At 43.4% G+C, this 72089-nt stretch overlaps 1 pseudogene; it reads right to left on the bottom strand.

The window, feature by feature from the left end:
* Positions 1-41149: 41149 nt before the first annotated feature.
* On the bottom strand, positions 41150-41267 carry LOC124557267 (annotated as a pseudogene).
* Positions 41268-72089: the final 30822 nt, after the last annotated feature.

The raw sequence follows: 72089 nt of genomic DNA, 5'->3' as shown, positions 1-72089 counted from the left end.
ATGCAACATCAAGGAATGTGTAAGCTGAGGAGCGCTGTGGTCCCGTGGTTAGAGTGAGCAACCGCGGAACGAGAGGTCCTTGGTTCGAGTCCTCCCTCGAATAAAAACTTTGCTTACTTTATTTTCGCAAAGTTACGATCTGACCGTTCTTTCATTGACGTCTCTGTTCACTGTAATAAGTTTAGTGTCTGTGTTTTGCGACCGCACCGCAAAACCGTGCGATTAGTAGACGAAAGGACATGCCTCTCCAATAGGAACCGAAAACATTTGATCGCAAATTCGTAGGTCAACCGATTCTTCCACAGGAAAACACGTCTGAAATATTCTATACGACACTGGCGACGGCATGTGCATCACATTACAGGAATATGTTGTCGATCCACCAAACTTGCACACTTGGCGAATGGGTAAAAAGATTCTTCTACCTTGCCCGATTTAGGTTTTCTTGTGGATGTGATAATCACTCCCAAAAAAGTGATGAAAACATAAGAGTTTGTCACATAAACCGCAACAAATGAATGCAACAGTTTCACAGTCGCATCGTTTTCCCTATGCTCTCAAAACATATGTTTTTTACGTTTTAAAATGTTTCCGTGTGTAGACCGTCAAATCCTGCATATGTCCAAGCAAATCTGAACATGTCCTGGAATTTTGGAGAGCGAAGTTGATTATGTGTGAGTGCCTGAACTTTGATAATTGTCTGAAAATAAAAAAATTAAACTTTTCACTCGAGAGAAGATTTGCACCAAGGACCTCTCGATCCACGGCTGCTAACGCTAACCACAGGACCACGGCGCTCGTAAGTCGACACCTTCCTTGATGTTGCTTACCTTGCGCATGGACTACTCAGTTTGTATATTTTGCTTATTTTTTTTCATAGTTCCATACAACTTCTTCCTGTTTTCTCGATTGATCTGTGTTCAGTTTTTCATGGCCAATCCCTGTGCCAACTTATAACTAAATCTGAGGGGGGTGCGATTGGGAGGTTCCCTTGTAAGATGATATTGAATCGATTAGTAATTGTATATTTCAGACTTCATACTTCTATTGATTTGGTAATGCAATGGGTCATGATCAAATAAGGAAAAATGAGAGAATAAAACGACTCACGGAAAGATTGTAACAATGAGCATACGGATATCACTGTTTGAGCTGGTGTAAATTCGAGAAATTTGTCGTAGTTCCTAAGATGTATTTCTAAACTTCCACACACTTAATATTGGCGACAGTTATCACTGGGAACTCAGTAAGTGGCCCGCTCAACGAAGCTGCAAACCACTGAAACAATACCAAAGCATCGGATGCTTACGTAGATTTTGGAGCCTATACGTACACGTAATTTGCTGCCTTTGTAATTTTTTAAAACAAATTTAGGTCTGTAAATAGTGTAACATGCCAACGGCCTTGCCGCAGCGGTAACACCGGTTCCCGTCAGATCACCGAAGTTAAGCGCTGTCGGGCTGGGCTAGCACTTGCATCGTTGAGTATCTGGTCTGCCGAGCACTGTTGGTAAGCTAAGCTGGGTGCACTCTGTCCTTGTGAGGCAAACTGAGGAGCTACTTGATTGACAAGTAGCGGTTCCGGTCTCGTAAACTGACGTAATGCCGAGAGAGGGGTGTGCTGACCACATGCCCCTCCATATCCGCATCCAGGGACGCCTGTGGTCTGAGGATGACACGGCGGCCGGTCGGTACCGTTGGGCCTTTAAAGGCCTGTTCGGACGGAATTTAGTTTAAATAGTGAACATACAACACGATAATTGCCGCACTATATATGAAAAGGTGTACATTCAGTTCTCTGTCAATCTAAGTATTTTTCTGCTCATAATGGTGAACATAATACCTGGCTAAACGTTGTAAGAGGAAGGCACGGGCATTCTACCTCCAATAGGACGATAACCATCAAAGTGCTTTTGTGTACAGTTCAGCCTTCATGTTGACGGTCAGTTGACTCATGTTGGGGGCATAGAATGGGAAATTTTCTTCTCCAAGTCTCTGTGTGCATAAACCTTAACGAAACTTAATGACCATTTATCTTCATTTTTCACTGCGTGAATAATGATTATATTCATTCAGTCAATTCAGTAGTGCTTGATACAATTCAAGTTTAAATGAGCAGAAACATGCCATCTATGTAATGTTTGTAACATTTTTTCTCATTATGGTTTCTTCAGATGTTAAGATTTTATCTTTCAATTTAATAATAAAAGTGAGAGCCATAGTGCTTGAAATACTCAAACCCATTGATGAACCATTATTTTAGCATGAAACTTGTGGTTGAAAGTGAAATGATCGAAACTTTCAACCAGCTGTAATATTTCTGTGAATTTTACTGTTTCTTATCTTTATCTTAAAGAAAGGGATTAATATTCAGCTGTTATTTAACAAAAAGATAGCTAAGGGAATTATCGCTGTGACAAAAATGACGGCTGAAGCACGAAATTAAATAGTAGCAAAGTGGTTCATGTCAGTCAGTTAAACAGCTCATGCATCCAAATTGCCGACAAGAATAACATACAGCAGCGTGGAAAAGAAATCTGGGGATCTGTTAGATGACAATCAGTTTGGATTTAGCAAAGTTAAAGGCACTAGAGAAGCAACCCTGACGCTGTGCTTGATAATATAAGCAAGACTGAAGACAAACCAAGATACGTTCATAGGATTTGTCGATCTGGAAAAGACGTTCGACAATGTATAATTGTGCAAGAAAGACGAAAGTATGAGAAAATGGGGAGTAAGCTACAAGTGCTTGCACTAAGAATGGGGTAAGGCAGAGATTGTCATTCGCCTGTACCCTTAAATCTACAAGGAGAAGAAAAATACCGCACTTGGCGGTCGGCATGCCATTCCTCATCCCAGTTGCATAAAAAGTGTATCTAGCAAAACCTAGTCCCTCCAATAGGTTAAACAGAGATGCGATTTAAAAAAAGAATCTCTGGCAACGCTGTAACTGAGTGCAGGTGGCCAAGAGCAGGTAGCATTAACTTTGCTTTGTACTGCAGGTGTCCAATTAGCTGAGTGAGGCGAGGCACATTCGTTGTGAACGGATATCCACACTCATCAATGTTCGAGTCGCATTCGCACGTCACCTTCTTTTTCCCGTTAAAGCATCAAAATTTATCTAACTTGCACCTCCACAACGCGGTATCTTGTGTGTTTCTTTCTGTTACTGTTACCTTAATTTAAACATTTAGATGTAACGTGAGCTTCTTACAGACGTAAATAACCATTTTGTTTCTTCCGTCGCACAAATAAAGCCAACAGAAAATAACAGAGTATACATTAACGTCGTCTATATACAATGAGGTACAAAAGCACAATAGGTAGGCTACACTAGCTTTCACATTAAGCTACCCACAATAACTCTATTCTGTACGTCTGACGTCCAGGATTGTCTTCACATACCCAGTACGTAAGCGTACGAGGAACGTTCACATTAGAGAAGATGTTCAAAGAGATCGCATTGTATTTGCAAACACTTCACCACTCATTGGATCATACTTTGCTCCACCCTACGCCACACACCTGTATCCACCATTGCGGAAGCGGCATGCACGCGAGCTTTTAGGTTATGTACATCCATGGGTGGATGTCCCCACAAATAAAAATCTACTGTACTGAGGTCCGGAGATGGAGAGGCCAGAACACTGGACCTCCACGACAAACCCATTAATCTGGAAACACCTCATTGGAATAGTTACGCACAGTCATTCACAAGTGTGGTGGTGGGCCATCATGTGAAACCATAGCAGTCGCTGATCATTGCCTAATGCGTCAGGCAAATAACTGCAAAGAAACGTATGATACACGAGCGCAATTAAGTTGTCCGACAACAGGTAAACAGGTAAGTCCCAAAAGCACTTCTCCAACGATTCTCGCCCAAAACGTGCGTGAAAGTCACGTTCACGGGTGAGACGTGGGTTGCGTTTCAATCAATCACAGCTGGTGTTGTAGTTGAAAATACCTTCCAATGGTCCTGTCTGACCGGCTGCACACACGGCGGATTTTTCTGGAGCGGTCAATTGACCGTCGCCGCCGTTCCCGCAGTTGTGCACAGGGGTAAGTCAGAGCTTGCACATTCAGCGGAAGAAAAAACGAGCGGTAAATCTGCCGTCGGCGGTAGCTGTGTGACCGCCGGCTGCCACTGGCGCCGACAGCAATTCTACCGCCACGGCCAAAGTAGTGGCGCACTTGGCTAAATGCACGTTTACACACGTAGCGGCTTTTCTACCGTCGACAGCTGTTTTGTTTAGTGCGAATAGCGTGGAGTCGTCGTGTTCACAGTTGTTAACTGATTTCTTCTTTCATACATGAGTAATCTAGACATAGATAATGAAATTTTAATTTCATTAATTCAAGAAAGGCCTGTTCTGTGGGACAAAACCCTCGACATAAACAAAGACCTAGATGCTACCAGAAACGCTTGGCATGAAGTTTGCAAGGGAATTCGTAGCGACTTTGATGTGTTGGACGAAAGGGAGAGGAATGATTTTGGTAAGTACATGCTTTTTCACATATATCTACTAGAAGAAACTCGATTTATAGATTCTAGAAGTGATGGCACTCACTCTTGGCCGTGGAACAGGATCTTCACTTCACATTGCAGGCGTTTCCTGACTTAGTTATTTATTTACATTTTTTATTATCGTGACGACCATGGTGGGCTATTATTAGCAAATGTTTTATTTTATAAAAACGAACATTATTGAGAAACAGTAACAATATCACAATTAAAAAAAAAGTATTATTATTTTTGCAACTTACTTCTAGCAACACAATAACGAAAAATAAGTCGTGTACTGGAATACTTGTGTTCAATGTGAAGGCGGTCTATTCCACAGTTATCTGTTCTCGACATCATGGCTTTCGGAATGCCCTTATATCATGGACTTCTGCCAGGAAACGCTTCCTACACTTCAAACAAAATATTTACACAGAATGTCTCTCACACTGTTTGCTTTGAGGCCTCCTCTTACAGTATTTTCTGCCTGAATATCTTCCAGCCCTATAACTGACGTTGTATCCTCAACAATGTATCTATCTCTATCCCTAACATAATTACGAAAAATAATGCAGGCTTTAACAATGTCATTGGTAAAATGTGGTTGGACATTTAATGGTTGATGGAGTATTCTCCATTTGTTAGTAAGGATGCCGAAAGCACATTCTATGTACCTCCTTGCTTGGCGCAATCGATAGTTGAAGATTCGTTTGTCGATTGTTACATGTGTTCCAGAATAAGGCCTTAGCAGATGTTTATTTAGCACAAATGCTGCATCACCAACAAAAAAAATGTGGCACTTTCGGACTTTCTGTGCCTGGTAGGCAATTATCATCAGGTAGATTTTTTTAACTGCTTTCAATAGATTTCTACAGCTGAGTCAGTTTAAAAATCGATGAGTCACAATCTTTTCCATAGCTACCAATATGCAAATAAACAAATCGGTACTTTTTATCTGCAATTCCCATTAACGCAACTGAGTAGTAGTCTTTATAATTAAAATACATAGATCCACTTTCTATTGGACTCACAAAATAACTTGTTTTCCATCTACTGCCCCAGTGCAATGAGGAAAGTTTGCTGCATGCTCAAATCCATTTGCTACTGACTGCCACATTTCATTTGTAAGGGGAGGTTGCACTCGCTTTGCATAACATTCCACAGTGCTCGACGAACGTCTCTAACTATGACCCTTGCGGTTGAGATTCCTACTCTGAAGGAATAATTATGGTCGGTGAAAGTACATCCACTTGCTTGATATGTGAAAAAAAAAATTATTTAAAATGTGAAGAGTTAACGAATTATTATTCACAATTTTTTGGTAATGTAAAATAACTATTGTGTATTTTATCGTAGTTAATGTAGGCGTTAATTATTTTCATTTTTAGGTAAGGAAGTGATAAAACGATGGAAACATTTACGTGACGCCTTCGCCAAGGCTGAAAAAAGGGCAAAAGAAAGCAAAACTAGTGGCTCACAAGCTACAAAAAAAAAAAAAAAAAAAGTACATATTTCATGACGAACTCCAATTTTTTAAAAAAGTATACGAAACAACGGAGACTACAGAACGTTTCAGCGTAGAAGAAAAGAAAAAGGATGTAACTGATGCCCCTTCGCAACCTCGTCAGAACACAGAACATGAAGTAAACGTAACAACTGGAACAAAGGAAAAACCTCTGTCCGCCACTCAACCTCGAAAAAAGTACAAGAAAATGGACGAAATAGATCTGAGGCTTTTAAAGGCATTGAAAAAAAATAGTACCTGAGAAACCAAACTCCCAAATGTCCTTCTACCACAGTCTGCCGCCACATACTGAAAAGTTTGGTAATAATGAATGGCTACAGTTTCAAGTGGAAGTTCTTAGAGTGATTTCCAATATTAAGAATCAGAAGGTTGCGCCTCATCACTATCAAAGTGACACCACACAATCCGTTTCCCACATCCAGCAACAGAGCCAATCAACGCCGTACCGTCTCGAACAACAGACCAATCCACTGCCACCTCAACAACATTCCACTGCTATCGCTTCACAGTACTCACAACCACCACATGTCCCACAGTATGCCCCACCAACGATTTCCTCAGTTTCAACTCAAAATGCACTATGTGCTCCAGTATCCCAGCCAGGGCGAACGCATTCTGCATTCAGAACTCTGCCTTTGTATCCCTCACAAGTTCTACATCTCCCAAATTACGACCCACTATCGATTCCCTCGGTGTCTACCGTAGATGAACTACCTACTCCACCTTCCCAACCCACAAAGGAAAAAAAATCTGCAGCTGAACGTCATGAAAATTTTCCTGTGAGTGTTGAAGGAGATTTTGAAAATAGTTCTTCAGTAAATTCGAATTCGTCCACTACAATGGACATAAATTTCTAATACTATATTGTGTACTAATGTGTGTTTGTTTATTTAAAGTTTTGGTAATGTAAGTATTTTATATCTTTCTTCGGAATATTATCAATAAACACCGTTACTTTAAAACTAGTTTGAAAATGATTATCTCAAACTTACCTCAGTGTTATTGCCAGCATTTCTACAGGCTGAATACAATTCCTCATTTTGGTATTTTTTCGGTGAATAGTATCTTTCAACCGCCCATGGAGCCTGTCAAAGGCAGACACCGACATTCTGAAATAATTGACGAATTTCGTGTCATCCTGCCTCAACTCTTCAAACAACGTGTAGAAAGCTCCAGCCTCCCTTCTTCTTTCATTAACTGGATGAACCCAAATTAATCGATTATTTCTTCTCCTTTTCATTCGTCGACGTGATAACAATAAACTTCTAATTCGCACTCTGTTCATTTCAGACGACACCGTGTGCTTAAAAGCAACAAATACTTCAAATAAGGTAGTAAACTTGTGTGAACTGGTTTGATCATGAACGAGCTCTGCCAGTAAAAAACTGCCTGACTCGTTTAGATGCCCAAGCTCACCACACAGCGAATAGCTCAAATGGTTCAAATGGCTCTGAGCACTATGGGACTTAACATCTATGGTCATCAGTCCCCTAGAACTTCGAACTACTTAAACCTAACTAACCTAAGGACATCAAACATACCCAGTCATCAAGCGAATAGACTGCAACACAGTAAGTTGCTGACGACGGAGATTTTACCGTCGTGTGTGTACACGCTAGATTTCTACGAGCGGCGACGGTCAACTGACCGCGGCGGAAAAAATCCGCCGTGTGAGCAACCGGCCTCTGGGAGCTGGTGTTCCGACTGCCATCCGCACCCGTTTCGACCATCCTCTGGGGTAGTGGTCGTCATCTGAGGTGTGTTAAATACAATGTATAATGTCTGGTGCTCTGTCTCATGGCTATTTTTCTCGGTCTGCATTCTGTTTCTCGCGAAATCCCGATGTGTTCTGCGTTGAGTTTTCAGAAGCCCAAGAGCCGGATCCCAGGCAGTGCTGAGATGGTATTCAGTGTTATCATTCTTTACTACTTCAATTGATTTTTGTATTGCAACTGGACCCCATGCTTATTGCACTGTTTTCCGGATGTACGAGAGTTGCCCACAAAGTAATGCACAGCATTTTTTTTCTCAGCCGAAAACAATGCTACGAATGCGAAACGTTACGTATGTACTATTTGAAGTCTCCTGAGTGAGCGTGCGAAGTTTCCGTCACTTCCGACAGATAGCGTAGCTGCAGGACAGTTTCAGAATGGTGTTTATGCGTGATGTACAAAAAATGGTTCAAATGGCACTGAGCACTATGGTACTTAACATCTGAGGTCATCAGTCCCCTAGAACTTAGAACTACTTAAACCTAACTAACCTAAGGACAGCACACACATCCATGCCCGAGGCAGGATTCGAACTTGCGACCGTAGCGGTCGCGCGGTTCCGGACTGAAGCGCCTAGAACCGCTCGCCTACTCCGGCCGACATGCGTGATGTACGTTACATGCAACGTGCCATCATTAAATTCCTCTCTACAGAGAAAAAAACCGTGGGGAACATTCACAAACGTTTGTGCAAAGTCTATGGAGCATCTGCTGTCGACAGAAGTACAATTAGTCTCTGGGCAAGGAGGGTGAGGTCATCAGAAGGCGGTTCGGCGGAGCTCCACGGTTTGCAGCGGTCGGGGGGACCATCCACACAATCACACCTTACAGACCTGACCCAGCCCCCTCGGACTTCTGCTTGTTTGGGTCATTAAAGGATGCCACTCGTGGAAGACATCTTGAAGATATAATTCACACTGGCTCCGCCAACAGGACAAGGATTCAGAATGAGATTTTCACTCTGCAGCGGAGTGTGCGCTTATATGAAAGTTCCTGGCAGATTAAAACTGTGTGTCCGACCGAGACTCGAACTCTGGACCTTTGCCTTTCGCGGGCAAGTGCTCTACCATCGGAGCTACCGAAGCACTTGCCCGCGAAAGGCAAATGTCCCGAGTTCGAGTCTCGGTCGGCCACACAGTTTTAATCTGCCAGGAAGTTTCAGGAGAAGGATTTATACCGACAGGGCATACACGCCCTTTTTTCGCACTGGAGGAAGGCCATAGAACGGGATGAAGATTACGTGGAAAAATAGGATGTGTAGATAAAACAGCATTTTTTCGTGGGTGTAATTCTCATTATGTTCAATAAAGAATTGATGAAGAAAAAAAAATGCGGTGCGTTAGTTTCTATGCAACCCTCGTATTTTCTTGGCCATTTTTCCCGACTTGCGTGCCCAATTTTCCCTATCGGACAGCATATCTTTATCAGTAGTTCACACCCGAAACAATATAACCGAAGGACACGACAGTGACTTATATTTGTAAGCAAAAGGGCGTTGCGTGAACCGTGATATAGCAAAACCCTGTTGCTCTACATAAATGTGAGCAACAAAAGTAAAATGAGTAATTTGCCTTACTTCAAACGACGGAAAAACATAAACGTTTCCACGGAAAGATAGCGGAGCAAGCTTGCTTTGTCAACGTCACCGACAACACTAATGGAGTCAATTACACCTAGTCTGGCCACTTCTCGGTAGGAAGTAGCACTGTTGAAGACATCAAATAAGCAGTGGCTGATTTTCCCAACCTGGCCACTTTACTCTTCTTTCCCCTATGACAGTACAACACTTATTCTTCCTCATGTGCGGCTGGATCTCAGCGGCCAAGTGTTTAGCCAGTTTTGTACGTCGGTGACCCAGGCGCGTTAACAATCGGTCTTAATGGAACATTATTCTTATGGATGTTCTGTAATTCATATAGCCGAGGCAGTAGGACTTCTGCGTTGCACGGATTCCCCCGTATGTCCGCCGAGAGAGAAGACACATTGATTAACCGATTCGTAATCCTACTGATCAGCTACGTCGGTACGTCGTCGGATCTAATTGGTCTCGGATCTTCTGCTCGTAATCTTCGGGCTTCATCACGACGGTCGCATTTTCCTTATAGGCAGGCAGTACTGATATACTCTTGTCAGTGTTAAGACACCTGATTGCTTGCAACTCTTCGTTGTTCAGGCTGCAGGCTGGTGGTTTTGCTCGGCACAGTAAACTGGCAGTTTCAATTAGCAGCGGAACAAAAGGAAAACGAATCGGTTAATTAAGGCGTCTTCTGTCATACAGAGGAATGTTAACGGTCTCGGCTCACTGACGTATAAACTTGGCCTCTCTCCCAGATCCACACAGGGAAAAAAATGACAGTAATAAACTAAAACTTGGATCAAACAACATCCTGGTCAGCTTTGATGTTGTTTCTTTGTGCACCAAGTGCTACTCAGTGATTCTTTGGAGTATATCGATTCCATTTTCCCACAAGAGGTTCAAATGGTTCAAATGGCTCTGAGCACTATGGGACTTAACTTCTGGGGTCATCAGTCCCCTAGAACTTAGAATTACTTAAACCTAACTAACCTAAGGACATCACACACATCCATGCCCGAGGCAGGATTCGAACCTGCGACCGTAGCGGTCGCGCGGTTCCAGACTGTAGCGCCTAGAACCGCTCGGCCACTCCGACCGGCCCCACAAGAGGTCACCAGGCTCATTAATGCATGTCCCATCATGAGCTATTTTACGTGGATAGCAAATTCTACGAACAGCTGGAAGGCGTCGCCATGGCTAATCCACTTAGTCTAGTGGTGGCTAACATCTTCGTCGAATATTTCGAAGTACAGGCGCTAGACTTGGCATCTTGTAAACCTAAGGTGTGGATATGTCGACGATACCTTTGTTGAGTGGAGCTATGGTGGGGAACAGCGTGGTGACTTCCAAAGACTCCTGAACAGTGTCCACGCCAACATAAAATTTACCAAGGGGGTAGAGAAGGATCAACAGCTACCGTTTCTAGATGTGCTGCTCAAGAGGGATATGAACCGACCCACATCACCAACCGGAACAGAGAAGAGGTATGATTATTAATACCCTCGTAACGCGAGAAAGACAAATATGTGAGCCGCAGCGATTCAGACACGAGATACAACACCTAGAAAATGTTCTAAGGAGCAATGGATAGTCTACCAGTTACATAAGAGATGTCACATACTCAAACACTCGTCGAAGTGACACATAGGAAAAAGAAATGTCGAGTAGGCCTTGCTGCTATACATTCCCAGAGCGACGGACAGACTTGGCCGCATATTGTACAAACACGGCGTAAATACTAAATATAAACACACAAAGATCAAAGAGTGTCTCAGGTCGGCAAAGCAGAAAAGCGACCCACGTGCAATGCCGGGAATATACCACACACAATGTGTATGTGGAAAAGTTTATATTGGAATGACTGGACGATCAATCAATACCAGGATCACCGAACATAAGCAGCGTTGCAGGATGCGGCAGATGGAGAATTCGGCAATAATGGAGCACGCGCCCTGTGATATGGACCATACAGTAGAATTCACCGACACGAAGAGAAGAGCTATCACATTCGCTTGTTCAGGGTGTTATAGAAATACGTAAACATGACAATAGGTTCAATAACCTAGCTCTATATTCACATGAAGTGCTGAGTGCTACTGACAACGGATTTCAGATCGATTCCGTACTTCAGGATTTCCAGAATGCTTTTGACACTGTACCACACAAGCGGCTCGTAGAGAAATTGCGTGCTTATGGAATATCGTCTCAGTCATGTGACTAGATCTGTTATTTCCTGAGAGAGAGGTCACAGTTTGTTGTAGTTGACGGAAAGTCATCGAGTAATACAGAAGCGATTTCTGGCGTTCCCCATGGTAGTGTTATAGGCCCTTTGCTGTTCCTTATCAATATAAACGATTTTGGAGACAACCCGAGCAGCCGTCTTAGGTTGTTGCAGATGAAGCTGTCGTCTATCGACTAATAAAGTCATGAGAAGACCAAAACAAACTGTAAAACGATTTAGAAAAGATAGCTGAATGGTGCGAAAAGTGGCAGTTGACCCTAAATAACGAAAAGTGTGAGGTCATCCACATGAGTGTTAAAGGAAGTCGTTAAACTTCCGCTACACGCTAAATCAGTCTAATCTAAAAGCCGTAAATTCAACTAAATACCTAGGTATCACAATTACGAACAATTTAAATTGGAAGGAACACACAGAAAATGTTGTGGGGAAGGCTAACCAAAGACTGCGTTTTATTGGCAGGACACTTAGAAAATGTAACAGACCTACTAAAGAGACTGCCTACACTACGCTTGTCCGTCCACTTTTAGAATACTGTTGCGCGGTGTGGGATCCTTACCAGATAGGACTGACTGAGTATATCCAAAAAGTTCAAAGAAAGACAGCACGTTTTGTATTATCGCGAAATATGGGAGAGAGTGTCACAGAAATGATACAGGATTTGGGATGGACATCATTAAAAGAAAGGCGTTTTTCGTTGCGACGGAATCTTCTCACGAAATTCCAATCACCAACTTTCTCCTCCGAATGTGAAAATATTTTGTTGACACTGACTTACATAGGGGGGAACGATCACCAATATAAAATAAGGGAAATCAGAGCTCGTACGGAAAGTTATGAGTGTTCATTTTTCCCGCGGGATATACGAGATTGGCCTAATAGAGAATTGTGAAGGTGGTTCGATGAACCCTCTGACAGTCACTTAAATGTGATTTGCAGACTATCCATGTAGATGTAGATGTAGAATAAGAAAGCTTCAAGTTGATCGGACTCTCGATTCCTGTGCTGCAATGAACGATCGTTGCATGTAGCAAGGGGAGAGCCGCAGCGGTAATGACCACGGGAAAGCCCTTAAACGCTGGCGCACCAAGTACCCTACATATTTATAATCCGCTACCGCGAGCTCTGCTCCTGTCCATCACCAGCAATGAGGGTAAAACTTCGACAATGCCAGCCACTCGTGCTGGGAAACATTAGAAAAGGCACCAAAGAGACGTCGCCGAACAACGCGAGACAGAAGACAACAGGCAATTTGTCAACAAGTGGCCACTAAAGCCTCAACATAGTGCAATATTTATTTCGGTGAAAAGGAAGAAACGGGTAGAGGCCGAAAAGTCGCAGTAACTACATTTTTTTTCAAAAAATGGTTCAAATGGTTCTGAGCACTATGGGACTCAACTGCTGAGGTCATTAGTCCCCTAGAACTTAGAACTAGTTAAACCTAACTAACCTAATGACACCACAAACATCCATGCCCGAGGCAGGATTCGAACCTGCGACCGTAGCGGTCCCGCGGTTCCAGGCTGCAGCGCCTTTAACCGCACGGCCACTTCGGCCGGCCATTTTTTTTCGTGAAGTTTTGTTACATATTGGAGTGAAATGCCAAGACTTTGTAATTTTTTATCTCTGTGTTCGGTAACAGATCGCTGCTGTTTTAATGCCTGAATAAAACAGCGCTTTCGGGTATGGAATAAATTCGATTACGAGTGTTAGGAACTAATTCGTTCCGATGTGATGCACGCGTGGCGACATATACGCGAACTGTCCATTGATATGCGCGGGGGCAGGAAGGGTGCGCAGTGGCCCATGAATAATACATGGGCGCCCCGGCAGCCAGTTTTCCTCTGTGCGAGCGCATTTAATTATGCGTAAAGCGCCGCCTGAATTTGTTGACCGGCGCGTCTCCGGCGCTGTTTGAGCAGAGGAAATAGTTGAGCCCGAGGCGCGCTCGTGTTTGCTCCCTCGCCTTATTGGGCGCACAGTCCAAATCGTTATCTTCCGAGTCCCGGGAGAGTTCACAGCCAATGGAGGGGACAGGAGACACAAGTGACCACTGCATCACCATCCCAGCCACTCTAAACTTCGTTTCTATGTTTACTGGGACCTTTTTCTTACAAATCATAGTTACTCGAAAATTATTCGTAAAAAATAGTGTCATAAACTGGAATACACCAGTATTACTGTCATTAGCGTATTTTTCCCGTAATTTATTGGTATATTTGCTGAGAGGTACAGTATCGTGTTGAAAACGTGAGACGATTCCCCTAAAGAGGACACTTACGGCATAAGTATGCAATAATTTTTGTTAAGTTATCTCAAATGTCAGTAAAAACTTCTCTTCTGTAATAGTACATTAATTACGTTATGTCTTTGACTATACTGTTAAAAATTTTATAGTATAAGCCTACAGTAGTTTTTACTACGTTATATCAAACTTTTATAAATGTTTTATTATTTTATGTTAATTATGTTATGTATTTGACAATACTAGTAAAAAATTTCCACCTCAATTATTTAGACAAATTTCCAGTCAATAAATTGTTTTTGTGTGAAGTATGTTCCTATTACTGAAGATGCAGTTTCTCTGTATATCAATGAATAATGTGTCATATTTCTCTAACAGATACTGCACTATCCAATTACTATGACATCATCTGAGTAAATTTTCACTACTTGCGTATATGCATGTCAGTAAGTGACCACATATTTGTTCTACTACTATTACTACTACTACTACTAGGTGATCAGGCCCAGTGGACCGCACGCATCTACAAGTTTCCTCCTCCACTGTATTCTGTCCATTGCTGCTATCCGCCATCCGTTCACATCTATTGACACTTGGCTTAAATCTTCATGCAGTCCATCCCTCCAACGCTTCTTGGGTCTCCCTGGCGGTCTCTTTCCTGTAGGTGTGAAATCCAGGAGCTTCAGAGGCCACCTGTGATCCTCCATCCGGGCCACATGTCCAGCCCACTGCATTCGTTTGGCTTTGACAGTTCCTGCTATGTTGGGTTGTTTGTATAGTTCCTCAAGTTCTTGGTTGTATCTGATCCTCCATTCCCCTGTATCTGCATCCAGAACCTGACCGAAGATCTTCCGAAGCACTTTTCTCTCAAAAACAAAGGGCTTATGGAAGTCCTGTTTCCGGATACTCCGTGTCTCACAGCCATATAGAACAACAGGCTGGATCAGGGTTTTGTACAGTCGAATCTTGAACTGTCTGGAGAGATATCTGGACCGAAGCAGTTGTGCTAGGCTGTGGTAAGATCGGTTTCCTGCTTGTATTCTGGCATTGTTCTAGACACTATATATTGTTTTGCACTTACTTATAATTCATAGACATTCTTTTGACGTTTTTGTTTACCAAACCCTCAGTATTGGATACTATGTAATATTTGTTGGATGGATCAACTGTAGCCTGAGGTCTACGCTCCTTGTAATGTGCTTTGGTCAACATGTCTAGAAGTACATACTCCATTTGTCAATGAACTACCTGGATTAAGTGTAACTTTCTGCTAGCTTCTTAAATATCACAGTGACAGATTATTCAGTACCTTAAAGTGACATTGTGTTCCTTAAAAGGAAAATTGCCTGATCATCATTACTGTTATATATGACTGCACTTGCTAAAGCACTTCATAAAGCGAAACTTGGTCACTCGTTTTGTCATACTGTCGTTACATTTTCGTGATATATATATTACTGCTAGATTTTGTTTTAAAAATAAACTGATACAACACTCAAACGTGACGCGGTCCTTCGTACGTAGTTGTTACCTTATGGCAATGGCTCATTGATGTAACTAGGACATAAATGAATGGTAGCTGTCAATTTGTATCTATATTTAAGCACTTTATTTTCTAACCTATTTTATGCTGTGAACACCATTTACATTGCGTTTATGTTATGATTGATGTTTGCCGGCCGCGGTGGTCTCGCGGTTAAGGCGCTCAGTCCGGAACCGCGCGACTGCTACGGTCGCAGGTTCGAATCCTGCCTCGGGCATGGATGTGTGTGATGTCCTTAGGTTAGTTAGGTTTAAGTAGTTCTAAGTTCTAGGGGACTCATGACCACAGAAGTTAAGTCCCATAGTGCTCAGAGCCATTTGAACCATTTATGATTGATGTTTGCTTTTACACACCTCATTGATTATTGTGCAATGATTGTGCTACTGTTTAGCATTTAGATCTTGCAGAGGTTTGTACCCACTTGCTGTACTGTACTTGTAATGACAACTTCGTTTTCCACTTTATGTTTAAGTGAGAAACTACCAAAGAAGTTCGTTAAAGATAATCTAGTCTCCTATCTGCCCACGGCAACTGACTGGTCATTCCGCCGCCGGCGGCCGTGCTGTGCGGAAGTGCGGAGCGGCTGTTGCGGTGTTTACGTTGTCGCTGCGAGCGGCCGGCGCTGTGGGGTGAGTGTGCGCGTTCTGCGTTAGTTATAGTACACGATCCCATTTCTAGTATGACATAATGGAACAGACAACGCAACGAGATACTCTGAAGTTGATTTTCGATCCGAACTACGCACGACCGAAATCTTACGAAGTTGAGGCATTTATCGAAGAAACTTTTCAGATCAAAGTGGATGAATTGATTGGAATTCACCCGTCGATTGTCAGTCCGACTGTGTTCCTTAAGTTATCCAGTTCTGACAAGTGCGACCAACTTGTAGAAGCATGTGGTGGGGTGGCCAAATTCAAACATTCAGACGGACACGTAGGGCAGGTCGCGGTTTCGCGTGCAGGAATGGGGATAAGGACGGTTCGAATCTTTGAGCTCCCCTTTAAAATAACGCCCGAGGAAATTAACAACAAACTGAGAGACTATGGCGCCATTATCAGCAATGTGGCCGAAAAATGGTCTAGCTTGCACAAGTATCCAGTATTAAATGGAGTCAGGCAGGTTAAGATTGACATGCTGAAACATATCCCATCGTATCTCTGGATTGGTTGACATCGAGCGATCGTCATTTACGATGGCCAGCCGAGAACCTGCTCGGGATGTGTTTGGACCCAACGCGTCCGCGCGCAGTGTGTTCAACGGCGTGTGACGCAACTGCCGATTGGGGAGCGAGACCCGCCTAGTCAGATGGCCACACTACCCGGGACGTACGCCGCCGCAATTCGCAATGACGTCGCCCCAGACATGTGTTTCGACAGGGCGGTAGTTGGTTCTGCTGACGTTCCAGATGGTAACGTAGCCATGGATACTAGCAGCGCGGAAGCTACAGGTCCAGCACACTCACAAGACGAGGAAACTGACAGGCGTGCAGAACCAGACCAGGCTAAGGCGGCAGAAGAAGACATGTGTAAACCACTCGAAGAAGTCGGGCAACACAAAGAGGACAGGGCTGCAACGTGGAGGATAATGACCAGCAGCCTACAACTGTTTCACCAAAGAAACGGAAGAAACGTCGAATAGCCCGTCAAGGAGCAGCAGAAATCGCGCCAATCCTGCGTGAAAAGGCGAAACAGATAGGCCAAGAACTGGCGGAGACGACACAGGCAATTCCTCTGGAAGATCGGACAGCAAAAAAGAAGACCCGAAATGAGGACACTGAACCCTAGCGTCGAATCCTTATTCCCGACGGTACAGATAATCCGAAGGACTCTCCACGTGTACCAAACACGGACACGCGGGAAGTTACGTGCAAGCGAGATTGGGCGGATGACATGGAGGAGTAAAGCCATGATGCAGAGATGGCTGACATACCACAACATTCAGGATGGACGGCACCCGACCGTCGACAAGATGTGTCCACCCGGCAACAAACCACCATCAAAGACGCTCGTGCAGCAGATGATGATGCCGACTTCTTCTAAGTGGAGCAAACATCCACTTCACCTGGCAAACAGTATCCCACCCGACGCGGTATAGTCGACATGACGTCCTTGCAGGCGTACAGAATTGCGACATTGAACATAAATAAAATTAGCAGCACCCTCAATCTGAGGAACCTCCAAGATTTTCTGTACGCCGCTGATGTTGACATCTTAATGCTGCAAGAAGTAACGGCTATCCTTTTGGACGACATCACTGGCTACAACGCCGTCATCAGTCCTGGCAATGACAATGACCTCGGCACAGCGATTATGACTAAAGAGGGGATCCTACTTACAGACGTGGAGAAACTGCCGAACAGTAGAGGTCTCGCTGTCACGATAAACAACACCAGGTTTATCAACATATATGCCCCGTCGGGAACCGGAAACAAGCGCCGCAGGGCCGAATTTTTCAAGGAGGACATCGCCCCCCTTTTCGCAGTGCGATTTGAACAAACAATATTTGCGGGTGACTTTAATTGCGTGCTGAGTCCCAAAGATCAGACGCCAAATTTTAAAAAAATCTCTTCCACCTGCTTCATACTTGGGAATTAAAACACGGTGATAAGCTAGGTTTCACCTATATCACCAGCCATTCTGCCAGTCGTATCGACAGGATTTACGCAACATCCAATGTAAGGAGACACGTTTTACAGTCCGAGCTATGGCCCACTATTTTCTCTGATCATATTGCGTACATATGTATGATAAATTTAGAGAAACAAGGAACTTAGAGGGTGAGAGGTCAGTGGAAGCTAAACGTTGCTCGTCTTTCGGATCCTGGATGTCACGCAGCCTTCCGTACCACTTGGGCAGAATGTGAAAGGAAGTTCCACAGGTACGGTACGGCGCTGAATTGGTGGCTAAACTGCGCGAACCCCTCAATAATAAAGACAATGAAAACTTACTCCCGTGAAAATTCGAAAGGTGGAAGCGGACGTTAGACTTTTATTTCAGCTGTCTGAGAGACTTGTGCATTCGGAATGCTACAGTCATAAGAAATCATGGGTAGATCAACAGAATAAAAGCAAAATTGCTCACTATGCAGAGACACCATCTCGAAGGCTGTAAAATACGAAAGCGTTTGCAGAACGGTACACGAGAAGAGACAACATCGATGCACCACATCCTCCAAGAGAATAAAAGACAAAAACGGAAAATTCTGACGGAACTCAAAACTTCAGACGGGAGATTCTTGACAGATCAAGCTGAAATACGAGACGAGATCCATCGACACGTTAGTGGATTGCTGGCGAATACACAGACAGATGAAACAGCGCAGCAAGCTCTTATTGCTAGACGACAGAGCGACTCACTCCAGAAGAAGCTGATGTGCTCGCAGCAAGAATAACTGACGAAGACGTCGAAGATGCCATCTCGGGAAGCCCAAAGAATAAATCACCTGGACCATATCGGCTACCCGCTGAATTTTATCAAACTTTTCGCGAACAGATAATTGCTAAATTGACACTCGTCTGTAATGAAATAATAAATGCCGAAACTGACCTTCCGAAGGATTTCTGTGAAGGTACAGTGGTCTTAGTCCCCAAAACACCAGGAGGCAAAACCGTGGAGAATCTTCGACCCATAACACTTCTCAATAGTGATTATAAAGTCTTCGTCCGTATCATGATGCAAAGGTTCAATTCAGTTATTCATACAGTGACAGGAGCTTACCAGACAAGTGTGGGAAAGGATAGAACGATATTTCAGACCTTATGCGACTCCAGAAACATTATAGCGATATCGGAAGCCTGCAACATTCGCTGTGCTCTGATGTCGCTTGACTTTGAAAAAGCTTTTGATAAAGTTGCTCATTCGTACCTGTTCCGGTGTATGACATCCATGCACTTCCCACAGAAAATTATAGCCTCCGTGAAAAACATACTGACGAATAGCACGTCAAGAATCAGTGTCAACGAACAACTCAGTCGCCTGATCAATATTCAGAGTTCGGTAAGACAAGGTTGCCCCATGTCCATGACGCTTTTCGCGATTGCGCTTCAACCTCTCTTAGTATCCCTGACTCGGGAACTCCGTGGACTCCATATACACGGACAGAAGATCATATGTCAAACCTACGCGGACGATGTAGGGGTACTTGTAACTGACGAAAGCGAGGTGGACACAGTACTTGAACTTGTGGCGACCTACGAACTGGCGTCAGGAGCTAAACTCAACCGCAATAAATCTGGTATTATGAATCTTGGTCGGGGTATAGAGAGCAGAGCCGCTGGACCTGTCAATACTGTGGACAAAATAAAATGCCTTGGAATAGAATATACGAGTAATATCCGCCGCACGGCCGCTCTCAGTTATAGTAAATTACTTGCCACATTACAGGCAAGCGTACAACAACACAGCTTGCGTAATTTAAATACAATACAAAAAGTGCAACTAGCCAATACCTATATAACTTCCAAAGTCTACTATGTTGCTCAAGTACTGCCTCTGCCACGAACCATAGCACACCAAATGCAAGCAGCGCTTGGTTATTTTGTCAGCAGAGGTCAGATATTTAAGGTTTCATATGATACCTTGACGCTACCGACACGCAATGGCGGGCTACATCTGACAGACATCTACCTTAAAGCACAAGCGCTATACGTTAACAAAACTAATAAACAGTGGCGACGATCACCATGGACCTTAGTGGCTCAGTCAGCAGAGATCCACCAATCGATGTGCATCACATCTCCCACGAGCTGTACCACTATCAACATTTTCTTGTGGAATACAGCTATGTACGCCACAGAATACCGGAAAGGACATATATCAGGTTAAGGAGGTTTACAGCACCTTGCTGGAGGGAAAACTGCGCAATCGAATAGAAAACATGTTTCAACATTATGACTGGAAAGACGTACGGGAAAACATATCTCACCCCCATCTACCATCCAATGTGCGATCGACGTGGTATCTCGCAGTCAATAGAAGAATCCCCACCAAATCCAAATTGCACGCGATACATCCGGCACGTACACCAAACTGTTCCAGCTGCACTGTCATCGACACTGACGAACATCGCTTCGTCTGTGACGATGTGAAAGACGTGTGGAATCTCTTCAGGCAAAAACTAGCACATGTGCTCCGCACGCGACCTAGCACGATTACACCGACACACGTCCTTCTGCCTGATGACGTGCCATATCCTAACACTAAAAGAAGGACAGCCAACTGGCTCAAAGGACTGACAGACCATTACATCTCAACGGCTATGACAAAGAGTAAAGCAGATTATTGGATGTACCTGATGACAGAACATCAAAAGCTTGAACGACAAAAGAAATACAAAGAAAATTACGCAAATTTCTTGAACCGAACATTGTCATAGCGACAGAGCTGAAGAACGATCAAACGATATTTTGTTCAATCTCAGGTTTCCGTTTTTCTTTATGAAATTATTTATTAAGTTTCTCATTCATTTTTCGCCAGGAAGGTGGCTATTTCGTTTCCTCTTTGCCCTCGTGTAGAAGCACAAATAGATTGCTGACGCAAACATGAGACGCCAGCAGGATGAAGTATGCCTAGCTCTCCCATAAGAATCGCTCCCGCACAATGACGAAAGAATGTAGCGGATCTATTTTCTTTCCACCACCCCAAAAGAAGGGATTTTTTTTACTTGTATACATTTACTTCGTCAGTCAACTATCTCTTATGGACCAAACATAGCACAGAAGCTAGTCGAAGAAGGCACAAATGGCGAGCGGAAGGACGGGCTGCATGGGAGGAACGAGGCCCGTCAGAATAATAAAAATAAAGTAAAAAAAAGTGGGCAGCGCGACATAATGTCAATCCCAAGGGCCCGGGTTCAATTCCCGGCTAGGTCGGAGATTTTCTCCGCTCAGGGACTGGGTGTTGTGTTGTCCTAATCAGCATCATTTCACGCCGATCGACGCGCAAGTCGCCGAAGTGGCGTCAAATCGAAAGACTTACACCCAGGGAACGGTCTACCCGGCGGATGGCCCTAGTCACACGACATTTATTTATCTAGTCTCTTGCAATCAGGAGTCAACTAATGGACTATATGAAGTGTTGGCAGAAGTGCCAACCCCGTGTTGCTAGAGGAGGCCGAAATGCACGCTTTTAAGCTCACGCAGATTGGCGTGAGGTCTGGAACGTTACAAGGAAATGAGAACTTAGAAAAACAGACGTAACTGGTAGAATACTTAACTTTAATCCACAATTGGTGTACATCGCTCTTGTTGATACATCAATATAACTGGTAATGGCGCCTTGCTGGGTCGTAGCAAATGACGTAGCTGAAGGCTATGCTAACTATCGTCTCGGCAATTGAGAGCGTATTTGTCAGTGAGCCTTTCCTAGCAAAGTCGGCTGTACAACTGGGGCGAGTGCTATGAAGTCTCTTTAGACCTGCCGTGTGGTGGCGCTCGGTCTGCAATCACTGACAGTGGCGACACGCGGGTCCGACGTATACTAACGGACCGCGGCCGATTTAAAAGCTACCACCTAGCAAGTGTGGTGTCTGGCGGTGACACCACACTATATACTATGCATCATTGAATGAAAAGGTTTAGCGAAGGTCTTTAACCAACTCTTCGGTGCTTGTACCGTGGTAGTCATACGTCTCTAGCATTCTCATTAGTGTATATACTGCCCTGCTTACAAGGGGAGGCCGCCAATTGTGAAATTCAGATTCGATTCATACTGCGCATAATAAAAGCTCATGGCCAGAGGTGTAATGTGGCAAAGCACCAAGATGCACTTCTCAGCCGTTGTCGAGAAAATCGACAGTTAAAAGAAACCGTTGCGGTGAAATACTCTCTACGATTAATACTTTTCTACAGCGTCGTGGCGCAGCGGTAAGCGCTCGGGTTTGTAATCCGAAGGTCGCCGGATCGAATCTCGCGCCATGCAACATTTTTTTTTTTTAGTATTTGTTTTTTGTAATTCAAATATACACACACACACATATATATATATGGAGTGATTTAGGGAAATCACGGAAAACCTAAATCAGGATGGCCGGACGCCGGATTGAACCGTCGTCCTCCCGAATGCGAATATTAATTGTCTTCATAATGTTAACCACGTATAGTTAACGGAAGACGCAGAAACGGTATTCCGAAACGAATACGTATAGCGTAAGTCAAACGTTCGAATTAGAATAGAGACTCCACGAACACAAATTTGCTGCGGAAGGTATGAAATATAAACTCCGTTACTCGCTCGTTACACTTGAAGGACAGATGAATGGGCCGAAACGATCCGCCGCATAACAGTGTAGTTGCCTGCTAACTTCGAAAGAAGGTAGATGCGGTCCCTAGCGCAACTTATAACATCGTCGAAAGTCAGTGCGGACGGAAGAGCTTTGGTACACCCTGTTAAAAAAAACGGAAAAATGGAGGCGGTACAATTGGAGAGCGACCCGCTTTCACCAACATGCATAAGCAATTCATTAATAGTTTATATATATATATATATATATATATATATATATATATATATATATATATATATATATATATATATATATAAGAATTACAAAAAACTACCGAGCGAGGTGGCGCAGTGGTTAGACACTGGACTCGCATTCGGGAGGACGACGGTTCAATCCCGCGTCCGGCCACCCTGATTTAGGTTTTCCGTGATTTCCCTAAATCGCTCCAGGCAAATGCCGGGATGGTTCCTCTGAAAGGGCACGGCCGACTTCCTTCCCCATCCTCCCCTAATTCGATGAGACCGATGACCACGCTGTCTGGTCTCTTTCCCCAACCAACCAACCAACCAACAAAAATCTAATAATTAAAAAACATTGCATGGCGCGAGATTCGATCCGGCGACCTTCGGATTACGAACCCGAGCGCTTACCGCTGCGTCACGACGCTGTAGAAAACAATTAATCGTAGAGAGTATTTCACCACAACGGTTTCTTTTAAGTGTTGATTTTCTCGACAACGGCTGAGAAGTGCATCTTGGTGCTTTGCTACATTACACCTCTGGCCATGAGCTCTTATTATGAGCAGTATGAATCGAATCTGAATTTCACAATTGGCGGCCTCCCCTTCTTAGTGATATCACTATTGAGCGCCTCCGTAAATGTCCTGTGTAGAATTTATTATGCTGGAATTTATTACGTGTTATAACACCTGAGACGTATCCATTGTCAAATAATGACATGAGATTCGTATTTGGCGGAACTGTTTTTAACTTTGTAAGTATTCGCATTCGTTTCGTACCTCTTTGCAATTTATTAACATATTTTCGTTTACTGTATTTATCTATGTTTGTATCCTTGGTGAGATATCCATTGATGATGGTCTAAGACCGAAATCAGTTGATGCTTAAGGTTTTCAATAAAACAGTTTATGGTCAAATATGTATTTGATGAATTGTGTATATATCTGCCGGCCGGAGTGGTCGAGCGGTTCTAGGCGCAACAATCTGGAACCGCGCGACCGCTACGGTCGCAGGTTCGAATCCTGCCTCGGGCATGGATGTGTGTGATGTCCTTAGGTTAGTTAGGTTTAAGTAGTTCTAAGTTCTAAGGGACTGATGACCTCAGAAGTTAAGTCCCATAGTGCTCAGAGCCTTTTTTTGTATTTATCTCGAAGTGACTGTTCTTTACTACCACCCAGAGGCCACGTGTTATTTAATGAATTTCACGGATGTGAATAGTCGTTGTTCCCCACTTTATTTTTACAATTTTTGTTGTAAAAGAGGAGTACTCTTATACAACCAGTTTATTAGTACAGCTATGTAATTTTAGGTCAGTTTAATGAATTAACCTCAACTCCACTTTGATTAAAGTACCTCAAGAATTATGTATGTGTGTGTGTGCTTGTGTGTAAGGCGCTACAGTCATGGACTGAGCGGCTGGTCCCGGCGGAGGTTCGAGTCCTCCCTCGGGCATGAGTTTGTGTGTTTGTCCTTAGGATAATTTAGGTTAAGTAGTGTGTAAGCTTAGGGACTGATGACCTTAGCAGTTAAGTCCCATAAGATTTCACACACATTTGAACATTTGCTTGTATGTAATCGTGCATCTGTGAGAGTCTCAAGCTGCAGAAGTAATGCGATCTGCAGCCATATACATAGCAATGTCCTTGCGACATCACAAATACATGAATGCTTACCTCCCTTCCCACATCTCCTATCTCCCACTACCACAATCGTCAGCCGCACACTACTCCCGCTTCCCCTTGTGAAACAGTGTGAAACTGGTTTCAAAAGAGAGAATGCTGAAATTTGAAGTCACAGCCCCATATGAGACAAATCCTTAATGATGGCTGTACTGCAACAGCCATACCTCTGCTAATTCGGTTGTCAATTAATTTGGTATGGTAGCTATTCAAGCATAGTAGAACACAGTGTTCTGCAAAGGAAAAAAATTAGGGCAGCACAAGATAGTGTAACATTTCATTTGAGACTCCAGATCAGCCTAAAGGTTTTCTAATTTAGTTTCCTTCTACTTCATAACTTTGTCGCTATATTATCGGTACGTTTCTAAGTGAGAGGATACATGTGCCACACAGTAACGCTTTATGAGCAAGAAAAAGGCGGTAGCTAGCAAGTTACTGAATAAGTACTCGAAAGCAGGCATCTATTTGTTATGGCGACTGCGATGAGAATTAAAAAAGTAACGTACCATAGTGGTACGGTTTCCACATTTAGTTTTCCGCTGCACTAAGGGAGAATCTCTCACTAGTCTCGAACAACACTGGTTGAAAGAGGATATAGATTGAATCCGAACTCCACCGACAAAAAAAGTGGTGGTTGTTCAGCGATATTTTTTGAGCGTTTTGGTATAACTGACACTTGATCTCCAATGATTAGTTGCAGGGTAATAGTGTAAATATAATTTATTCAGTTTGTAAGGTGTCTATCTGAGGAGAAGTTGCAGTAGTTCAGTAGTCTTTGCCACAGGAAGCTCATTTGTGGCGGATACCTCTTCGGGCTTTCAGAGTTGATGCTCTTACGAAGAGATGACGTCACTTACTGGCTGCCCGAGGCCAACGAGACAGGCCTTGGTCCTTACGCCACAGCACATGATGCTGTAGGTCTTACGAGTGCCAGCAGCGTCTCCTGTGGGGAACGAGTAACTAATGCAGACCAGTTTAATAATTCTTGAGAGCGCCTTTAAATACATGCAAGTTCTCGATAGCGCACGACAAGACCTATAAGGGGTACCTTTTAAGTTAAATATTAATTTCCTGTTGGCCTTGTACGGAGCCGAGCGTTCGTGAAATGCGGCGGACAAGACATCTAGTGTGACGTCACAGGCTCGTTGTAGGGCCCTTATATCTCATTGGCCCCACTAGCTCTCCTGCTTGCACTTTAGTTTGTTCTATAGTCTGTGATAGTGTGGAGACCTGCTTTCGGGAAGCCGCTTTCTCCATCTTGGGGTACACTGAATGAGGCAACGTTATATCAATGTGTTTTCTGTTTGCTGCATTACAAATGTTTTAGCGTGTTAGTTGGGGAGGGCTCTTTATTTAGCAAGTCATGATGTAGAAATTCGATTCTTGATGAAAAGAACATTTTCTGGTCGGGTATTTCATGATTATCATGCTTGTACTCATGAAAACATTACATTACTTTTCGCCCTTTTAAGTGCATTTAATGCAGAAACTATACTCAGGTAAAATTTATTGTACAGTTTACTAACACAGTTTTTGTTTCCGTGCATGTGTGTAGGTGACTGCTATTCAGCAGCGTTTACCAGAGAAATATACACTGCTGGCCACCGTAAATGCAACACCAAGAAAGACAAGAGGTAGCACAACAAAATTTATTTTGTAGATAACATGTTGACCTAGTATCAAATGATTACGTTTACAGACGTCTGTGACATGTGGTTCCTGCCAGAATCAGTAGCCAGAGTAGCCGCCATTGTTGGAGATCACCGCTGCCACACGTGTCGGCATTGAGTCAAAGAGACGTTGGATGTGTTCCTGGGGTACAGCAGCCCAAGCAGCTTCCACACGTTGCCAAAGATCATCTGGTGTGGTAGCTGGGGATGTAATCTGGGTCACTCGCTGAGCAACCATGGACCACATGTTTTCTATCGGCGAAAGATCCGGAGAGCGAGCCGGCCAGGGAAGCACTTCAATCTGGTTATTGACGAAGAACCTTTGGACAATGCGTGCCACGTGTGGTCGCGCATTATCCTGTTGAAATATGATTGTGGCCGAGCCCTGAAGGTAAGGAAGGACAACTGGCTCCAGCACCTCGGATATGTAGCGCCGGCTATTTAAAGTACCGGCAATGCGTACTAGAGGCGTGCGAGAGTAATATTCAATACCGCCCCATACCATAATACCCGGTGCAAGACCAGTGTGGCGGTGCATAATGCAGCTGTCCAGCATCCTCTCTCCACGGTGTCTCCACACTCGAATCCGACCATCGTGGTGCTGCAGACAGAAGCGTGCCTCGTCAGTAAAGACAACGTCATTCCATTCTGCCGTCCACATCCGTCTGTCATCACACCATTGGCGACGGAGACTTCTGTGGTTCTGCGTCAATGGTAGACGAAGCAATGGACGTCTTGCGGACAGACCACTCTGCTGTAAACGGCGTCGAATGGTACGCGCAGACACTGGATGATGCGTTACAGACGCAATGTGCTGTGCTATGGTTCGGGATGTCACTGAGCGATCCGTCACTGCCATGCGCACAATTTGCCTATCAGCACGTGCAGTGGTGCACCGAGGTGAATGCGATCGACTACGTCGGTCTGTCGTACCCTCCTGCATCGAACGGTCACGTATCCGCATTACAGTTGTTTGGTTTCGTCCAACACGACTAGCGATTTCTCTGTATGATAATCCACAATTCGGTAAGCCACTATCCTTCCTCTGTCGAACTCGGATACTTGATCAACCGATGTTCACTGTTGTCTACGAGGCATAACTGATCGTCTTGTGAAACAACCACAAGGTAAACACACGTGCCGAACGTACACTCGTCGAAATCGCCAAGCCTTAAATGGCGCTATGAGGTGGCGCCACAGGCGTGCGTGATGTGCGTCTGCGCTGAAATTCTAATCAGTTGCATATCTCATCGCTGCAAACCAATGGCGTAAATTTCACTTGATTCGGATGCTTCCTTCAGGGTGTTGCATTTACGGTGGCCAGCAGTGTACATAAGAAGAGGTGCTGAAAAATAATGCCCCCGAATTTTTCTTGTGAAAACTCTTAAGGCTTTTCAAATAAAACAATCGTTATTAACATTCTCCTCTTTATTCTTCATGTCTAAATTTTTGCAGCCCTTTGCTGCTAGAACCGGTTCCCATGAGATCACCAAAGTTAAGCGCTGTTGGGCGTGGCTGGCGCTTGGATGTGTGACCATCCAGCCACCATACGCTGTTGCCGTTTTTCGGGGTGCACTCAGCCGCGTAATGCCAATTGAGGAGCTACTCGACCGAATAGTAGCGGCTTCGGTCAAGAATACCATCTTACGACCAGGCAGAGCGGTGTGCTGACCCCACGCCCCTCCTATCCGCATCCTCCTCTAAGGCTGACACGGCGGTCGGATGGTCCCGGTAGGCCACTTGTGGCCTGAAGATGGAGTGCTTTGCTTCTAGAAGGATCCAAGTTCTAGAGTGTGTCATGACCGTGTAACTATGTCAGTGCCTGAGAAACAACGTGCTGTAATCGAGTTTCGGATTAGAAGAGTTCGTCCATACACGGAGCAGCCTCTCCATAATCATGACAATGGCACACCACACACGAGCGCTGTGGGATCTACATCAATCTGACACGTTGGGTTCACTGTCATCAATCATCCTCCATACAGTTCCGAGTTGGCCCCATCCGATAGGCTGTTTCCAAAACTTAAAGAACACCTTCGAGGACTTCACTTTTGAAGTGATGAAACGCTGCAGGCAGATGTGAAGTTGTAACTCTGTCGACAAAATGAAACATTCTACCATGATACTATCTACAAACAGGTCTCTCATTTGGAGAAATGTGTTCCTCGCCAGGGTGATTACGTTGAGAAATAAATGCGCAGACATGAAGAATAAAGATGTACAATATTAATAACGTGTCTTTTATTTAAAATGCTTTAACAGTTTTCACACGGAAAAATTCGGGGGCATTACTTTTAAGTACGCCCTCGTACTTTCAGAGACAAATCTTTTAACCGTCAATGCTTTCTCAGTTAAACTACAGGAACTAAATTGAAAGAGGCCTTCGGTATACTTAATCCTGGACCTTCATATTTTCGTTTGATGATTGAAAATCTAGTGAGTACTGGTAGGCTCACACGAATTGAGCAGTTGCATGATCTGAAGCATGATCACACGCGTTGCGCATTGTGTGATTTATTTACTAAGGTTTGCTTAAGAATGTTTTCAGCATAAGTCGCGTCATTTATTTCAGCGTGCAGCGATATGTTCCATTACAACTAGGGCGGCAAAGCAGAGAGTATTCTAGTTGTGCAGGTAATAAGTCATATCAAGACCATGACAAAGCATTTTTTGCAGTAGTCAAGGAACCGGGATAATTAAACGCCTGTATGTAGTTTCAGCATAGTATCAGTAACTGCACATGCTTCTGCTTTACGTTAGTCTGTATTAAAGTGTGAATTGTTGAAAGGTTTTAAGTCACAGATGCTGGGGCATATTTCCTGTTAAATTAAGAACATTGTTTTAGCCAATACTGTCTAAAGAGACATGCTCCCAGAAAGAAGTGAATCGTTAACAATGGAACAAGACCACCGGGACCAATTCACTTTTCTCCAAACTGTAGATCAATGTTGTTCCTGACATCGAGCGCAAAATATATCGGCGCTCTGCCATGTTGAAACTACTTAAGATGACGAATTCTGAGTGGCACGTATTCTAACTATGGGAGGTCATGCTGAAGGAACTTCTGGTACACGACTGCGTTCGGTTTAGTAGGAAGTACGTAACTTCCATTTGCATAATCATCACTCCTTATATTCACAGCCAACTTGCGTTTATATGATCGATACACCAGTGCTTGTGTGTTTTCGTCATTACTTCCATGGAATTTCGTGCCGTTGAACAAGATCGTTCTTGAAAACATGGCCTCGTCTGTAGACTACACGAAAAAAAGTGGTTTCTGCACATTGCTGTAGGAACCAATTTTGAGACTCCATTCGACATGGGAAGTCCTTTGGCTGCAATGACTGTACGTTTTGTAGACGATAAGGATTCGGCTATTGTTCATATGAGATTCTCAAAATAATTACTTGGTTTTAATTGGCAGTAAGGGCAATGCACTGACTGCTGGTGGCACAGTTGACACCATCCACATGTAACCTATTCTCTTACAAATCCCGTGTCTTGGCAGCTTGAATGTAATGTCTTAAGTCTTCTGACAGACAACGAAAAGGGAGTTGGGTGTTTTTGTTATGCTCATCATTTCATCATCATTCGGGAAAAGTGGCGAGAGTGGGCAGTGAAACAATTGGGAATTTCTACAGGCGCTGATAACCACGCAGTTGAGCGCCCTACAAACAAAATATCATCATCATCATCATCATCATCATCATCATTCGAAACAGAGCATGCAGAACAGCTACTGCGTACCTACGACAGAAGAAAGTGACGTGTCGTAGAGGAGAGGAAAGACTCGGTACCACTATAAGAACGGAGGGAAAAGTTTAGCAGAGCGTCAGCTTGTGTTCCTTTCCGAAACCGTGTTGTCTTCCGAACTGAAGTCGAGTGTTAAAGGTAGCCTGTATCTTCATCACCTCACATATCAAACAGGTGGTGAAATGGGGAATACTCCAGTACACTGTCGACTAGTATTCGGATCCCAACGCTCTTAAATCCAATGTGAAACGGAAACTGGGCGTATAGTACCCTAGTCACTGAAATTACGTGTCACTGTTCAAAAAAACCTATCAACTGCTGCCTCCTGTCTTCCTCTCCATCTGATATCTATTCTTTCCGTTACCTCCCTCTCACTTTTTATTGTGGTTAGTCCTTAGTTATTACTAACAGTTTTTTATCAATATAAAGGGTGATTTTAATGGGCAGTTCCAGTGGACAAATTAACTATAGCTACCTCATAGAAGAAACAACTCTAAAGGAACGCATACTGCCAGAAGGGCTGTCTGCCGGCAGGTAACGAGGTTTCTGGTACACACTGAGGTGACAAAAGTCATGGGATACCTCCTAACATAGGGTCGGACCTCCGTTTGCCCGTCGTGTGCAGCAAATAATGAAGGCTGTCTCCATAGCTGTCCATAATTGCAAAAGTGTTACCGGTGCAGGATTTTGCGCACAAACTGACCTCTCGATTATGCCCCATAAATGTTCTATGAGATTCATATTAGGCGGTCTGGGTGGAGAAATCATTCACTCGAATTGTCCAGGGTGTTTTTCAAAAAAATCGCGAACAGTTGTGGCAAGGTGACACGGTGCATTGTCACCCATAAAAATTCCCTAATTTTTAGGGAACATGAAGTCCCTGAATGGATGAAAATGGTGTTCTAGTAGGCGAACATAATCGAGGACCCAATCCATTCCATGTAAACAGCGGACACCACTATAGAGACACCACAGCTTGCATAGTGTCTTGTTGACAACTTGGGTCCATTGGTTCGTAGAGTCTACACCATACTCGGACCCTACCATCAGCTCTTACTAACTTAAATTGGGGCTCATCTGACTAGGCCACGGTTTTCCAGTTGTCTAGGATCCAAGCGATATGGTCACGAGTCTAGGTTCAAAAATGTTCAAATGTGTGTGAAATCTTATGGGACATAACTGCTAAGGTCATCTGTCCCTAAGCTTACACACTACTTAACCTAAATTATCCTAAGGACACACACACACACCCATGCCCGAGGGAGGACTCGAACCTCCACCGGGACCACACGAGCCTAGGTGAGGTGCTGCAGGCGATGTCGTGCTGTTAGCAAACGCAATCGTGTCGGTCGCCTGCTGCCACAGTCCATTAACGCCAAATTCCGCCGCACTGTTCTAACGAGATACGTTCGTCGAGCAGCCCGGATTGATTTCCTGTTAGCACTGACAACTCCACGCAAGCGCCCCTCCTCTCGGTGGTTAAGTGAAAGCCGTCGGCCACTGCGTTGTGCATGGTGAGACTTAATGCCTGAAATTTGATAATCTCTGCACACTTTTGACACTGTGAATCACGGAATATTGAATTCCCTAACGATTTCCACAATGGAATGTCCCATGTGTCTAGCTCCAACTGCCATTCCACGATCGGAATCTGTTAATCCCTGGCGTGCGGCCTCAATCACGTGGGAAACCTTTTCACATAAATAACCTGAGTACAAAAGACAGCTCGGCCAATGCACTGGCCTTCTATACCTCGTTTACGCGATACTGCTGTCTTCAGTAAGCGTGCTAATCGCTATCCCTTGACTTTCGTCACCTCAGTGTATATTAGATCCTCTAAGAAATGGCCACCTAAAGGTTTTTTCAAAGTGCTTAATTTATTTCAAAATGGATAAAAATACGGTCAGTTTAGTGAACTTGGTTATGGACTATCTATAAGGACAAATAAAGGTAAAGCAGTAAATGTTTTGACACAACTCGCATGGCGGTATCTCCCATTCTACACTCCTGGAAATTGAAATAAGAACACCGTGAATTCATTGTCCCAGGAAGGGGAAACTTTATTGACACATTCCTGGGGTCAGATACATCACATGATCACACTGACAGAACCACAGGCACATAGACACAGGCAACAGAGCATGCACAATGTCGGCACTAGTACAGTGTATATCCACCTTTCGCAGCAATGCAGGCTGCTATTCTCCCATGGAGACGATCGTAGAGATGCTGGATGTAGTCCTGTGGAACGGCTTGCCATGCCATTTCCACCTGGCGCCTCAGTTGGACCAGCGTTCGTGCTGGACGTGCAGACCGCGTGAGACGACGCTTCATCCAGTCCCAAACATGCTCAATGGGGGACAGATCCGGAGATCTTGCTGGCCAGGGTAGTTGACTTACACCTTCTAGAGCACGTTGGGTGGCACGGGATACATGCGGACGTGCATTGTCCTGTTGGAACAGCAAGTTCCCTTGCCGGTCTAGGAATGGTACAACGATGGGTTCGATGACGGTTTGGATGTACCGTGCACTATTCAGTGTCCCCTCGACGATCACCAGTGGTGTACGGCCAGTGTAGGAGATCGCTCCCCACACCATGTTGCCGGGTGTTGGCCCTGTGTGCCTCGGTCGTATGCAGTCCTGATTGTGGCGCTCACCTGCACGGCGCCAAACACGCATACGACCATCATTGGCACCACGGCAGAAGCGACTCTCATCGCTGAAGACGACACGTCTCCATTCGTCCCTCCATTCACGCCTGTCGCGACACCACTGGAGGCAGGCTGCACGATGTTGGGGCGTGAGCGGAAGACGGCCTAACGGTGTGCGGGACCGTAGCCCAGCTTCATGGAGACGGTTGCGAATGGTCCTCGCCGATACCCCAGGAGCAACAGTGTCCCTAATTTCCTGGGAAGTGGCGGTGCGGTCCCCTACGGCACTGCGTAGGATCCTACGGTCTTGGCGTGCATCCGTGCGTCGCTGCGGTCCGGTCCCAGGTCGACGGGCACGTGCACCTTCCGCCGACCACTGGCGACAACATCGATGTACTGTGGAGACCTCACGCCCCACGTGTTGAGCAATTCGGCGGTACGTCCACCCGGCCTCCCGCATGCCCACTATACGCCCTCGCTCAAAGTCCGTCAACTGCACATACGGTTCACGTCCACGCTGTCGCGGCATGCTACCAATGTTAAAGACTGCGATGGAGCTCCGTATGCCACGGCAAACTGGCTGACACTGACGGCGGCGGTGCACAAATGCTGCGCAGCTAGCGCCATTCGACGGCCAACACCGCGGTTGCTGGTGTGCCCGCTGTGCCGTGCGTGTGATCATTGCTTGTACAGCCCTCTCGCAGTGTCCGGAGCAAGTATGGTGGGTCTGACACACCGGTGTCAATGTGTTCTTTTTTCCATTTCCAGGAGTGTATTTCAAAATGGATAAAAATACGGTCAGTTTAGTGAACTTGGTTATGGACTATCTATAAGGACAAATAAAGGTAAAGCAGTAAATGTTTTGACACAACTCGCATGGCGGTATCTCCCATTCTAACACGGAAGGATCAGTGTTCGTGTAGGCGCCTATATACTAATGGGTCAGTATTGCTATGTTGTTGTAACTGTGGAGACAGCTGAGCATCGCGTAGTCGCGCTGCTGATTCATTGCATTCAGTGAATTCGCACTCGATCTGCAAATCGACCGCTGTTCATCAGAAAACCTGTCCATACTGCTATGTATCACTGTTAACGTACAACTAATATAGTTGGAAAAACAAAACACGAGACAGAACCGATTAATTTTGAATGCAAGCTTCACAGTGAAGACTGAAGTGCGCATTACTGTTGCCTGTAGCAACTACCGCGAGTGCATGGAGCCAGTATTGCAATCAATGACTGAGATAGCGAAATAATTAAGACGCTGCAGTCATATTTTGGAGGAGGGAATTTCAAATTACTATGTGACTTTCCTAATTTAGGCTTTACACAGTTTTCTTAATCAGTCAATAAAGACCAGTGCCTAAATCTTTCCCCAGGACTTGTTGAAATGTGGTATAGTTCCATTTCTAATGACATCGACAGCCAAAGGACGCCAAACTCTATCATTCATCCTTTTCTACTTTGAACTCAGCCTGAAGATGTATTAGCTCACTACCATATGATGTTATTCAATATATGTCTCTCTCATCTGTTATTACATCAACAGTCTGAACTTCACATTAATTTACACTGCCTTTTACAAAATGTGGAGTAAATGGCAATCGCAGAACATAAAAAATCCCTGTCATCCGTTCATCCAAAATTTAGCTTCTTCTGCTTCCAGATTTTAGCTCACATTCTGTCGCTCGTCGACTTTATATTATGAACAGATTGTGACTACTTTTTAAAGAATAAAATCCCGCGCTATACGGTCTGGAAACAGCTCGTGGGATTAACATAGTGTCTGGTGCTCTGCCTGAGAATTTTTTTGTTACAGTAATTTCCATCAATAGCACTGGAAGAAAAATAACTTAAGGTACAAATAAGTTACGAGACTACAGCTGCATGACGTCGTCGACAACCACCGATGTTTCGAGAGGAACATACCCAGCCATTTTCAAAGCAAACTCAAAGGCACATCGGTGGTTGTGCACAACGTCACCCGGCTGCATTCCAGTGAGTTATTTGAACATTGTATACGCCGGGAGAAACTAAGGTATCACAGATTTAAGGCGTATAAGCAAGGTTAATAACTGACAGGAAAATAAAATTGACAGGAGTTACTGACTTAAGTTAATTCTCTAGTCCTCATTTTATTGCGTGAGGTTTCATGAAATCTGACGCTGGGGACAAACTTAGTACACAGTCACACTGTTCAGTCACATTAATGTGACCACCTGTCAAAAGCTTGAATAACTGACCTCTGCGAGACGTGCAGGAAGAGAGCCCGAGAGGTTCTGGAACGTACCGACAAGGATGTGGACTCCAGCGCCGTGGCCAGCTGCTCTAGGTTTCTCGGTTGTGGATCCGCGGCGCATACAGCCCGTTTGAGGTGGTCCTACAGATTCTCAAATATTTTTAAAATGGTTCAAATGGCTCTGAGCACTGTGGGACTTAACTTCTGAGGTCATCAGTCCCCTAGAACTTAGAACTACTTAAACATAACTAACCTAAGGACATCACACACATCCATGCCCGAGGCAGGATTCGAACCTGCGACCGTAGCGGTCGCGCGGTTCCAGACTGAAGTGCCTAGAACCTCTCGGCCTCACCGGCCGGCAGGAGAATCTGTGATTGGAACAGTGGTTGTAACTTAATTTCACTCTCGCGGTTCCAGACTGTAGCGGTTAGAACCGCTCGGCCACCCGGCCAGCCTCAAATATGCTTAAATTCGGGGAGTTTGGTGGCCAGGATAGTGCGTCATTGCCGGCCGAAGTGGCCGAGCGGTTCTAGGCGCTACAGTCTGGAACCGCGCGACCACTACGGTCGCAGGTTCGAAACCCGCCTCGGGCATGGATGTGTGTGATGTCCTTAGGTTAGTTAGGTTTATGTAGTTCTAAGTTCTAGCGGACTGATGACCTCAGATGTTAAGTCCCATAGTGCTCAGAGCCATTTGAACCATTTTTAGTGCGTCATACTTGTGCTCTTCAAACTCCAAGCTGTGTGACACGTTACATTGCCCTGGAGGTAGATGTCATAGTGCCTTGGAAGAACAAACTGCGTGTAGAAGTGGGCTTGATCCCCGATGATAGACGCATACTGCTGATCCATTGTGCCTTCCAGAACGATGAGATCACCCAGGAAATGCCAATAAACTTTCCCCAGACCATAACGCTCCCTCCTCCGGTCTGGACCTTTCCGACGAATGTTACAGAATGTTTGCATTCACGCCGTCACGTCAACGGTCATCTGTCCGACGAAGCTGAAACGTGATTAATCTGGAAAGTGAACCTGTACCCCCAGTGAACCTCTCCGGTATTGACGTGCAAATTCCAGTCCTCGTCGCCGATGAGCAGCAGTCGGTATGGGCGTATGAACCAGGAGCCTGCTGCAAAGGCCCATAAGCAGCCACGTTCGCTGAACAGTCGTTGAGGAGACACAACTGATAGCCCCTTGATTCATCTGGACGGTCAGTTGCCCAAAGGTTGCACGTCCATTCATCCGTACACATTTCCCTATTCATCGCAGTATGGCCCTTAGTGCACTGTAGTTGTTTCGGAGCTGGTATTCGATAATGCCATTTTGACATGAGCTGGTAAGTCAAAACATTGTGACCACTGCCCACTGCGACGCTGGATGCCGCCTGGTGGCGTTGCGGACATGTGACGCGATAACAAAAGTATGCTAGCGGAGCAGAAACGGACGGGGGATCAGCCTAGCAAAGATATGGGTTGCAAATGGGGAAATCCATTGAGATAAGCGACTTTGACAAAGGGGAGATTATTATTACACAGAGCCTGTGAACGAGTATCTCAAAAACGGCGAAGCTGGTCGAATGCTCACGTGCTACTGTCATGAGAAAGGTGGAAGGACAGTGAAACTACTACTAGGCACTAATTGATTGGACGTCCACCACTATTCTCAGAACGTCGGGTCCGGAGGCTTGTCTGCTCTGTAAAGTACGGTATTTGGTGATCTGTGGCATCTCTGCCGAAAGAGCACGATGCTGGTGCAAGCACAATCGTTTCGGAGCACACCGTTCATCGTAAATTGTTGAACATGAAGCTCCGCAGCAGATCACATGTTGACCCAACGACATCATCAATTACGACTGCAGTGGGCACCGGACAATCGGGATTCTAGCGTCGATCGATGGAAACGTGCCGGCTTTTCATATTTTTCCTACACTAGGTCGATGGTCATCTCCACAAACGCCGTCGTTGGGGTGAACGGCGGCTCGAAACGTGCAGCACGCCACAGACGCAGGATGGTGGGAGCTGTATTATGCTATGGGAGATATTCTCCTGCACTGGCAAGGGTCCTGTAGTAGTAATCGAAGACACGCTGGTAGCTGGGAACAAACTGCATCCCTTCATCCTTGATGTCTTCCCCGACGGCGATGTCATCTTTCAGCAGTATAGCTGTCCATGTCTCTGAGTCAGGACAGTGCTCCAGTGGTTTGAGGAACATTATAGTGAACTCACGTTGATGTCTTGTGACCAAATTCACCTGATGTATATCATGTGGAGCCCATCTGGGGCGGTATCGGGCGCCATCTTCGCGTAAGGCAATCAGTGGCTCGTTATTTACGCTAAATACATGACCTTTGCGTAGATATCTAATGCCACATACCTTCACAAACTTATCAACAAACTGTCGGATCGCTAGTACGCAGCCGGGCGGTGTGACCGAGCGGTTCTAGGCGCTTCAGTCTGCAACCGCGCGACCGTTACCGTCACAGGTTCGAATCCTGCCTCGGGCATGGATGTGCGTGATGTCCTTAGGTTAGTTAGGTTTAAGTAGTTCTAAGTTCTAGGGGACTGATGACCTCAGATGTTAAGTCCTATAGTGATCAGAGCCATTTGAACCATTTTTTGAACCTAGGACGCAGAATCAGTGATGTACGTAGTTCCAAAGACAGTCAAACAAACTGTAAGCGGGTGAGCATAATATTTTTGCTCATCTGTGGACTTTAACCACGGCGGCTTGCGAACAATGTACGAACTTAGCCACTTCGGAAATGCTTCCACTTCTGAACTGAAAGCCAATGAGCATGCCCGTTTGGACGTCAGACAAATTGTTCCGTATCCGCATTACGACAATGCATACCCTGTTTACCGCATACCCCGCCCCGAACTCCCCACCCGGACACGCTTTACATACAAGCCCTTGCTAGTGTTGTCATCTGCCGTCTTCGAATGCTTATTGCATGTAGACGTCGAAACTTCGTGTAGAGTTTGGGCTTCGGTGCGGCACACAGTTTCGATCCGACAGGAAGTTTCGTATCAGTGCACACTCCGCTGCAGAGTGAAAATTTAATTCTGAAAAGTGACTCTACTCGAAGTAATTGCAGTCTAGACGTAAGTTATAACAGAGCATTCTAACACTGTACGCTTAATAAACAAACCGAGCTGATGAGTAAGCGCTTCATGATGTTTTGCTCTAAAGAATATCTTTCTCTCTCTCTCTCTTTCTCTCTCTCTCTCTCTCTCCCTCACAAACACACACACACACACACACACACACACACACACACGCACGCACAAACACACACACACACACACACACACACGCAGTATATACACACGTGCACGCAAGCACACATTAGACCACAGAAATTTCACTTTATGGATTTTACTTGTCGATCCTACAGCTGTCGAAACATTTTTCGAAATATGTTCCCTGAATTGCGAAATGCTTTAACATTATCTGTACTGGGTTAGTTATACTACTTATCGGTGACATATGAAAGTTTGTGCTGGACGGAGATCGAACTCCGGTTTCTCACTTATTGCGAGCGGTCGCCTAGACCAGATGAGCTATTCGGCACGTCTCCTGGGCCGACCCAAACTAACTGATGAACACATGAGACAGTGAAAAAATAATTGTTTGCTCAGAAATAGAGAGACAAAATGACCAATACAATTTTAATACACTTGTATCGAACTGTATGTATGATGAAGTTTAGAAACATATCTGTAAACATTTGTCACAATAATCGTCTTAGATTTATGTAAGCCTTAGCGTCTTTAAAATGCAGCATGTATTTCTCGCGTGCTTTTTAATGTAAGACAATTCATCAACGTCTAGATTGCAATACATAAAATGAACATGATATATCTATAAATAAATCTTATATCAAAAATGTAAAAGTCATTTGTATATTCCACTCCCCATTCGCCGCTGTATGTTTATGTTACGTACCTTGAAGTGTATTGTATGTGTCAAAGTGCGTAATCTTGTAGAATCTCTTTGCCACCCTTTGAAGAAGGAAGACGACGCGAGTAATGAGAGGAAATATCAGTGAATTTCTATTTTTTTAGTGTGAAATTAAATGGACGTCTTCCGTACACTGACGTAAAAATATCACAGACCGGTGACAAATAAAATAAATTTGGAAACCTAAATAGTGGCTGGTAGCTATATACCCTTCCACGTTAATGCACGCCACAGTCAGGATGATCCTCAGTCTATTATGGAGGAAATTCTGGAATAACTTCAGGTCCTACTCTAGGAGAAGAACGATGTGACGTCCAGCTCAAACTGTCATAAAAAAGAGTTTTATCGTGTTATACACTGAAAAACTAAAAATGCATGTATCATAAAAAAATAATAGAAGTAAGTTATGAGATGCTATCCCCTCATTCACAAAAATTCCTGCATGTCCTGTACCTCTGCTGAATACCTTTTATCTGAAATCAGTGGCTGAATAATTTATTATTGTTTCATGAGGCTGTAGAACAGCTTTTGATACTTTTATTTATTCACCTTTGACGAAATATGTACATCAAAAATGGAGCTATTATGCTTTAACAGAAGATAGGGTTTTGTTCCATGAGTATTAAATTATTTCTGCAATAACTTACAATTATTTCAATGGTTTTTTGTTAAAACGCTGGCGATGCAACTGAATTAAACGTGCGTCATGCCAAATAACTTCACAGGTGAGCAAGCACATTCGATATTTCTGCCAGCATTTAAACAGATTTGATGGTAACGAACACTCCGTCTGACAAAAAGTATTAAGTATAATATAAATGGTTAAGCGATGCATGTTAAGCGATGCGTACCTGAATGTCACTGTGCCGTCATAATGGATATTACTGTGATTCCGCGGCTTCATTGTTTTCTTTGGTAGTCGCAAGCAAGGTTTTTATTAGTGCCAAAAACACAATAAAAATCATATTTTACACGGTGAAATCCTCGCGCTGAACTTCTGCTGGAAGATCCACTGAGCCGGCCTCTATGAACGAGCGGTTCTAGGCGCTTCAGTCCGGAACTGCGCGACTGCTATGGTCGCAGGTTCGAATCCTGCCTCGGACATGGATGTGTGTGATGTCCTTAGGTTGGTTAGGTTTAAGTAGTTCTAAGTTCTAGGGGACTGATGACCTCAGATGTTAAGTCCCATAGTGCTCAGAGCCTTTTGAACCATTTGAATCCTTGCTTGGAAATCATTTACAAGAAACAAATTCATTTACTTTCAGCCCGTCGTTTATTCCTTACTAGGAGAAATAAGTATCATATATGAAAAGAGCGTATATAATTTAACTGCTGGAGTATCCCTGTATACTGAGAAAACATACAAGAAAACAACATTCAATGTCAACACCGTCGACGCGTAAATTTTTTGCCGATAGTGATAAAAGTTTGGGAATTAAAATGAAAAGAAAAAGCAGTTAACGCTGTCCGAAAAGTAAACCTGATAGTTTGATGAAGACAACGCAGTTACATACAGCACGGTTTATTAATATTTTCGAATGGAGAGACACTAAAACAAGTTTAACACGTTATCAATATATTCTTCGTAACGGACACCGACATGTTTATCAAGGGTTTACGGCAGTTCAAGATCACAATTTTAAGACCGCCGAAGACATTCACTCTTCTTAATTAATTAAAACGGTGGGAGTGTCTTACTCCTGGGAAACCTTACGAACTTCTTATTTGATATTTATATAAATATATTGAATGTACACTGACGAAAACAATTGCAACACTGAAAAATAATTAGTGTAGACTAATGAAACTTCGGGTGTACAGTTGACTAGGTAACATATTTAGGTGATGAACATTGCAAGATCACAGATTAATGAAGGAGCGATATAAGCCATTGGAAGTGTGAAATGCTGGTACATTAAAAACCGGTGTAACCGCCAGAATGTTGAATGCAAGCATGCAAACGAGCATGCATTGTGTTGTACAGGTGCCCGTTGTCAGTATGTAGGATAGTTCCATGTCTGTTGCACTTCGTCGGTCAATACAGGAACTGTTAACGCTGTTAGTGGGTGAAGCTGGAATAGTCCTATGATGTCCCATATGTGCTCGATTGGAGACAGATCTGGTGATCGAGCAGACCAAGGCAACACGTCAACACCCTGTATAACACATTGGGTTACAATAGCTGTATGTGGGCAAGCGTTGTCCTGTTGGAAAACATCCCCTGGAATGCTGTTCATGAATAACAGCACAACAGATCGAGTCACCAGACTGACGAACAGATTTGTAGTCTGGGTGCTCCTCAATTGGCATCACGAGGCTGAATGCATCCCGAAAAATGGCAACAGCGCGTGGCGGCCTGGATGGTCACCCATCCAGGTGCCGGCCACGCCCGACAGCGCTTAACTTCGGTGATCTCACGGGAACCGGTGTATCCACAGCGGCAAGGCCGTTACCGAAGTCCTATTCTAAATGAGCGTAAAATTTTTACAGTAGACTTGTAGTGAGAGCGTAAGGTTGACGTCGGTGCTAGATCACTCAAGGGTGGCCGCTGTTCGTAGTCGGAATATTAGCCTGAGATGTCAACTACATTCATTTGCAGGGCTGAACTTTATTAGATTATGTATTTAACTTGTAAACCACGTAAGTACTGAAGTGTTATGGAACACAAACTGAATTGAAAATCAGTTCGCGCCACCCAGCAAACCGGCAAATTCAGTAAGACACTTAATTCGCAATCTCGGATACCAGTATAGTATTCACGGAAGAATTGGGAGGAAATCAGCCACAGCTGTCATGACTTCACCTTTACTGGTTCAAGAAAATCTTCTAAAAAGAAAATAAGGATGAGGAGAAGTGAGGTTGAAGCGCTAATTAATAGTCCATTATCTTATTCTCACACGACCTTGCCGCGTCTATGCTGTGAGCATAATCAGTTCTTCTAGATTTTCCATCAACTTACACAGAAGTAAGCTGTTCACGAAGGAGGTGATTGTCACCTATCAAAGAAATACATGTCCTGGGAATTAGTAAAGGGGCAGTGAGACGGTGATTAATATTTGCGAGTCGTTTACAGGTGGTAGTGACGGGAAAGAAAGGATGGACTCGATGACATCGTAGTTTCTAAATGCACGGGACAAGTGCAGATTAGACGAGGGGAAAGGAAACGACTGTGGGCACCACCAATAATCACATGAAATTTCTTCGGAAAACAACGAAAAAATTCAGTAACGATGCTGCTCCTGAACACGAATACAGCGCATTACCTACTACCTCACATCCTTCTGTAACAATTGAAAGAAATCAGTCCCAGCGATTAAAATAGTTGTTTTCTACCAATTTACGTCTCGAGAGACATACGAGCATGACATTTAATGTTACTTGTACCCGATAAACTAAGTCTTTCAAATTTTTGATACGCCTTTATGCACCAGAATGCGCTTAAAACAATGCGGCAGAATTTTTTTTTGCCAATAAATGTTCCCATTTTCCTTGAGCAGATGCGGATCCGTAGGATAGGGGTCATGACTCCTAAACCCCAAACATTTTACTAAAATGCGTACTGTTGTAATAATAATCCCTCAGAATTTTTCAGTTATCTTTCGGAGAGTACAGTATGGTGAGACCTCTGAGTCTCGAAAATGGTAATAAATTCCAGCCAGGAAAAGGTTCCCATACACACACTGCTACTAATAATAAGTTTGACATAATTCGCGAGTCCACAGGAGGAAGCGGTAAACAGCTAGAAGCTGAGGAAAGGCAACACCGAATGGGATACGCCAAAGTAATAAGAAATAACAGAAAGACTGACTTTCCCGAACGCAGATGGAAACGACAGAAAGAAACAACATTCCTCCCGTTTATATACTCACGCAGCCGCTGTCTGTAAGCCTGTGTTCAAAGCATTACAGCTGAACGAAGTACTGATAATGCTGACTGCACATTTCGATATTATGTGGTGTAAATTATGAAGTTGTCAAAGTTATGAAAGTCGGCTGCTATTATAGTTCTTAAAACAATTGCAGGACACGTACTTACCAGATTTTCAGATAAATGCTTTTCAGATGATGTATTTATCTAAATTTATATTTTTTGGAATTTATACTGAACGATGAACTAAGTACTGAAGAGAACCAATTTACATATAAAATGTTTAATAGAATAGTAATAAAATATTGTTATAATTTTTAATATATTAAGTATTATGTCTCATTAAAAGAAAGGTCACAGCAAGTTATATTTGCGTGGTTGGTGCGAGGGGATGGGGGTAGAGAGGAAGCAAAACTGCTACCCCCAAAACCTCAGCGAGTATGAGAATTGTCTCCTCGATTGCGAAGGCATAACGAAGTGTTATTTCTGTTGGAAGATTTAGCTATTAGTAAAAACAAATATATTCGTCAAAATACCGTTATTATGGATTGAGATTTCCCGTGAAATCTGTTGAGATTGTTATACTGCCTCTAATCAATGTTAAAGACGGCCAGACAGACTTACTATGGACAAACGGCAAATTACTGAAGTAACTCTCCTCGGAATTATGCATTCACACTTCCATTTGAATGTGTGACGGGGGACATTACAGTAATGGCTGGCGACTTACTGCTGCCGCGGGTAATTAAATCCATTGACGGCGGCGCGTCAGCCATCGGTCAGTGTCAGCGGCCATTGTGGGCGTCTCTTCGCCGATCAATCACGCTCAGTAAGCGGATTAGGGCACAGCCTGATAGCTGGATCTGTCCACGTCTTGCGCTCTATTACGCCGACATGCAGGCGCGTTACAGTTTACAGCGGAATCCCTCCATCAACGTCATACATACTACACTGCACTAGGAATGTCTTGTACCTGCAAACGGGCAATCTCGGTATGTCTCTCACAATCTCCCAGAGAAAAATTTCTAAGGTAAACAACGAAATGGATGCATTAAAATCAGTGGTGAAGGGTGAATCATAACAGTGAAAACTGACCTGGGTGGAAGAGCACGATGACAGAAGTAGGAACGTTGCAGTAAACATGCGTTCACAAACTAGCCGTTTACCAGACAATTGTTTACGAACCGGTACTTACATCAATACAAATACTGTCCTAGTTGCTACAAGTGTATTTCAAATGAAAACTTTTATTTCGGTCCCTAGCGAACTGGGCAAAAATTTCATTCACGACCCACCTTAGCAAGAAATACAATATTACTTCAGCACGTTATACGTTACAATTTGCTGTATATTCCTGCTTGTTAAATGAGGTGTTTCATGTGTCATTATCCATTTGGATACATTACTGTACTTAGTTACGAATCCTTCAAACACACCAGCATTATCTCACAAAGCTTGACAAAACTATCAATTCACTGTTCTGAAAATTTATCGGTACGAGTACTGTACATTTCAGTTTTGAGATGAGTCCAGACAGAAAGACCCTGAGGCTTGTGTTCACGTGATGTTGAAGGCTCTGACCATCCTACCCATCTTGGATGATTTTGGTGCATTGGATTCCTATAGTTGCTAGACTTCTTCTGTACACGCGCAGATCCAGGGCTCGATTCTGGAGTAGGGGGTCTTGTATTGTTACTATATGCCCCCCCCCCCCCACCAAAAAAAAAAAAAAAAACATATTGCCGTTACCGTTACTTTTAACATGCCGCAGATGAATACAATTTTAACAATCATCTGAATAGCAATATTATTAATAGTAATAATAAACTGGTTCGTTAAAGAAAACAAACCGTTTTAAGAGAAAAATATGGTAAGTTATTTATCTTCGTGTTTGCTATATCACTTAAGCATAACTTCCAAGAAATAGCAATTCAGAAAGATATAGCACCTAAAAAGCATTCTTCCGAAAATCTGAGAAGTTCATGTGTCACGCAGTTGATTTAGAAACCATAAGATGCGTTAAAAAAGCGAGCCGGTAGGTGTAAAACGAAAATTGCTGAAAGGATAGTAGCCTTGCTGAAGTCCCAAAATCGACGCCAGAACAAAACGGGCGCTCACTAACGTGATAACAGAGTGAGCACGAGCAAGCGTGATCATCTACTGCACTGTCATGCTGAAAATAGTGAAGTTAAGGCTTTATAACGCATTACACCCATTTGCTCTTCTTCGGAAGCCATATTTCGCTTTTTTCAGCGCGACTGAGTATATCGGACGTTCGATGCTTGTTCATGGTCGTTCTGTCGTCACGTGCCTTTGAGCCTGTGTTCCTCTAGCTGCGAGTTTGGGACCTCAGCGCTCTTATAAGGACCACACCTTCTTCTGCTGGCAATTAGATTACTGTCCTTTGCGCGGTTTTCATTTTAGATACTCTGGCTCGGTTCTTCTTGAATGCACGTTATACACACATCAAAAATACTTTTGCATCACCTCGGTTCCGAGAGTTCCGGAACCTGTACAGAAAATTGGAATAGAGATCAACTTAAACATCATTTCCGCCCTTTTTATTGCTCATGAAAATCACATATATCAAGTTGTACCACCATACAGCGACACCTTCAGAGGTGGTGGTCCAGATTGCTGTACACACCGGTACCTAAAAAAAATACCCAGTAACCCAGTAGCACTACCTCTTGCGTTGGTGCACGCCTGTATTCGTCGTGGCATACTATTCTCAAGTTTATCAAGGCACTGTTGGTCCAGATTGTCCCAATCCTCAACGGCGATTCGGCGTAGATCCCTCAGAGTGGTTGGTGGGTCACGTCGTCTATAAACAGCCCTTTCCAATCTATCCCAGGCATGTTCTATACGGTTCGTGTCTGAAGGAAGTCATTCACACGATGTGCACGATGGGGGCGCGAACTGTCGTCAATGAAGACGAATGCCTCGACAATATGCTGCCGATATGGTTGCACTATCGGTCGGAGGATGTCATTTACGTATCGTGCACCCGTTACGGGGCCTTCCATGACCACCAGCGGCGTACGTCGGCCCCACGTAATGACACCCCATAACAGCTGCGAGCCTCCACCTTGCTGGATAGTGTGTCTAAGGCGTTCAGCCCGACCAGGTTGCCTCCAAACACGTCTCCATGATGTTGGGCCCATCTGTAACGCGCTACATGGTGTCGTGGTTGCAAGGACGGACCTCGCCATGGACGTCGGGAGTGAAGTTGCGCATCATGCAGCCTATTGCGCACAATTTGAGTCGTATCACGACGTCCTGTGGCTGCACGACAAGCGTTATTCAACATAGTGGCGTAGCTGTCAGGGTTCCTCCGAGCCATAATCCGTAGGTAGCAGCATCCACTGCAGTAGTAGCTCTTGGGCGGCCTGAGCGAGGCATGTCAATGACAGTTCCTGTCTCTCTGTATCTACTCCATGTCCGAACAACATCGCTTTGGTTCACTCCGAGACACCTAGACACTTCCCTTGTTGAGAGCCCTTCCTGGCACAAATTAACAATGCAGATGCAATTGAACCGCGTTATTGACCGTCTAGGCATTCCTGGTGGAATGACTGGAACCGATCGGCTGTCGGACCCCCTTCCGTCTAATAGGCGCTGCTCACGCATGGTCGTTTACATCTTTGGGCGGGTTTAGTGACGTCTCCGAACTGTCAAAGGGACTGTGTCTGTGGTACAATATCCACAGTCAACGTCTATCTTCAGGAGTTCTGAGAACCGGGGTGATGCAAAACTTTTTTGATGTGTGTATAATAGCCACAAACACTAACAACTTTTTCAACGTGATGTTTTACACGATATAAAATCATAATGTGTGCTCATCGTTATCAGTGTAGCACTATGACTGTGATCACAGGTCTACAAACTATGGCTATGCGAGCGTGTAAGAGACCAGACTTTTTTTTATTTTGCCTCTAAAGTTTGTACAAGATTTACTCATCAGAAAATATATTTACGTCTTTTACTTACATTTATGGAGTAAATATGTATAAGTATATTTACAGACTTAAAATGTCAAGCAGCCACATTGTTTTTGGCATTAAATTTTCAACAAATTGCGCTAAGATTGAATTCGAAATTTTAGTGTTATCAGTTCACATTACTGTATTTCTTAAATTTCTTTATAGGCGATACATACACTAAAAATGAAAATATGAATATTACTAAAACCTACAGATTGTTCCGTTAGTCTTGGGGAAACTAACAGTCACTGAATAAACAGAAGTCTCTTCAGTAAACAAAATAGAAGTAGCCACTTGAGGGTGGTGGTAGCACATACTCATAAATGCCTTCAAAATTTCTGATGTTTTACAGTCACATCTGGTACACGAAAACAAGATATAGTTTAAATCCATTTCTAGTTCAGAATCATTTCACATAGAGGAGAACCGCAAATTTTGACTGTGTGCGTGTAAAGGAAGATACGTGGTTAAAACAGAGTAGGATGAAGGTTGAAATCGTTGACTGTCAAAATGAGTCCTCGTAAACTACGCCCTTGTAGGAATGTTGGGCTGTGATGCCACACAATATCCACCTTTTTTGTTGAAACACGCTCTACATCTCTTGCCACCGACGTTTCCCGTTGCTCTCGACCTCACGTAAGTAGTCTGTATACGGCAATTTTTAATCGAGGGCAGTTCCTATAGATGAACTCGCTTTGCTAATACGTTAACTTCCTCATTACAGCAGACACTGACGCGGTAATGCACCCACAGCAGAAGGACTGTCTGACATTTCCATTTATTGCGACCATAATCTAGTAGCACATCCAGTGTATATCGGTTGCTTATTCTGTTCGACCTCCAATGCTGAATATTTTTTAGGAGACTCATGGAGTCAGGCACGATTAATATCTTGAAGAAGGGAGTTGAAGATATACAAACTTGAGTATTTCCAAAATTTCCGCTGTCTCCGTCGTAAAGCGCTTGTAGGTAGTTTGAAGGTATAGATCTGAGGGCATAGAAAGACACATCTAGCATACTCCTCTTCGGCAATTTTGCACTCAACTGTATGTATGCAGATACAACAAGGCCACCTAGTTTCAACGAGATCACTGTGTTTACACCTTCCGATCCTGTCGCATTAAAATACTATACTGTAATCTGGAAGCCGAGTGTGTCAAGGTCGTAGTCACATAAAGGTAAATGCGAACAATATCTTATAGAATGTAAGATAGGAGACCAAATTTCACAGCTGGCACATATGGTCGGAATTTTATTTCTTCTTTCGATGGCAGTCCGTAATTAGTAAACGCAGTCTCTACTTTCATAGACTGTATTGTCATGCCTTGAATGAAAAATTTATTTGACATAATTTGACGTCTAATGCCCAAAGACTCTACTTTCATAGACTGTATTGTCATGCCTTGAATGAAAAATTTATTTGACATAATTTGACGTCTAATGCCCAAAGACTTCTCTCCTGCTTCCACTAAAAGGCCATTTGTAGGCGTCGAACGTATTGTTGCAGGACAGTTGCAAATAGGTCTGTACCGAAAAGTATATAATTTCATGAAATAAATATTAAGGGTCTTTTGATACACTGACAGCAATGGTCCGTTCTACAGGGTGAAAAGTATTTAAACCGACAAACTCTGGGAGGTTGTAGGGGACATCAAAACAAATATTTTTCCCTAATGTCATTTTTTCCTATGAGGATTATTTAAACCAGTGGAGGTCATATTAGCTCTTCAGTTGTTAGAGGCCGTATTACGGTTGTTAGAAGACGTATTACGCTCTTCAGTTGTAGGCAACTGCTGTCCACCAGTGTAGTAGTGCATTGTATCTGTTTACTAATGGATCGATACACCTGGAGTGAGTACACTGATATGGTTGGTGAGTACTACGTAGCACACCACAACGGACGAGCTGTACAGCGGGTTTATCAACAACAATATCCTAAGCGCCGTATCCCGCATCATACGACCTTTGCTGCTGTGTACCAACGTCTGCGTGAGACCGGGTCATTTAGCAGATTACCTGGAGAGGGACGCCGTCGCACAGCAAGAACGCTGCAATTTGAGGAAGTTGCTGGAAGACGTCCCGCTCGTTACAAGACAACACATATGGTTCCAACATGACGGGGCGCCGGCACATTTCAGTCGTCGTGTGCGTCGATTCCTGGACCGACGGTTCCCAGAAACGTGGATTGGCAGAGGTGGTCCCCAGATATGTCCCCTCTGGACTTTTTTGTGTGGGGAGAGATGCGCAACCTTCTTTAGGCAACTCCTGCTGCATCAGAAGGGGATCTGGTTGCCCGGATAGCAGCAGCAGCAGGAACAATTCAGGATACTCCTGGGGTTTTTGCCCGTGTCAGACACAACATGATCCGACGGTTTAACCTTTGTTTACGTGTCAATGGAGGCATTTTTGAAAATCTTCTGTAATTGAAATTGGGTTGTGTTAATGTGTTGTCTCTTGGTCATAAAAAAAAGTGTTTGTTGGTTTAATTAATTTGCCACCAGATAAGTCTTCCTCTACCGGTTTAAATACTCCTCGTAGGAAAAAATGACACTAAGGAAAAATATTTGTTTTGATGTCCCCTACAACCTCCCAGAAATTTGTCGGTTCAAATACTTTTCACCCTGTAGATCGAATAGTACCTCCGTAGATGGTGAAGAGAATACTGTAATGCGTTCCCCACTATACACGGATGAATGGGCGAATTACAAATTAATCCTCTCTCACATTTACTGACTGCAGATTATATGTGAGGAGCCTAGCTTTGTCGTGAGACAAATATCATTCCGAGGAATCGAGCACAACGTTTTTTGTGGAATGAATACTTTCCTCATGTGGCGAGACCGTCAATGCGATCAGTGTTCGGCCTGTAAATCGGTAAGATCACCGATTTCTCAGTCGAAATCTCCAGCCCGTTAGTAGAATGCCATTCATCGACGTGGTCTATACTACTGAAAAAAAAAGGTTCACATGGCTCTGAGCACTGTGGGACTTAACATCTGAGGTCATCAGTCCCCTAGAACTTAGACTACTTAAACTTAAGTAACCTAAGGACATCACACACATCCATGCCCGAGGCATGATTCGAACCTGGGACCGTAGCAGTCGCGCCGTGTGGGACTGAAGCGCCAAGTATTGAGAAATTCTGTTTTGATCCGAAGATACGAGTCTGCATTTGAATAACCACATGCATCGTTTGTATATTGTATTTTTTGTGGGAACAGTGACTGTTCGTCCTCTTTCATGGGTGTACAAAAGTATACAAAAGAGGACTGAAATTTGCCCCGTGGGGCAAGCCGTGGGACACAAGAAAAGACTCGAGCATGTTTCCCTTGAATCTGACACAGATTGTTCTTTGAGAGGCCAGGGTACTGATACCGCATATCTTCCTCTAAGGAATACCGAATCCCGTCAGCTTGTCCAAAGGAATCTGAATCTAAACGTGATAGTAAGCCCCTTAAGGTCAAGAAAAGCAGCTTAAGGTCAAGAAAAGCAGCGACGAACGTTTCTTTCCTTGTTTGAGGTAATGTTCTTAGCGAGTGTATACAGATTTTCCATGCTCCATTTGGCTCCGAGGCATGAAATTACTAATTTCAATCCACCATAACATTCTCCTCTTTACAATTCACCTAAGGATCATTCAACACAAGATGACAATGCGATCGGCCGATAGCTAGAGGCGATATTTGTATCTTTCCCACTTGTTAGAACTAGAATTGTTACTTGCTTCTTCTATGTTTCGATTAGGTCGTGTTTGATCCACTACTAACTAAAATTGAAAAATTGCACATCTTTTGCTTCCATGGGCACAGTCTCAACCAGCGACTAATGAATGGTAGCAATGAGAGGACAGCTGTCACTCGATGATTTAATAGCAACATTTAGTGCATTAGAGAATAGACGGAACAGGATATGATGATAGACATTTTCAACAGGAGCTGGATGATTTTGATATGGGACCATGGATGGAGCGAGCGTCTCGATAAATTCCTCTTTCCAGGTACTTGAAGCAGGAAAATTGGATGGCAGCCTGCTTCTTGTAAAGGACTTCCTTTGTACCAAATCCTTGTCCTAGTAGCACTTTACTGAATGAAAAAAAATGACCAAATTTTTCTTTTCTCATTTTTACAAGAATTTGTTTGACATGTAAATTTACTTTTCTGACTTCCAAGAAGTTATCCAAGTTAGAATTCTGGCGGTAGGTTTTCAAAGCAAGTCCGCGTTTTATAATTTCTCTAGAGCAGAGGTTCCCAACAAAATCTGCTCGAGGACCTCCTCATCGAGCATTATTGGTACATTGTCGTATCACAGTGTCAAGTACCTAAGAAAGCCAAATTAAGAGTCTTTTTATACGTTCTCTATTTTTGGTACTTAGAAAAAACATTGACATATTCATTATTGAAAAAATATTGAGCTTAAAACTTTTTCAATTTAGCCATCACTATTGTTAAATTTTTGATCATTGCCCACAATCTTTGTCTTCAAATCTGGGTGTTTAGTATAACAAACTACTTAAAAAAATAAAAATTGAGAATGAACTGAAAAGGACAGGAAAAAATTAAAACTGAGTGTATTGGTCTTTCAAGTGTACTACACTTGAGATTGCATTGAGTAGACATGTGTGAAAAATAAGAAAACACTAATTTCAACAAGGTATTATTTATTTGAAATAAAAAGTTACAACAGACTACTCCATCAGTATACAGTTAGTTTTAATTTTCAGTTCTTAACGAGATGAGTTCAATCTGACCTTTGAGTCCATTATTTCTGAAATATTAGGTTCCAAACTTGAAACTTTCACTCTGAAATTCCACCGCATGTTGAGCCGGTCCACTTTAAACAACACGAACTGTAGCTTCCGCGAAAAACAACGCTTCACAAACACTACTGTTTTAATACAGAATATTGAATATGTAAACAACACGGTCTGTGAAAGCACTGGAAGTAAATTAACAATGGCCGATTGTCGTCTGAAATGCGAGTTTCTGTGTAAAGTGACTGTCAGTCTAACGGCATACAGCAGAACTATTTGCCTCTATCTAATTCTAGTTTTGCGCTAGAATGTGCTAGTGTCAGTTGGCTCTAGGAAGACGCTAGGCGCAGAAGTTAGCGTTCGCTAAAGCTCTGCTCATGCAGGAAGCGGCCAAAACAAAAAAAACTGTTACCATACGAAATATATTTAATATATTTTTTATTCTAATAGCATCTTGCGGACCCCTCTGGCATTGCTCGCGGACCCCTGGGGAACCGCAGACCACCTGCTGGGAACCACTGCTCTAGAGCATTTGGGATTCCACCAAGTAGGGGAACGTTTCTCCATAACAGTAAATTCTTCTTTCTTTGGAATTTTGACATCCGTTGTGACTTCCACAGCTTTTATTACAGATTGAAGTGAGTCTTTTTTTCTGTAAGTCATGTCCCATAATTTCGAATTTCCTTCGAACTACACACCCTGACAAAAAGGTGAAACATCCAAAAGACGGGAAGGGTTGCGGGGAGGGGATTAAACTTGACGGGTTGAGGAGCTGTGTGATATTATTTCAGTGACTTCTGTGATCGAGTCTAATTTACAAAGAATTTAGCAGTATGAGTCCGTTACAAGAATGTCACTGCACCCCCTCTGACCTGGACGCATGCAGTGATTCGATTGGGAAGGGTATCATAAAGCCGCTGTCTCCTTTCCTGAGTCAAGCTCCCCAGTAACTGTTGTAACTAGTTCTTCAGACCCAGTACACTGACCCTGGGACAGGGCTGAGCTCTGCCACACATGTTCTGCCTGGGACAGATCTGGAGATCTTGCTGCACCTGGGAGTACCTCAACGTCATTCACGTAGTTTATAGAGACACATTCCATGTGTGCACAAGCATCGTCCTCTTAAAAAACGGCGCCACGAAATTATCATATAAGAGGTATCATATGAGTGCGCTTGATGTCCATGACGCACTGTTGTGCCTTCGGAGTTTCCTCAATCACTACTAGCCGTGACGTGACGTAATACCCGGCGGCTTCCCACACTATCACGCCAGGAGTAACACCACTGCGCCTTTCAAAAATGGTTCAAATGGCTCTGAGCACTATGGGACTTAACATCTGTGGTCATCAGTCCCCTAGAACTTAGAACTACTTAAACCTAACTAACCTAAGGACATCACACACACCCATGCCCGAGGCAGGATTCGAACCTGCGACCGTAGCAGTCGCGCGGTTCCGGACTGCGCGCCTAGAACCGCGAGACCACGGCGGCCGGCACTGCGCCTTTCCAAAACACGTGAAGAATGTGATTTCTCTCCAGGGTGCAGTCATGCTCGCCGACGTAAGGTATCCGTGGTAGTGCAGAATCGCGATTCATCGCTTTCACAATATGACGAAATTCATCAGCAATACATACTTACCGGTCGTGGCAACACTTCCATCGCGGTCCTGTGTGTTGCGATGTTGACGGCAGCCAACACACCGGACGGTAACTCCATAGGCCGCCGACTCCTGCTAGTCTCCTGCAATTGGTTCAGGGTAACACACAAGTTTCAGGGAATCAGTTACTTGTGTAGATTTGTTTTAGTCCTAGCTTTGGTTGGGAATCCAATGAAAGAAATAAGTAAGTCCTGTCTTTCACCGTTCTCCCGTCCATCAGATTAGAAGGACCTCACCTGATGGTCTGTTGCTCTGCAAACCGTAATGGCGTTGGATTCTTCTTGGCGTACTGTAGGAATTTCGACTGCTGATTGAAATTAATTGACTGAGGAAGGAAACAGAGGGAGACTACAAACCAGTCACGGACAGCTAAAGCAAAAGGAGATATATTCTCGTTAACACATTGAAATGAGAGACAGTCTCGATACAACTAGAGAGTAACTAGCCAATCCATTATTTCAGACTGCACGAGCGATTCGCAGACTTGCTATGGGCCACAGGTAGGGGCGGTCTTGCGCCAAGCGTCTGGCCGCCGGAGAAGCTGGTGTTCCTCCGCCCAACCGCCGTCCTGGCTTGGATTTTTTAAACCAACGGCCACTGGATCTTCTGCAGTTCATCTGCATCTACATCTCCATCTACATACATAGTCCAAAAGTCACCGTACGGTGAATGACGGAGGGTACCCTGTACCACAACTAGTCGTTTCCTTTCCTGTTCCACTTGCAGACAGAGCGAGAGAAAAACGACTATCTGTATGCCTACGTTTGAGCCCTAATTTCTCCTATCTTATTTCGTGGTCTCTACGCGAAATACAGGGTGTTACAAAAAGGTACGGCCAAACTTTCAGGAAACATTCCTCACACACAAAGAAAGAAAATATGTTATGTGGACATGTGTCCGGAAACGCTTACTTTCCATGTCAGAACTCATTTTATTACTTCTCTTCAAATCACATTAATCATGGAATGGAAACACACAGCAACAGAACGTACCAGCGTGACTTCAAACACTTTTTTACAGGAAATGTTCAAAATGTCCTCCGTTAGCGAGGATACATGCATCCACCCTCCGTCACACGGAATCCCTGATGCGCTGATGCAGCCCTGGAGAATGGCGTATTGTACCACAGCCGTCCACAATACGAGCACGAAGAGTCTCTACATTTGGTACCGGGGTTGTGTAGACAAGAGCTTTCAAATGCCCCCATAAATGAAAGTCAAGAGGGTTGAGGTCAGGAGAGCGTGGAGGCCATGGAATTGGTCCGCCTCTACCAATCCATCGGTCACCGAATCTGTTGTTGAGAAGCGTACGAACACTTCGACTGAAATGTGCAGGAGCTCCATCGTGCATGAACCACACGTTGTGTCGTACTTGTAAAGGCACATGTTCTAGCAGCACAGGTAGAGTATCCCGTATGAAATCATGATAACGTGCTCCATTGAGCGTAGGTGGAAGAAACTAAAATGAGCTCTAACCTGGAAATTAAGCGATTCCGGACACATGTCCACATAACATCTTTTCTTTATTTGTGTGTAAGGGATGTTTCCCGAAAGTTTGGCCGTACCTTTTTGTAACACCCTGTATATGTTGGCGGCAGCAGGATAGTTTTGCAGTCAGCTTCAAATACCAGCTCTCTAAATTTCTCAATAGCGTTCTTGGAAATGAATGTCTTATTCCCCCCCAGGAATTTCCACTTGAGCTCCCGCAACAAATTCATAACACTTGGATGGTGACCGAACCTACCGGTAACAAATCTAGCAGTTCGCCTCTGAATTGATTCGATGTCTTCTTTCAATCCGACCTTGTTCGGATTCCAAACACTCGAGCAGTATTCATGAACAGGTCGCAAGCATCCTATATGCGGTCTACTTTACGGATGAACCACACTTTTCTAAAATTCTTCCAATAAACCGAAGTCTACCGTTCGCTTTCCCTATCACAATCCTGACATGCTCGTTCCGTTTCATATCGCTTCGCAACGTTACGCCCAGATATTTAAACGACGTGATTGTGTCAAGGAGGTCACTACTAATGCTGTATCCCAACATTACGGGTTTGTTTTTCCTACCTATCTGCATTAACTTACATTTTTCTACACTAAGCGCCAGCTGCCATTCGTCACACCAACTAGAAATTTTGTATAGCTCATCTTTCATTTTGTATCAGTTTTACGCCATGTTGAGGAATTTATGAATTAACTGATATGTGAACCAGAAATTTCTCTGTCCCCACCATTTGATAGTTCTGTGTCATCCAAACAATCTGTGGATTCATATAGCTTGAGAAAATGATTTTTAATTCACAGACAAGCGAATTAAATTCATAGACTTATTAATAAACAAGTATGCAGCCCTGTGCCTACAACCAATGAACTTATATTTGTACAAGGAAGGAGGATCTGTTCAAAATGGTTCAAATGGCTCTGAGCACCATGGGACATCTGAGGTCGTCAGTCCCCTAGAACTTAGAACTACTTAAACCTAACTAACCTAAGGACATCACACACATCAATGCCGGAGGCAGGATTCGAACCTGCGACCGTAGCGGTCGCGCCGTTCCAGACTGAAGTGCCTAGAACCTCTCGGCCTCACCGGCCGGCAGGAGAATCTGTGATTGGAACAGTGGTTGTAACTTAATTTCACTCTCTCTCTCTCTCTCTCTCTCTCTCTCTCTCTCTCTCTCTCTCTCCCCTACTCTCCTACTCTCTCTCTCTCTCTCTCTCTCTCTCTCTCTGTGAAGGGATTAGGCTAGACGGCAATAGAGATAGTTCTCTGAAGACTCTGTGTTATAACCTGCCCCTCCATGCATCCAGAGGGGATGGACAGTTGCCCCGCTAGGAAATAATATTCTCTCTTATCCATTAAACTTAATTTTGGAACACATAATGAACCTATATACATTTAATACACGTAATCGAGAAAAAATAGGTCTGCAAAAATATTTTGCACAGATTAAAATGGAATATTCCTATAAGACTGCCTCAGTACAAAACGTTCTTACATAAAACGGAAAAACAAATTGGTTAAATACACGGACGGAAAAATCGCAACACAACAAATGGTTCAAATGGCTCTGAGCACGATGGGACTTAACTTCTAAGGTCATCAGTCCCCTAGAACTTAGAACTACTTAAACCTAACGAACCTAAGGACATCACACACATCCATGCCCGAGGCAGGATTCGAACCTGCGACCGTAGCGGTCGCGCGGTTCCAGACTGTAGCGCCTAGAACCGCTCGGCCATCCCGGCCGGCGCAACACAACAAAATAATTAATGAAAAGTAATGAAATTTCAGGAATACATTAGTCTAGGTAACATATTTACGAGATTAACGTTCCAAGCTCACAGGTTAATGTACCCATAGCAAATGTGAAAAGCTGTACATTAATAGCCGGTGTAACAGCCAAATGTTGAATCCAAACATGCATACGTGCATGCATTGTGTTATACAGGTGCCGGATGTCAGTTTGTAGGATGGAGTTTCATGTCTGTTGCACTTGGTCTGTCAGTACAGGGACGGTTAATACTGGTAGTGGATAAATGCTGGAGTTGACATCCGATTATGCCCCATATGTGCTCGATTGGAGACAGACCTGTTGACAGAGTAGGGCAAGGTAACACGTTGACACTCTGTAGAACATGTTGGGTTGCCAACAGCGGTATGTGGGCGAGCGTTGTCCTGGTGGAAAATACCCCCTGGACATGCTGTTCATGAATGGCAGCACAACAGGTTGAATAACCAGATCGACGTACAGATTTTCCATCAGGGTCCGTAAGATAACCATAAGAGTGTTCCTGATGTCGTAAGAAATCTCACCTGAGGCCGTAGCTCCAAGTGTTGGCCAAGTGTGACTAGTATGCAGACAGGCGGGTTGCATGCCTTCAGCTGGCCTTCTAATCAACACACGGCCATGACTCGCACTGTGGCAGATGCAGATTTCATCAGAAAACGGAACAGACCTCCGCCCTGCGCTTCAATGAGCTCTCACATGACACCACTGAGGTTACAAATGGCGGTGGGCTGGGGTCACCGGTATGCACGCTACAAGCTGTGCTTGAAGTAACAGGGTAGAAACAATTCGTTGCGTAACTGTTGTGCCAACAGCTGCTCAAATTACTGCTGCAGATGCAGTCTGATGCGCCAAAGCCAGGCATGGAACTCTCTGTAGTGCCACATAGTCGTCTGGAGTATATCTACTTGCGATCATACATTGTCGTGGCCACCGCTGCCATGCCATTTAGATGGGCTACATTCCTGCCAAGTCTTTCTGCAGTATCGCAGAAGGACCATCCAGCTTCAAGTAGCCCTATTACATGACCTAGTTCAAATTTTATGAAGTGTTGCTAACGGCGTCTTTGTCGCATTAAACGCGTTCTTGTCTAACATCAACGCAGCACGTCGAAACTGAAAGGTAACTAGTGCTCTCATCCTTTGCGACGTGTATTTGGAGGAAACCTGATTTGCATCTCATAGTGGCACTACTAACACCACTTTTAGGCAGCTCGTGCGAAATTTGAATGTACATCATTTTTCAGATACGCTTACCGACTTTCGTCTATGTCGCACAACTTCTTCGGGGACACTATTGAATAAGGAATGGTGAATCAGATTTATGTTGACGGTAGTAAAAAGAAGTGCGTCCTGATACAATATACAGGTACACCTGCCTAATATCGCGTAGAGCCCCCGCGAGCACGCAAATGTGCCGCAACACGACGAGGCATGGACTCGACTAATGTCTGAAGTAGTGTTGGATGGAATTGACACCATGAATACCACAGGGCTGTTCATAAATCCGTATGAGTACGAGGGGATGGAGATCTATTCCGAACAGCACGTTGCAAGGCATCCCAGATATGCTCAATAATGTTCATGTCTGGAGAGTTTGGTGGCCAGCAGAAGTGTTTAATCTCAGAAGAGTGTTCCTGGAGCCACTCTCTAACAATTCTGGACGTGTGGGGTGCCGCATTGTCTTACTGGTGTTGCCCAAGTCTGTCGGAATGCACAATGGACATGAGTGGATGCAGGTGATCAGACAGTATGCTTACGTCCGTGTCGCCTGTCAGGGTCGTATCTAAAAGTATCAGGGGTGTCATATCGTTCCAACGGCACACGATCCGCACCATTACAGAGCTTCCACCAGCCTGAACAGTCCCCTGCTGACATGCAGGGAACATGGATTCATGAGGCTGTCTCTCCATACTTGTGCACGTCCATCCAGTCGATACGATTTGAAACGAGACTCGTCCGACAAGGCAACATGTTTACAGTCATCAACAGTCCAATGTCGCTGTTTACGGGCCCAGGCGAGGCGTAAAGCTTTGTGTCGTGCAGTCATCAAGCGTACACGAGTAGGCCTTCGGCTCCGAAAGCCCATATCGATGATGTTTCTTTGAATGGTTTGCACGCGGACACTTGTTGATGGCCCAGCACTGAAATTTGCAGCAATTCGCGGAAGGGTTGCACTTCAGTCACGTTGAACGATTCTCTTCAGTTATCCTTGTTCCCGTTCTTGCAGGATCTTTTTCCGGCCTCAGCGATGTTGGAGATTTGATATTTTAGCGTGTTTTACGGTACACTCGTGAAATGGTCATACGGGAACATCCCCACTTCTTCGCTACCTCGGAGGTGCTGTGTCCCATCGCTCGTGCGCCTACTATTACACCACGTTCAAACGCATTTAAATCTTGATAACCTGCCTTTGTAGCAGCAGTAACCGATTTACCAACTGCGCCAGACACTTGTTGCCTTATATAGGCGTTACCGACCGCAGGGTCACATTCTGCCTGTTTACATATTTCTGTATTTGAATACGCATGCCTGTACTAGTTTCTTTGGCACTTAAGTGTAATAGAAACTGTAGGAGGTATACAAATTTTAGTATTTTTGTCTGATGTGGCTTCACTGTATAATGAGCTTTTGCCATGATAGCTACAAAGCCGTGGAGGCAGGGTGGTTAAAATGGCTCTGAGCACTATGGGACTTAACTTCTAAGGTTATCAGTCCCCTAGAACTTAGAACTACTTAAACCTAACTAACCTGAGGACATCACACACATCCATGCCCGAGGCAGGATTCGAACCTACGACGTAGCGGTCGCGCTGTTCCAGACTGTAGCGCCTAGAACCTCTCGGCCACACCGCCCGGCTAGGATGCAACAAGAAACTACTATTTGGATATTTATTACTGAACTGATATCGACGTTTTCGATTAGGTTCCCAGGGCTACCTACTTCCCACACATAAATAGACTGTGTGCCAAGTGCCGAAATGGCCGACTCCTCTGCCCATAAAAAGGGTGACAGGATCGACCAGAATCCAACAGAATATGTCGGCTACTTATTGTTCTATCCGGCTGGTCCCGGCGGAGGTTCGAGTCCTCCCTCGGGCATGGGTGTGTGTGTTTGTCCTTAGGATAATTTTGGTTAAGTAGTGTGTAAGCTTAGGGACTTATGACCTTAGCAGTTAAGTCCCATATGATTTCATACACATTTGAACATTTTTTTATTGTTCTATCATAAATTCTCTTTCGTTTAATACGATTGACAACATTGTCATATTAACAGGAGAGTGATTTAATACCACTATGCAGTGCTTTACCCACACATTTACAGTGTTAGAACAGAATGACCTATCGACAAGACAGGTTTAAATATATTTCACTGCAAAATGCCCGTTCTTGTCGTTATATTTCACCGGTTAGTGAACTCAGTACAGATACCAAACCAAGAAGGAAACACTGATTTTTACTACTGATGGCTCTGAGCACTATGGGACTTAACAGCTCCGGTCATCAGTCCCCTAGAACTTAGAACTACTTAAACCTAACTAACCTAAGGACATCACACACATCCATGCCCGAGGCAGGATTCGAACCTGCGACCGTAGCAGTCGCGCGGTTCCGGACTGCGCTTTACTACTGATGACCCGAACCGCTGGCCAGAACCGAGGATTACGCAGTACAAATCAAAAGTGAAAATGACTGCAGTGTTCCGTAAGGTAAAAACTGATGGAGAAAAATTAAGGCAGTTTAGATAGCAAGATAAGGTTGTCGGTGTGGAATACACCTATGGTTTCGGGAAAGTAATCACGTAGATTAAATCATTCGTGGTAGGATAGTCTGTCAGTGGATTGACCTCAATGTGGGAAAAGTGCAGTTATATTTCCCATAGTCATTATTAGGATTTCGCAAACTAAATCCATTACAGAGGAGACTCAGTAGTTCCCAGTAAATCTCGTCCTGCGTAATCACAGGCTGGACAGTAGAATAATGTCAAATACAACGATCGGTAATCTGGTTAGCAATATTACGTGAAAATTCATTTCCGTTCTGGTACTAGATGTGCTTGGAGCGGTAGGCGGTGCCTAGCCACACGCTGTCTTAATAGTTCTTCACGACTGTTCGCGGCAGACGGGAGCCACGCCTCGACAATATGGCAGGTGGGTTGGCCACTTGTAGCACATTGTTGGCAGACGGTATCACGGCTGTCTGGATATTAATTCACAATAATTTTCAAATTTAAATTTCTCTCACATTTCATATGTTTTCCGTGAGTACCTTAGTTACTCTTATGCTGTTGTTTCAGCACAGAGCAAAATAAATTTCCACTAAATGATGCAGCAAAGTGTGTAACCAGCTTGATTGCACCACTGTCAAATCATTATACAAAACACTACACTCTTCACAACAGAGCGTGAAGACAAAGGCTTACCTTGGCTGCATTTACTCTCTTTTACGTAAAGAAAACAAATATTACCTAGTGAATTAGATTGCTGCTAAACAGTAATAGACTGTTTCATCTTGTTTGTGTGGGGACCTTTTTGTTATTAAAGTAATACAGCTTAAGTTGTCCAATGACCGCAGGAGACTGTAATAAATTTCAAACACTATTGTTTCAATAATTAGTGTTGTTAACTAATGTGTACTAACGACAAAGTCTAGTTATATGTCAACGGTTGTCTCCCACGAGTATTGCAAAAATGTGACAAATATGTAACGTCCCTGATATCATCCTCCTCCTTTCTGTATTATCCACTGCGTAAATTAGTCATTAGTATTAACCTCAGCGAACACAGCTAAACGATTCACGTGTTGTTGTAGACTTGCTTTACAAACGATTACACATATGACTTCACTTGCCTATTGTACAGAGAAATATAAATAGTAGAGATTCTGTCAGTAAAACTTCACCAGAACAGTATTAGACTGTTAGAATACAAATCACATTCTTGGTTGTATAAAAATTCAAACTCAATTTATTACGTAAACATCTGCAAGTTTGCACTTAAACCTTGTATTATTTGTAAGAATTAATATATGACGGTGTAAAAATATCTTTTCATGCTTACACTTCAATTTTTTTCTTTATACTAAGTAATGACTGTCCAGAGCTATGTTTTGCTAGTGAAACCTTAATGTGTGTGGAAAGTTCGAATAGAACAATGTAAAATTTCTGAACAGCTGTAATGTAAAATTGGTCCGTGGACCTTGTATCACTATCGTGTGCCTCATCTTTAGAAGTGTAGTCTGACTTCTAGGACTCCGTAAAAGCATTTATTACTGCCCAGTTACCAACACCCGTCAGAAGACAACTTATAGGTAAATTGATTCTACAGAACCAGTTAATGCATAAATATTTATTTTATTACCACACTTTACACATCAAAACCATAGGCGAGTCTCTGCTGTTGCCACTTTGCTAATCCTTATAGCACACTGTAACATAGTACAGCCTAGCACAACATTATTACAGAACAGATCATAAAAACTCTTTATCCCACGAAACTACCCTTTTTATAGTGAAAAACAAGGAACTGATTCTAGCAACTAAGTAGTATTCTCACTGTAGATCTGCTACTGCATCCACTTCCTATGGCACAAGAGCAGAAGGCAATCACTAAGACTACGGAAAATCATTCACAATAGAACAAATGATATAGTTTACTCCGACAGGTCAAATCACCTTTCAATGCTGCCAGAACACTAGCAATGACAAATGGAACCATAGTGCACATAGAGCAACAGGCAGTAAAACTTTACATAGAAATAATGTATACATTCCATGTCTTGTCTTTAACACTTACGTGTGTCTGGACTTCGAAGCGTATTTTGGACTTGCAGGAAGCCGCATAGCTCTCTTTTTCTTTACTTTCCTTACAACAGAAAATTCATCCCGAGATAATCCAGCAGTCGCATTGTGAGGGGACAGGACCTGTCCGCGATATGGCTTCAGTCTGTTGAAATCAGCAACTGCGGCATGGTCAGATAGTTGAATTTCCACGTTAACAGGAGATGTTAAGAGTGTGACTGGATAAGACCCTTCCTGCGGAGGCGAGAATTTCCGTGTTTCTTCTTTGTTTGTTACTCTGTTAGACTTGCTCGGCCCTAGCCATGATTTGATTTGTAATTCTATTTTTCCAAATGGCTTTAAAGCAGTGTGCGAGCCCTTTGACTTCTGCAAGTTCTACCATAGCCCGCTAGTATGCTCTTGACAGCCTCGGCGCTTCGCGGAATCTAATGAGATTCTAGATGGAAGTTCCCACTGTTGCCGCACGCGGCGCCACTGGCCGACTGTTCCCAGCCTAATAGTACGCTAGGCGAAGGCATTACCGGACTGTATTGACGAATTGTTGTTGAAGTTATATGTGCTTGTGTAGGCCGTGAATATTTTATCTGTCTGTGAATAGTGGTTTACTGCATTGTTTATTTTTGAGGATTATCATCTAACTGAAGTCATCTTTTAACGAAGGTACAGTAACTAAAACATAGCCGAGCGGTTCTAGACGCTACAGTCTGGAACCGCGTGACGTTACGGTCGCAGGTTCGAATCCTGCCTCGAGCATGGATGTGTGTGATGTCCTTAGGTTAGTTAGGTTTAAGTAGTTCTAAGTTCTAGGGGACTGATGACCTCAGAAGTTAAGTCCCATAGTGCTCAGAGCCATCTGAACCAGTAACTAATACAGGAAGTATATAACGCTAAAAATTTGTAGTATGTCCACTCGTACTACAGTTGTACATGTTGTTGATAGGTAGAAATATTTGAAATAAAAGTACGTTGCTACTACGCTCTTGCGACGTATAATAGTCTGAAAAGCAGTAATTTTTTACAGATGCCGTACTGTTGTGTACCGTTCTGCAAAAACGAAAGACGGTTGGCATAAGTCAGCACTAGTTTCCGACTGATAATGACCTAAGGCAAACCTGGTTAAGACTGATTTCTCGAGATAACTTCATGCCTAATACACTGGCAAACTCATCAGTAGTATTCAGCGAACATTTTACGGAGGCAGATTATAAATCAAGTTCCAAGATAAAGATTCTCAAGACAGGTAGCATTACTACAGATTTCTGAGTATGGCCTATCCTCCCCATAAAATTCCCGTATCAGTAATATCGAGACGACGAATTGAAAAGGAGACTCCACATAATCACATATCCCGTAAACGTGAAAGAAGTGCAGACTCTGGGCAAGAAACCAGCTCAAATGTTTCAGCAAATGAAGTCACGTCAGCTGGAGTTTAGACAGAAGACGACACGCTTTCCAAACTAAAACTCTTAGAAAAAGCACTAAGGTCACAGAAAACTAAGGCATGGAGGCTAAAGAGCAGACTGAAAAGGCAGGAACGTAACATTCGCATGCTGTCATAACGACTTTCACTCTATGAAAATAATGAGTATCATAAAACGCTGGGGTCGTTAATATCGCTAGGAAGTAAGACTTTTAAAACTTAATTTTTGCTAGAGCGAATGAAAACTGCAGACAAAGAATCGCGACGATGGGGCGAGAATGTAATAAAACAGTGCGTCATTTGGCAAAACTGCTCTCCCAAAGGTTACCAATATGCCAGATATTTTGTGCTAAAATTGACCATAACTGTACTCTTTCTCTGTTTGTTGTTGACATTTCACATGAGACAACACTTACGTCTCCAATAAAGCCAAGGTTGGAAGCAGAAGCAGCCGGCCGAAGTGGCCGTGCGGTTAAAGGCGCTGCAGTCTGGAACCGCAAGACCGCTACGGTCGCAGGTTCGAATCCTGCTTCGGGCATGGATGTTTGTGATGTCCTTAGGTTAGTTAGGTTTAACTAGTTCTAAGTTCTAGGGGACTAATGACCTCAGCAGTTGAGTCCCATAGTGCTCAGAGCCATTTGAACCATTTGAAGCAGAAGCTACCTGTCTAAACAACGCGGAGTTGCTATATAGCTTAGTAATTGATGAAATGTCAATTAAGCAGCAACTCCAGTACGACAGAAAATTTGATGCATTCTTCGGAGAACGAGATGGAATGCAGGCGCAGCAGCTTGAAAATGGTAGAGAGCCAAAACAATGTGGGCAAAGAAAATTACCAGTTCTAGCTAATCGTTTGTATGTTTCATGACAAGTGGACTTTCAACTAAATTCAGTTTGCCAGCAGCGTATTTTTTCACTAATCGGCTTTCTGGTGCACAGCTATATAAACTTACGTTGACTGGGATTCACGAACCCGAACAATGTGACTTTTGTGTGCTTCGCATCGTAACAGATAATCATGAAACAAACGTCACAATGATGAAAAAGTTGTGTCGAAGTAAATCAGTGTCTCACAGAGTGCCACAGCCAGAAAACTGAACGGCCGCTGTTTCTAGCTTTCGATCAGTATCACATTTTAAAGAACCTGTGATCTCTCTTTTTAGGAAGAGCTACGTTCGATGGTGAGGGAATCATTTCTGGGAACTACGTGAAACAGATGTACGAACTACAAGCTTCAGAAATTATAAAACCTGGCAGTTTTCTTCCTGCCAACGGCCTTGCCGCAATGGTAAAACAGGTTTCCGTCAGATCACCGGGTTGGGCCGGGCTATGACTTGGATGGGTGATCATCCGGTCTGCCGAGCGCTGTCGGCAATAGGGGTGCACCTAGCCCTTGTGAGGCAAATCGAGGAGCTACTTCATTGAGAAGTAGCGGCTCCGGTCTCGGAAACTGACATACGGCCTGGAGAGCGGTGTGCTGACCACATGCCCCTCCATATCTGCATCCAGTGACGGCTATGGGCAGAGGATGACACGGCGGCCGGTCGGTGCCGTTGGGTATTCATGGCCTGTTCTGGAGTAGTAGTAGTAGTAGTAGTAGTAGCAGTAGTTTTCTTTCTAGGAAGCACGTTGATCCCACTAACTTCGAAAAAATGAACGTTAAGCGTTCTAAGCAAGTATTTTCTCCAGAAATAATTTCTGCACTTAAGCTTTTTGAAGGCAATAGTCACATTTTCTAGAAAGCTTCGGATTTCATTTCTTCTTGCGCTACAATAAAATACATGGAGCAAGTGTTACAATGGTATGCACTTCATGATGTCAGCAGTACATCACATCATACACGTACACGCAATGACGGCAGAGTGCAGTACCTAATAAATTGACGACTAAAGGCTAGAATGGCTACAAAACCAATTTCTAGACTCTATTACAAATGGAATAACTAGATCTGAGAAGCAATTCCTAAGTAATGAAATATATCAAGCAATAAACCTAACGCCGCGCAGGATTAGCCGAGCGGTCTCAGGCGCTGCAGTCATGGACTGTGTGGCTGGTCCCGGCGGAGGTTCGAGTCCTTCCTCGGGCATGTGTGTGTGTGTTTGTCCTTAGGATAATTTAGGTTAAGTAGTGTGCAAGCTTAGGGACTGATGACCTTAGGAGTTAAGTCCCATAAGATTTCACACACATTTGAACATTTTTTGAATAAATCTAACGACCATCTCAACAGTCGAATAGATAAAATATTTAGTAAATACGAGTACTGGTTATCACTTTGTCCTTAGTCTCAGTTTTAACAGTAACTGTATGAAAACGTTCTTCAGTGGACTGAGACTAACAGCCGGCACTAACGACATGCTGGATTGCAGAGCAATGTCTTTCAGTATGAACAGAATTTTGAAAACAGGTTTGTTATCGGTTTCTTCGTGTACCAACACAGGCACGGACAAAAAATCTCTTCCAATATGGAGAAATTCACGTGCAAAACCTTGAACACTCAGTAGTCAAGAGGTGAACAAAGAGAAAAAACAGTTGCCTGCTCATATTATCCAGATACTAGCTACCACGCGCGAAATGCAACTTAAGTCTTTGTGTGTATTAAAATTCTCTTATGCTCCTACCGTTATTAGAGCAATCTAGTACATCCTTCGTAGAAAGTAAAATTTTCTCCCTACGTAAACCACTTTTACTAAGTTTGAATTTTTTTTACCTACGGGTGCTAATAATTTTTTCCAAATATACAGATTAATACTGTTAAATTTTCATCAGTGGTGTACGTCGTTGGATATGTCATAAAGAAAGTATTAAATGAAATACCCTGTTCATCCTGCGAACTTCGGGTTTCAGCAAGTTCGCACTAATATTTCTTATTGGATTTAATATACTCCCGAAACGTCAGAGGAAACAGCATGGCTTACCCGTCAATGCTCTTCGTGAATCTGCTAAATACTGTGTCACATTTTGTGGCAAGTGCTCTACCGTACTAATGGCGTGAGAAAACATTTGGAAATGTATATAGTGCCAGAACTAGAAAAAGCAGCTTGTTTATGTTGTGTCAACAGTTTAGTGGTGTAACGTTAGTTAAGAGTGGGATAATGAAATAAAAACTAACAAGGGGAGGCCGCCAATTGTGAAATTCAGATTCAATTCATACTGCGCATAATAGAAGCTTATGGCCAGACGTGTAATGTGGCAAAGCACCAAGATGCACTTCTCAGTCGTTGTCGAGAAAATCGACAGTTAAAAGAAACCGTTGCCGTGAAATACTCTCAACGATTAAAAATCATCTACAGCGTCGTGGCGCAGCGGTAAGCGCCTGGGTTCGTAATCCGAAGGTCGCTGGATCGAATCTCGCGCCATGCAACTTTTTTTTTTTTTTTAGTATTTGTTTTTTGTAATTCAAATGTGTGTACACACACACACACACACACACACACACACACACACACACACACACACACACATATATATATATATATATATATATATATATATATAATTCCCGGCAATCAGTTGCAACAATTATGCATATAGTAAGTTGTTGAAAGTAGTTTGTCGTGGAAAAACTGGCGACTTCGAACATCATTATGTTTTCCGCAAACAAAGTTGTATTTCACAAATGTTATTAATTGTCTTCATAATGTTAACCACGTATAGTTAACGGAAGACGTAGAAACGATATTCCGAAGCGAATACGTATAGCGTAAGTCAAACGTTCGAATTAGAATAGAGACCCCACGAACAAAAATTTGCTGTGGCAGGTATGAAATATAAACTCCGTTACTCGCTCGTTACACTTGAAGGACAGATGTTGAATGGGCCGAAACGAGCCGCCGCATAACAGCGTAGTTGCCTGCCAACTTCGAAAGAAGGTAGATGCGGTCCCTAGCGCAACTTATAACATCGTCGAAAATCAGTGCGAACGTGAGAGCTTTGGTACACCATGTCAAACAAACAGAGAAATGGAGGCGGTACAATTGGAGAGCGATCCGCCTTCACCAACATGCATAAGCAATTCATTAATAGTTTTTACATATATATATATATATATATATATATATATATATATATATATATATATATATATGAATTACAAAAAACTAATAATAAAAAAAAAAATGTTGCATGGCGTGAGATTCGATCCGGCGACCTTCGGACTACGAACCCGAGCGCTTACCGCTGCGCTACGACGCTGTATAAATCCATTAATCGTAGAGAGTATTTCACCGCAACAGTTTCTTTTAACTGTCGATTTTCTCGACAACGGCTGAGAAGTGCATCTTCGTGCTTTTCCACATTACACCTCTGGCCATGAGCTTTTATTGTGCGCAGTATGAATCGGATCTGAATTTCACAATTGGCGGCCTCCCCTTGTAAGTCTTGATGAAATCTTCTCGGGCTACCATTGGGGTAGCTGCGTCGAAAATCCGCTACGCTTCGCCAGAAGATGATGAGAATGACACTCATCGAAGCTTCGTGGATTTTTGACGCAGCTACCCGGATGGAAGCCCGAGAAGGTTTCATCAGCAGTATACACAGGGAAAGCCTACATTCACAAAATAAGTCTTATTTGGAAATATTTCTTTGAGATGAATGATTTGAGTGCCAAATGCAAAATATGAGACAAAGTATATTCTCGAAAAGGGCGCACGTCCACCGCACTGATGGCTCATCTTAAATCATTACATGTCGAGAAATTTTCAGAGTTTGAGAAGTTAGATGAAATTGTCAAACTTTCATTGAAGACGAAAAAACAAAAGGTTAGTCGATATTTATACGATAATGTAGTCGGTACTAATAATATAGATCTATTATTATAGTGTGAGCTCTGTCCACTGCTGTTGCAAAGACTTTTTATCCGAATGATTCAAAATATTGTAGAATTTTAAAGGGCTCACTCCACCCTTGGTTCTGGCCGGGTCGTGCTGGTACAGGTCGATAGATAATGTGCCTTTTCTCGTTGCTGCCAGCACTTAACGATACAAGCATATAATAGCCTGTGGTACAGAATAAGTACGCTACTCTAGTACGTGGGCTGCTCACGAGTATATGTCGGCAGCCCTACACGAAATTTAAACTGGTTTTGCGTCCCTGTCTCTCATCCACTGTGAGGTGAGCACTTTAAAAAGTTATCACACTCTATATAAACACGTTTCTAAGAATTTTATCTTCCATTTGTCAATAGAAGTGTGGTGGCGCTCACGTAACAGTTTGTAATTAGATCCAATACCAATCACGTTGCATTATTTCAGTAGAATGTTAATTTATTTATTGCATTTTATTCTCCATATTACATTTTACATATTTATAAATTAACATCTTTCTGCGAAACTACAGTGTGATTTATAAGTTTGTTCAGAAACGTGTCTTTTAGTAAAATTGTCGCTTTATATGGGCACGCTGCGATTTATTGACGTACTCCACTTAACAACCTGGAATTTTATTTTTGTATTATTTTTACGTATTTAATTTCATGGGGTATTTTACTATTTTTATTGTGTTGTTGTTACAGTTTTCTTTTACTCCAGCCAAAGATGCTGAACAATTTACATTCCTACGAAGTCTGCAAGTAAATGATTATTGGGATTCTTTACACCTGAAGTCTCAACAAATGAACCGTGTGACTGATGAAGTGATTGCCCTCCAGACCTTATCCTTTAATTTTTTTCACTGAGTAATGAATGCTGCTGTTACAAAGTATAAATTGAAAGGTTATAATTTTTTGTACTTTGTATTTGTGCGACAGCTTGTGCAATAGCACTCACTCCGTCTTCAGGCCACGAGTGGCCTACCGGGACCATCCGACCGCCGTGTCATCCTCAGAGGAGGATGCAGATAGGAGGGGCGTGGGGTCAGCACACTGCTCTCCCGGTCGTTATGCTGGTATTCTTGACCGAAGCCGCTACTATTCGGTCGAGTAGCTCCTCAACTGGCAACACGAGGCTGAGTGTACCCCGAAAAATGGCAACAGCGCATTGTGGCTGCCAGTCACACCCAACAGCGCTTCACTTCGGTGATCTCACGGGAACTGGTGCAGCCCCTGCGGCAAGGCCGTAGACGCTTGTACAATAAGCTGGCAAGAAAAATCCAAAATTTACTTGAAGAATTTGAAAAAATATCTTTCACAACTGTCATATGGTCTGATCTACATTCTGAAACTTCATTACTTACTTTGACCTCTCATAGTATTTCAAAGGATTGTCACAAGATATCTATAACTTTGAAACATGAAGTCATAACTGGGCGTCAAAAGGTGACAAAATTTGAAACTATACTTCAAGATTGGGGCATATATCACCAAGCAGTGCATTGTATTATTCATGATCATGGATCTGACATGATTAAAGGATTGCAGTTGTCCGGCTTTGGTGATGTGAATCACGCAATATATCAGATATAAGTTTCTATTCGAATTGCTGTGGAATCAAAGGAATTACTCCTAGAACTTGCTGCTAAACTGAAAAAAATTGTCACTCATTTCAATCATTCCTTGGTCGCACAAATCAAGCTGGCAACAATTCAAAGCGAACGCCTTAATCTACCTACTTTATCTGTCATTCTGGACTTTTCAACACCGTGAACTTTAATTTTATGGTATATCTTTAGCGTAAGCATTGTCTGTTTTATTTTTATGAAAACCCTACCTGTTAATTTAATTTCTTCTATTTCCAGCTTGAAGGACAGGTTCTACATGATAGAACGGTTTTGGAAGCTCAAGGATTCGTTCGGTTGAAGACTGGATAAATCTTCACAAATTTGTAGAAGTAATGAAACCATTCCAAGATATAACTAGAAAGTTAAGCAGCTTTCACGCGAACATTTCGTCAGTCTTACGGATAATTCAAGTTCCTGCGACCACTTTACAGCAAGAAAAAACAAAAACTGATACTTCCGAACAATTCAAAAATTTTACAAGAAAATTAGGTGATGAATTAAATTCAAGCACGAGATTCAGAGAACTGGCCTAAAACGGTAAATACACAATTGCGACGTATTTATATCCACTACAAAATTCAAAATTTTTCAATGGATTCGTCACAGAGCTTGTGAAGTCTCAAATACTTTATCCGATGATGATGAAAGCTGGAGATCCTGACTCATCTCAAGATAACTGCATACACACTAGCTCTAAAATGTACCAATTTGATATTGAAAATCAGCCTCCGGCAATCTGTGGTTTAATCGCAGAATCTCAAATCAGAAACACATTACAAACGTTAGAATTCATGTTAAGTATGCACGAAGATCAGCAAGACCCGACTACGACTAACGAAAAAGACAGTCCACTTTTGATGCTATAATCAAACCTACTAGAGTAAAAAAAGGAAAAAAAGTTCCTCTAAAAGATGATCCGGTAATGTGGTGGAAACCAAATGGACACATGTACCGCTATCATGTATCGAGCCACTAGCTCGCGTGTATTTGTCAGCTCCTGCCAGTAGCGTAGCCAGTGAACAGTTATTCATTGGAGCCAGATTGCATGGTGAAAAAGCGGAAAAATTACTTTTTCTTAAATATAATTTTCCACTGATAAGTTTTGAGTACTAATATAATTAAAATAGTGTTTGATGAAGAATTGTTACTTTTTTCTTAATATATACACTTCCGCATCCGCTTCTATTTCCACTTCCACTAAAATACGCTTTTTGACATCTGTTTTCGTTTTTGATTCTGTTATTACATTTCCGTCACATCTCACTGTGTGCCCAGTTGATTCGTGGATATGACTGTTACATCCAAACGCCACACATGCTGTCCTATTCACACAAGAATACTGCATTTGAAATATAGTTCGATGGACACGTTCTACACAGCTATTTGCTTAGCATGGGAAGGCGTTGTTCTCCGTTCCTTAATTCGCAAAAGCTTGCACGCCTGTATGAAAGAAACGGCCATAAATTACTCCTCTGATCGGTCAGGATAGCATCAGGACTTCCGAATGACAAGACTAACTGATTGACAAAGGCACAACCAACATTTCTGTAATCACGTCAGTGAGTGGTACCAGAATTAAATACATGGAAAAATGATCAATGATGGATAGAATATATTGAATCTCTTGTTTACTTTGCAGAAATGGTCCTAAGGTATCCAGTGCAACGATCTGAAGTGGCTTTGAAGCCTCTGAAAGAGTTTACGAAGGAAACCATGTCCTTGGCTGCTATTACCTCTGTACACAAGGCAAGCAGTTCCTTATATACACTCCTGGAAATGGAAAAAAGAACACATTGACACCGGTGTGTCAGACCCACCATACTTGCTCCGGACACTGCGAGAGGGCTGTACAAGCAATGATCACACGCACGGCACAGCGGACACACCAGGAACCGCGGTGTTGGCCGTCGAATGGCGCTAGCTGCGCAGCATTTGTGCACCGCCGCCGTCAGTGTCAGCCAGTTTGCCGTGGCATACGGAGCTCCATCGCAGTCTTTAACACTGGTAGCATGCCGCGACAGCGTGGACGTGAACCGTATGTGCAGTTGACGGACTTTGAGCGAGGGCGTATAGTG

Source organism: Schistocerca americana, chromosome X (genome assembly GCF_021461395.2).
Source record: "Schistocerca americana isolate TAMUIC-IGC-003095 chromosome X, iqSchAmer2.1, whole genome shotgun sequence".
Taxonomy (NCBI): domain Eukaryota; kingdom Metazoa; phylum Arthropoda; class Insecta; order Orthoptera; family Acrididae; genus Schistocerca; species Schistocerca americana.
The sequence above is the reverse complement of the archived record's forward strand: the minus strand, read 5'-3'. Positions and strand labels throughout refer to the sequence as shown.